The sequence below is a fragment of the Loxodonta africana genome, chromosome 4 (assembly GCF_030014295.1).
Source record: "Loxodonta africana isolate mLoxAfr1 chromosome 4, mLoxAfr1.hap2, whole genome shotgun sequence".
Lineage (NCBI taxonomy): Eukaryota > Metazoa > Chordata > Mammalia > Proboscidea > Elephantidae > Loxodonta > Loxodonta africana.
Genome location: NC_087345.1, coordinates 147549499 through 147621587, shown reverse-complemented (window position 1 = coordinate 147621587; position 72089 = coordinate 147549499).

The following is a 72089-nucleotide window of genomic DNA, read 5'->3' as shown; positions in this document are numbered from 1 at the left end:
TTTTCTTTTGTTTCAGCTTGAACTTGCATATGAGCAACTGATGGTCTGTTCCACAGTCAGCCACTGGCCTTGTTCTGACTGATGATATCGAGCTTTTCCATCATCTCTTTCCACAGATGTAGTCAATTTGATTCCTGTGTGTTTCATCTGGCGAGGTCCATGTGTGTTGTTGCCGTTTGTGTTGGCGATAAAAGATATTTGCAATGAAGAAGCCATTGGTCTTGCAAAATTCTATATTGTAGTTATTCTGCTTGTGCCACCCTTGTGTGTTGATTTTGGGCCAGGTGGAAGAACACTTATCTTCCTTGTTTCATCAGTCTTCACAAGGAATGCAACTCAGGGAGCCTCATTTACACATGGAACTGACTAAGATGATGAGATCCAGGATTTCAAGCTTGTTGCTATAATGGCTTGAGACTTTTGGAGGTCTTAGAAAGGGGAGAGAGTATTTTGCAAGAGGGAGGATTGTAAATAATTTGTGACCAGATGAAAAATTATGGCCATTTTAAAGCCTGGACTCAAACTCTTTGACATTTCTCCCATCAAGAGATGAAGTCTGTGTTCACTCTCCTTGAATCTGATGAATTTATGACTACATTCAGCAGTAGAGTGGCAGAAACAATGTTATGTGACTTCTGAAGCTAAATCATAAAATAGTGTCATGGATTGAACTGTGTTCCCCAAAATATGTATTTATTAATTTGGCTGGGCCATAATTCCCAGCTTGTATAGTTTTGTGATTGTAATTTTATGTTAAAGAGGATTTGGGTAGGATTGTAACACCTTTACTAAGTTCACATCCCTGATCCAATGTAAAGGGAATTTCCCTGGGGTGTGGGCTGAACTACACTTTATTTTACAAGGAATTAAAGAAAAGGGAAGCAAGCAGAGTATTGGAGACCTCACACCACCCAGAAAGAAGTACAAGGAGCAGAGCACTTCCTTTAGACCCCAGGTTCCTGCGTGGAAAACTCCTAGTCCAGGGGAAGATTGAAGACAAGGAACTTCCTCCAAACCTGACAGACAGAAAGCCTTTCCTTGGAGCTGACACTCTGAATTTGGACTTCTAGACTACTAAACTATGAGGAAATAAATTTCTCTTTGTTAAAGCCATCCACTTGTGGCATTTCTGTTATAGCAGCACTAGATAACTAAGGCAAATACCATGCAGCTCTGACTGCTTCTCTCAACATGTTCACTCTCTGGATGCTCCTTCTCAGCTACTATGTTGTGAGAAGCTCAAGCCACATAGAGAGCCACATGTAGGTTCCCTGAGGTCACACATAGGTGCAACTTTAAGTCTTCCCAGCTCTGGTGCTAGAAATGGCAGTGAAGAAGGCTCCAGGTGATTCTAGCCCTAGCCATTTAAGGAATCCTGGGTCCTTTGTGATGGGCTCCACTCTCTTCCCATCTCTGCAATGGCTCATTTTAAACCTGACAGGATGAGTCATCACAGTTGAGGCCCTGACAAGCCACCCTCCATGTACCCTGTTCCAATTGCTAACCTACAGAATCTATCAGAATAATAAAATGGTGGTTGTTTCATGTAAATAAGTTTGGAATGGTTTATTACGCAGCAAAAGATACCTGCAATATGCACAAATGAGATTTTCAGAACAGATACACCATGGATGGAAAACAAGGAATAATGGAATTCTGAGTTTTTTTTTTTTTTTTTTTTGAGTTTAAAAAAGTTATTTGAGAAGCAGAATGAGAGGAGATATTCTTTAAAGGGAATGTTTCCTCATTAGAATTAAACAGAAGTAACTTCTTCAGGCGAAGCCAAGATGGCGGAATAGACAGGCGTTTCCGGCGAGCATCTTTACAACAAAGACCCAAAGAAACAGGTGAAACGAGTGTATTTGTGACAAGCTGGGAGCCCTGAGCACCAAAGGCAAGCTTAGACAAGGAACTGAAGGGCGGGGGAGGAAGAGACCATTCAGAAGTGGAGAAGAGTTACCAGACCTGAATCGCGGGGAGCCCTCAGGCACCATTCCTAGAGTGGTGGCGGTGGCAGACTGGTACTACCTTTTGGCCGCAGTTTCCTCAGAGAGAAGCAGGTAGCCGCACAGCCTACTCAAGAATCGTATATCCAGAAAAACTGTCTCTTAAATATGAAGGTAAAATTAAGACATTTCCAGATAAACACAAGTTTAGGGAATTCGTAAAAACCAAAGCAAAACTACAAGAAATACTAAAGGGAGCTCTTTGGTTAGAAAATCAATAATATCAGGTATCAACACAAGACTAGAACACTGGGCAGAGCAACCAGAAGTCAACCCAGACAGGGAAATCCAAAAAAAAAAAAAGCAAGATAATAAAAAAAAAAGATCAGAAAAGGGTAAGAGCGATGTTATTATATAAAAGAAGACAACATTAAAATAATAAAGAAGGACTAAGAAATGTAATCATACACCTTCCCTGTGGAGAGGAAGATATGGTGATACAAAGAAATAAAAGTTAGGTTTAAATTTAGACAAATAGGGATAAATAATAAGGCAGCCACAAAGGAGAAAAACTATCCTACTCATCAAAATAAAATACAAGAAAAAAATAGAGACTCAGCAGAAACAAAATCAACAACAACAAATACGAGGAAAGGACAATATATAAAGAAAATCTACTCAGCACATAAAATTAAGTAGAAAAAAGAAACTGTCAACAACACACAAAAAAAGACATCAAAATGATAGCACCAAATTCATACCTATCCATAATTACCCTGAATGTAAATGGACTAAATGCACCGATAAAGAGACAGAGAGTGGCAAAATGGATTAAAAAACAAGATCCGTCTATATGCTGCCTACAAGAGACACACCTTAGACTTAGAGACACAAACAAACTAAAACTCAAAGGATGGAAAAAATATATCAAGCAAACAACAATCAAAAGAGCAGGAGTGGCAATATTAATTTGTCACAAAATAGACTTTAAAGTTAAATCCATCAGAAAGGATAAGGAAGGACACTGTATAATGATTAAAAGGACAATACACCAAGAAGATATAACCATATTAAATATTTATGCACCCGATGACAGGGCTGCAAGATACAGAAAACAAACTCTATCACCATTGAAAAGTGAGGTGGACAGCTCCACAATAATAGTAGGAGACTTCAACACACTACTTTCAGTGAAGTACGGGACATCCAGAAAGAAGTTCAATAAAGACAAGGAAGATCTAAATGCCACAATCAACCAACTTGACCTCGTAGACATATACAGAACACTCCACCCAACAGCAACCAACTATACTTTCTTTTCTAGTGCACATGGAACATTCTCTAGAATAGACCACATGTTAGGTCATAAAGCAAGCCTTAGCAGAATCCGAAAGATTGAAATATTACAAAGCATCTCCTCTGGCCATAAGGCCATAAAAGCGGAAATCGATAAGAGGAAAAGCAGGGATAAGAAATCAAACACTTGGAAACTGAACAATACCCTGCTCAAAAAAGGCTGGATTAGAGAAGACATAAAGGATAGAATAAAGAAATTCAGAGAATCCAATGAGAATGAAAACACTTCCTATCGGAACCTTTGGGACACAGCAAAAGTGGTGCTCAGAGGCCAATTTATAACAATAAATGCACACATCCAAAAAGAAGAAAGGGCCAAAATCAAGGAATTATCCCTACAACTTCAACAAATAGAGAGCAACAAAAGAAACCCACAGGCACCAGAAAAAACAAATAATAAAAATTAGAGCTGAACTGAATGAAATAGAAAGCAGAAAAACAGTTGAATGAATTAACTAGACAAAAAGATGGTTCTTTGAAAAACTCAACAAAATTGATAAACCACTGGCCAAACTGACAAAAGAAAAACAGGAGAAAAGGCAAATAACCCAAAAAAGAAATGAGACGGGTGATATTACAAAAGACACAACTGAAATTAAAAGAATCATATCAGATTACTATGAAAAACTATACTCTAACAAATTTGAAAACCTAGAAGAAATGGATGAATTCCTAGAAACACACTACCTACCTAAACTAACACAAACAGTGGTAGAACAACTAAATAGACCCATAACAAAAGAAGATTGAAAAGGTAATCAAAAAACTCCCAACAAAAAAAAAAAGCCCTGGTCCGGACCGCTTCACTGCAGAGTTCTACCAAACTTTCAGAGAAGAGTTAACACCACTACTACTAAAGGTATTTCAGAGCATAGAAAAGGACAGAATACTACCAAACTCATTCTATGAAGCCACCATATCTCTGATACCAAAACCAGGTAAAGACACCACAAGAAAAGAAAATTATAGACTTATATCCTTCATGAATGTAGATGCAAAAATCCTCAACAAAATTCTAGCCAATAGAATTCAACAACATATCCAAAAAATAATTCACCATGACCAAGTGGGATTCATACCAGGTACGCAGGGATGGTTCAACATTACAAAAACGATTAATGTAATCCACCACATGAACAAAACAAAAGACAAGAATCACATGATTTTATCAACTGATGCAGAAAAGGCATTTGACAAAGTTCAACACTCATTCAAGATAAAAACTCTCAGCAAAATAGGAATAGAAGGAAAATTTCTCAACATAATAAAGGGCATTTATACAAAGCCAACAGCCAACATCACCCTAAATGGTGAGAGCCTGAAAGCATTCCCACTGAGTTCGGGAACCAGACAAGGATGCCCTTTATCACCACTCTTATTCAACATTGTGTTGGAGATCCTAGCCAGAGCAGTTAGCCTAGATAAAGAAATAAAGGGCATCCAGGTTGGCAAGGAGGACGTAAAAGTATCTCTACTTGCAGATGACACGATCTTATACACAGAAAACCATAAGGAATCCTCAAGAAAGCTACTGAAACTAATAGTTCAGCGGAGTATCGGGATATAAGATAAACATACAAAAATCAGTTGGATTCCTCTACACCAACAGAAAGAACATCGAAGAGGAAATCACCAAATCAATGCCATTTACAGTAGCCCCCAAGAAGATAAAATACTTAGGAATAAATCTTACCAGAGAAGTAAAAGACTTATACAAAGAAAACTACAGCACACTTCCGCAAGAAACCAAAAGAGACTTACATAAGTGGAAAAACATACCTTGCTCGTGGATAGGAAGACTTAACTTATAAAAATATCTGTTCTACCAAAAGCAATGTATACATTTAATGCAATTCCGATCCAAATCCCAAGGACATTCTTTAATGAGATGGAAAAACAAATCACCAACTTCTTATGGAAGGGAAAGAGGCCCCGGATAAAAAAAAAAAAAGAAGAAGATAAATAAGGCCTAACTGAAAAAGAAGAACAAAGTGGGAGGCCTTACTTTACCTGATTTTAGAACATATTATACCGCCACAGTAGTCAAAACAGCCTGGTACTGGTACAACAACAGATACATGGACCAATGGAACGGAATTGAGAATCCAAACATAAATCCATCCACATATGAGCAGTTGATATTTCACAAAGGCCCCAAAACAGTTAAATGGGGAGAAGACAGTCTTTTTAACAGAAGTTGCTGGCATAGCTGGATATCCATCTGCAAAAAAATAAAACAAGACCCATACCTCATTCCATGCACAAAAACTAACTCCAAATGGATCAAAGACCTAAATATAAAATCTAAATGATAAAGATCATGGAAGAAAAAATAGGGGCAAAGTTAGGCATAAACAGTATAAAAGACATTATTAAGAATGCAGAAGAAAAACTAGATAACTGGGAGCTCCTAAAAATCAAACACCTATGCTCGTCCAAAGACTTCGCCAAAAGAGCAAAAAGACTACCTACAGACTGGGAAAAAGTTTTTAGCTATGACATTTCTGATCAGCACCTGATCTTTAAAATCTACATGATACTGCAAAAACTCAACTACCAAAAGACAAATAACCCAATTAAAAAATGGGCAAAAGATATGAACAGACACTTCACTAAAGAAGACATTCAGGTAGCTAACGGATACATGAGGACATGTTCACAATCGTTAGCCATTAGAGAAATGCAGATCAAAACTGCAATGAGATTTTATCTCACTCCAACAAGGCTGGCATTAATCCAAAAAACACAAAATAATAAATGTTGGAGAGGCTGTGGAGAGATTGGAGCACTTCTACAGTGCTGGTGGGAATGTCAAATGGCACAACCACTTTGAACATCAATTTGGCCCTTCCTTAAAAAGCTAGAAATAGAGCTACCATAAGATCCAGCAATCCCACTCCTTGGAATATATCCTAGAGAAATAAGAGCCTTTACACAAACAGATATATGCACACCCACGTTTACTGCAGCACTGTTTACAATTTTTTTTTTACAATAGCAAAAAAATGGAGGCAACCAAGGTGCCCATCAACAGATGAATGGGTAAATAAATTATGGTATATTCACACAATGGAATACTATGCATTGATAAAGAACAGTGAGGAATCTGTGAAGCATTTCATAACATGGAGGAACTTGGAAGGCATTATGCTGAGTGAAATTAGTCAGTTGCAAAAGGACAAATATTGTATAAGACCACTATTATAAGAACTTGAGAAACAGTTTAAACTGAGAAGAAAACGTTCTTTTGTGGTTACAAGGGGGGAAGGAGGTAAGGTGGGAGAGGGGCATTCACTAATTAGATAGTAGATAAGAACTACTTTAGGTGAAGGGAAAGACAGCACAAAATACAGGGCAGGTCAGCACAACTGGACTAAACGAAAAGCAAAGCAGTTTCCTGAATAAGCTGAATGTTTGAAGGCCAGCGTAGCAGGGGCAGGGGTCTGGGGACCATGGTTTCAGGGGACATCTAAGTCAATTGAATTATAAAATCTATTAACAAAACATTCTGCATCCTACTTCGAAGAGTGATGTCTGGGGTTTTAAACACTAGCAAGCAACCATCTAAGATGCATCAATTGGTCTCAACCCACCTGGAGCAAAGGAGAATGATGAACACGAAGGACACGAAGCAATTACGAGTCCAAGAGACAGAAAGGGCCACATGAACCAGAGACTACATCATCCTGAGACCAGAAGAACTAGATGGTGCCCAGGTACAACTGATGACTGCCCTGACAGGGGATACAACAGAGAACCCCTGAGGGAGTAGGAGAACAGTGGGATACAGACCCAAAATTCTCATAAGACCATACTTAATGGTGTGACTGAGACTAGAAGGACCCCAGTGGTTATGGCCACCAGACCTTGTGTTGGCCCAGGACAGGAACCGTTCCCGACGCCAACTCTTCAGACATGGATTGGCCTGGACAATGGGTTGGAGAGGGATGCTGGTGAGGAGTGAGCTTCTTGGATCAGGTGGACACTTGAGACTACATTGGCCTCTCCTGCCTAGAGGGGAGATGAGAGGGTGGAGGGGGTTAGAAGCTGACGAAATGGACACGAAAAGAGATAGTAGAGGGAGAGAGCAGGCTGTCTCATTCAGGGGAGAGTAATTGGGAGTGTGTAGCAAGGTGTATATGGGTTTTTGTGTGAGAGACTGACTTGATTTGTAAACTTTCACTTAAAGTACAATAAAAATTATAAAAAAGAAATAGCTTCTTTCACTCAGCATAATTATTTTGAGGTCCAGCTATTTTGTTTTATGAATTTCTTGTATGAATGTATCAATTTGGTTAGTCATTCACCCTTTGAAGGACCTTTGGGTTGTTTCTAAATTTTGGTGATTATGAACAATGCTGTTATAAATATTTATGTAGAGATTTTTGTGTGTGCCATGCAATGAGTTTCTTAATATGGCCCTTATAGCCATAGTATTTATGACTCACACACAATGATTGAGTGGAGTCACGCAAATAAGGTGTATGGAACCCTAACTAGTTTTGTCATCTCATTAGGCTTAAAATGAGCCATCCCAGATGTGCGAAGAGAGTGGAGGGCGTCCCAAAGGACCGGGGATCCCTGAGCTGAGAAGTTCCTGGAACCAGGAAACCAAGAGAGAGAGCTGTAACACTGAAGATGGCAAGAAGTAGCAGCAGAGAAATGGCAGCAGAGGTAAGAGACCAACAAGAGATGTATGGTGGGGTTCCTGGCCCACAGAGTGAGAAAGCTGAGCACCTCCAGGCAAGAGGCTTGCTGGCAGAGTGCAGTGCCTACAGGCGCTTTGTGGAGCTAGGTTTGCTGACCTGCGGAGGTAGAGCTGAGCGTCTTTGGGCTGAGGCTTACTGGTGGAGTGGGGCGCCATGGGGTACTTATCAGCAGAGCTAAAAGAGCTTTGTAACACTTGCCTGAGCAGGGCAGAGACCAGGCCAAAGGGCCAAGGGCCAGAGAGAGACCTGTCTATGGCACGGCTGAAAAGAGGCTGTTCTGATCAAAGAGCTATATTCTGAGTATTCCTGAACCTGAATTGTAACCTGGTACTTCCCTAATAAACCCCATAATTGTGAGTATTATCTGTGAGTTCTGCGTGGCCATTCCAGCAAATTATCAAAGCCAGCAGAGTAGAGAGTACCATGGAAGGGACAGTGTGAACCTAAGTTTTTATCTCTCTAAGATAAACTCCTATAAGTGGGATTGCTTGATCATACAGAATTGTATGTTTACCTTTGTAAAAAACAAACAAACAAAAAAACTGCCTGATTGTCCCAGAGTAGTTGTACCATTCTGCATTCTCACCAGCAATGCAAGAACCTCAGTGGCTCCACATCGGTCATCACTTGCTATTGTCACTATTTTTTATTTTTATCCATTTGAAGAGATGTTTAATGGTATCGCATTCTGGTTTAAATTTTTGTATCCCTAATGACTAATGATCTTTTAATTTACTTACTTGCCATCCCTTTATATGGGGTCATGCCATGAGTTGGAAAACTCAACAACTGCTTGCTTTATTGTTCTTTTTCATTTGTTTTATCTTCTTGGTGAAGTCTCTGTTCAAATCTTCTCTCCATGTTTTAACTGGGTTGTTTGTTTTATTCTTTTTGAGTTTTGAGTGTTCTTTATTCAGGGCATATGTTCTTGGTCAGATATACGATTTACAAATCTTTCCTCTTGATCTGTAGCTTGTCTTTTTATTTTCTGAACTGTGTTCTTCAAAGAGAAATTTTTTTTTATAATTTTGATGAAGTGTAATATATCAATTTTTTTTCTTTTATGTATAGTATTTTTTGGTGTCACACCTAAGTACTCCTTGCCAAATCCAGTGGGGTCTGTCTACAAAAAAAACTGCATGAGGGAATTATTTGGGCTGCTTGATCTATTCTGGATCCTGTTCGTGGTGATGGTTAGAAGAACCTATTCACATGTTTAAACACATAGAACTATATACCCTCCCCCGCCCCCCAAAAAAGTGAATGCTACTGGATGTAAATTTTTTTTAAGCTCTTTCAGATCTAACTATCTGGGGAAAAAGAATGACTATAAATGAATCAGAGCTTCCCAATGCATAAAATCTTACTTTTATTAGAGAAAGGTAGAAGCAGGAAAAAAAATAAGACTTTAACCCTAACACGTATCTATAAGCATGAAAGTGGTATAACTTTATATTCTGATACTCTCCCATTGTTTCATATAATTATATGCTATTTTAAATGGCTAACCAACTTAAAAAAAAAATTGAAATCCAGTTGATTTTGACACAGAGCAACCCTGAAGGGCAGAGTAGAACTGCCCTGTAGGATTTCCAAGAAGCAGCTGGTGGATCTGAACTTCCGACCCTTTTTTTCGGTTAGCAGTCAAGCTTTTAACGAATGTGCCCTACGGCTCTAGCTAACCAATAGCAAGAGAAATCTCTCTTTCAGGAATCCTGCCTACAGAAAAGATGCTTAAGTGTCATGGGCAACAATGCTTCATATATACCCAAGCATAATGGCACACAGCAAAAGTGACTTGTAGAGATTGGTTCAATCAAAACTTATCTGACAACGAAAAACGCCTGGTCTGTTGTTGATTGTTGCCACCCAGTCAGTTCCAACTCATGGCGACCCTGATGTATGACAGAATGAAACACTGACCAGTCCTGTGCCATCCTCACAATTGTTGCTATGCTTGAGCCCGTTGTTGTAGCCACTGTGTCCAGACATCTTGCTGAGGATCTTCTTCACTGACACTCTACCAAGCAGGATGTCCTTCTCCTGGTGGCTTAATGGTTAAGAGCTTGGCTGCTAACCAAAAGGTTAGCAGATTTTGTTGTCGTTATTGTTTGTTTGCTTGTTTGTTTTATGGGATGTCCTCCAGGGACTGGTCCCTCCTGATAACATGTCCAAAGTACAAGAGACAAAGTCTCATCATCCTTGCTTCTAAGGAGCATTCTGGCTGTTCTTCTTCCAAGACAGATTTGTTCGTTCTTCTTGTAGTCCATGGTATATTCAATATTCTTTGTCAACACCATAATTTAAAGGCATCAATTCTCCTTCAATCTTCCTTATTCATTGTCCAGCTCTTGCATGCATATGAGGCAATTGAAAATGCCATGGCTTGGATCAGATGCGCCTTAGTCATCAAAATGACATTTTTGTTTTTTAATGCTTTAAAGAGGTCTTTGGCAGAAAATTTGCCCAATAAAATACGCCGTTTGATTTCTTGGTTGCTGCTTCCACGGGCATTGATTGTGGATCCAAGTAAAATGAAATCCTTGACAACTTCAACCTTTTCTCCTTTTATCATGGTATTGCTTATTGGTCCAGTTGTGAGGATTTTAATTTTCTATATGTATTTTTTTTTTTATATGTAGAGGTATAATCCATACTGAAGGCTGTGTAATCTCTAATCTTCATCAGTAAGTGCTTCAAGTCCTCTTCACTTTCAGCAAGCAAAGTTGTGTCATCTACATATTGCAGGTAATGACCGTTCCTCCAATCCTGACGCTGTGTTCTTCTTCATATAGTCCATTTTCTCTAATTATTTGCTCAGTATATAAATTGAATAAGTGTGGTGAAATGATACGACTCTGATGCACACCTTTCCTGATTTTAAACCATACAATATCCCCTTGTTCTGTTCAAATGACTGCCTCTTGGTCTACATACAGATTTCTCATGAGCACAATTAAGTGTTCTGCAATTCCCACTCTTCACAATCTTATCCATAATTTGTTATGATCTGCACAGTTGAATCCCTTTGCATAGTCAATAAAACACAGGTAAACATCTTTCTGGTATTCTCTGGTTTCAGTCAAAATCTGCCTGACATCAGCAACGACACCCCTCATTCTGTGTCCTTTTCTTACTCTGGCATAAATTTCTGGCAGTTCTCTGTCAATGTACTGCCACAACTGCTTCTGAGTTATCTTCAGTAAAATTTTACTTGTGTGTGATATTAATGAAATTGCTCGAAAATTTCTGCACTCTGTTAGATCACCTTTCTTTGGAATGGGCAGAAATATGGAGCTCTTTCAGTCATTTAGCCAGGTAGCTGTCTTCCAAATTTCTTGGCATATATGAGTGAGTGCCTCCAGAGCTGCATCCGTTTGTTGAAACATCTCAGTTGGTATTCTGCCAATCCCTGGAGCCTTTTTTTTTTAACCAATGCCTTCAGGGCAGTTTGGACTTCTTCCTTCAGCACCTTCTGTTCTTGATCATGTGCCACCTCCTGAAATGTTTGAACACCGACCAATTCTTTTTGGTACAGTGACTGTGTATTCCTTCCATCTTCTTTTGATGCTTCCTGTGTCCTTCAAAATTTTGCCTGTAGAATCCTTCAATATTGCAACTTGAGGATTGAATTTTTTTCTTCAGTTCTTTCAGCTTGAGAAATGCTGAGCATTTTCTTCCCTTTTGGTTTTCTAACCCCAGATTTGCACATTTCATTATAATACTTTACTTTATCTTCTTGGACCACCCATTGAAATCTTCTGTTAAGTTCTCTTACTTCATTTCTTCCACTTACTTTAGCTACTCTACATTCATGAGCAATGTTTCAGAGTCTCTTCTGACATCCATTTTGGTCTTTTCTTTCTTTCCCATCTTTTTAATAACCTCTTGCTTTTTTCATGCATGATATCCTTGATGTCATTCCACAACTCATCTGGTCTTTGGTCATTAGCATTCAACGAGTCAAATTTATTCTTGAGATGGTCTTTAAATTAAGGTCTGATATACTCAAGGTCATACTTTGGCTCTTGTGGACTTGTTCTAATTTTCTTCAGCTTCAACTTGAACTTGCATGTGAGCAATTGATGGTCTGTTCCACAGTCAGCCCCTGGTCTTTTTCTGATGATGATATTGAGCTTCCCCAATCATTTGTTTCCATAGATGTAGCCGATTTGATTCCTGTGTAAGTGTATAGACGCCTTTATATTGTTGAAAAAAAGGTATTTGCCAAGGTTAAGTAGTTGGTCTTTCCAAATTCTATCATGTGATCGCTGGTGTCATTTCTATCACCAGGACCATATTTTCCAACTATCGATCCTTCTTCTGTGTTTCTAACTTTCACATTCCAATCACAAGTAATTATCAATGCATCCTAATTCCATGTTTGATCAATTTCAGACAGCAGAAGTTTGTAAAAACTTTCAGTTTCTTCAACTTTGGCATTAGTGGTTCGTATCTACACTTGAATAATAGTTGTATTATTAACTGGTCTTCCTTGTAGGTGTATGGATATTATCCTATCACTGACAATGTTTTACTAAAGCATAGATCTTGAAATGTTCTTTTTGATGATGAATGCAACACCTTTCCTCTTTCATTTGTCATTCCTGGCATAGTAGGCCATATGATTGTCCATTTCAAAATGGCCAATACCAGTCCATTTCAGATCATCTAATGCCAAGGGCATTTATCTTCAGGCATTCTATTTCATTTTTGCCAACATCCAATTTTCCTAGATTCATACTGCATACATTCCACATTTTGATTACTAATGGATGTTTGCAGCTGTTTCTTCTCATTTTGAGTCATGCCACATCAGCAAATGAAAGCTTTACTCCATCCATCATTGAGGTCATCTACTTTGAGGAAGCAACTCTTCCCCAGTCATCTTTTGAGTGCCTTCCAACCTGAGAGGCTCATCTTCCAGCACTATATCAGACAATGTTCTGCTGCTATTCATAAGGTTTTCACTGGCTAATTCTTTCAGAAGTAGACTGCCAGCTCTTTCTTCCTAGTCTGTCTTAGTCTGGAAGCTCCACTGAAACCTGGCCACCATGGGTGGCCTTGCTGGTACTTGAAATACTGGTGGCATAACTTCCAGCATCACAGCAACGGGCAAGCCACCACAGTACAACAAAACTGACAGAAGAGTGGTGGGGCTCAGGTCTAAATGCCCCAAAATATTTAGGACCATTGAAACTATTCAGGTTACTGACTCCACATACAGATAAACAAGAGCAAACAATTTGGTCTTTTTCTCTGCCTGTATAACTAATCAGAGCCTTAAGATCTCAAAAGTACCTTATAATTGGCTTCATTGTTTTGTTTATTGTGCTTCTCACAGTGCAGTTAACATTTGCATTTCTAATAGATGTTTCTGTTGGCTTTAAATGATCCTTAATGTTTTTTCCATCCTTTTTTTTTTTTTTTTTTTTCAGCATAACAAGTGAATTTATTCTTAGAGGGTCTCCTCCACTTAGAAGCTCTGGTAGAGCAGTGGTTAAGCACTTGGCTGCTAACTGAAAGGTAGAGGTTCGAGCCCATCAGCCAGCCCTGCAGGAGAAAGATTTGGCAGTCTGCTCCTGTAAAGATTTACAGCCTTGGAAACCCTAGGGGGCAAGTCTGCTCTGTCCTGTAGGATCCAGAATCCACTTCACAGCAATGGGTTTGGCTTTTGGTTTAACCTCTACTTACAAACAGACTCCTTTGTTTCTTACAGATCTTATTACAAATATTAGAGTAGATTTGTGCATGTATTAACCGAAAAACCACACCCTTTGCAGACGAGTCAATTCCAGCTCATAGTGACCCTACAGGACAGAGTAGAACTACCCCATAGAGTTTCCAAGGAGTGCCTGGTGGATTTGAACTGCTGACCTTTTGGTTTGCAGCCATAGCTCTTAACCACTACCACACCAGGGTTTCCTGTGCATGTATTAGAAGGTGTATATTTATTCTCATCTTGCCATCAGTGATGCATGAGTGATACTGGGAGCTAATCAGAATAGATGACTTACATTTTCCTGGTTTCTTGTGGCTTTTTTTTTTTTTTTCTTATGTTCTCCTCTTCTAGGACACCCTTTCCCACATATTTTTATGTCCCGAGAAGCCATCCTTCATTCCACAAGCTAGAACAGTGTTGCCATTTCCATCCATGCTGTTTCATTGTTTGTATACTACCATTATTTTAGCATTTATAATTCTCCTACTCATATAGTTTATTGCATATTGATCTCTGTCTTTATATGACTAACAGATCACACCTATAGAAAAAGATCACATCTTATTCAACCATCTCTCTCTCCAAGTACCTTGAATTTGAAGGGTTTTGTTAAATAAGTGATTTGTAGATCTTTTCTCCCATTCTGTGGCTTGTCTTTTCAATCTTTTAACTGTGTTCTTCGAAAAGCAAAATATTTAACTTTGATTAAGTCCAATTTAGATTTTTTTTTTTTAATTGCTTTCACGGATAGTGTTTCTGGCATCATATGTGAGAACATTTTCTCAATCCAGAGGTTAAAGGTGACAGGAGGATCTACCCGTAAACAATCAGTATGACCTCTTTGGCGTTGTTGAAGCTGTTCTAGATCCTGTAGTCGTTGCAAGAACCTATGCATGTATTAACACTCATAGAATTGTACACCAAAATATTTATTTAGCACTTTCTATGCCCCTCCAAAAGATACATTCAAGTTCTAACCCTCGATGCCTGCGAATGTAACCTTCTTTGGAAATGCTGTCCTATCTTTGCAGATGTAATTAGTTAATGTGAGATCATACAAGAATGGGGTGTGCCCCAATCTAACAAGACTGGTATCTTTATAAGAAAGACACAGGAAAAAATGCCATGTGAAGAAAATGCAGACCTTGGACTTATGCTGCCACAAGCTAAGGAACACCTGGGACCACCAGGAACCAGGAGAGGCAAGGAAGCATTCCTCCACTAGAGCCTTCAGAGAGTGTGGCCTTCTACATTATTAGCCTCTCCCTAGGAAATAAAGGAGAGACTTGGGTTGAGAAAGAAGAAAACTCACTGCTCAATGCCTTTCTGTACCCCCTTTCTAAGCCTGCCTCTCAAAGAAGCTAGGATAGGTTTTTCAAGGAGGTGAGGGTACAGAAGTATACTCAGTTCTGAAGAATATGCCATCTTGGGAACTGATCTGGTGTGAGGAGATACAGACCGCTAGAGAAAGAATGGCCACTGTAGGGGCCTTTCCACCCCAATTGTCTCCTGGCTTCTTGCACAACTTTTTAGGGTTATATCTGAAATGCCCCAATGCAGATGAGTGTTGGCCTTCACAGAGCAGGAAATGCTGAAGGGCTCCCAGACTTTGCACATGAAAGGCATTTTACTGCTCCTGAACTCAAAGCTTGATAGTTCTCCACAATAAAGCCTTGTCTCTACTTCCCTGGCTGGGTGCCAATGAGGAAATAGGACAAGATTTATGAATGTTGCCCACAACTTGCCACAGCAAGGTTAAAACAACTTTAAAAACAGATGAGGAGAGGAAGAAATTGTCTTGTGTGCATAGATTTGCTCTATGATTCAATAACTTTTTATTTTAAGTCAAGGGATTTTTCTTGGAAGAAAAAAAAAGTGAACCATTCTTCTGATGACCACAGTCACTTTATTTTGTGGAGATGGTGGTCAAGGTGGGGTTCCATCATGGAAAGATGGACTATTCAAAAATGTCACACTGACTTATGTACATAATTTAGAGCATATACATTGTCTTAAGGTCTCTGGAATCCTGCACAAAATCTAAACTTACAAGAATTAAAATAAATCCTGTAATTAGTAAAATAGAGATTCAGTCCTCCACTAATCTAGAACAGAGCTGAAAGAGATGTATGTATTTGGCATTGGGATCTTACCCAAATAAATTATACTCAATTTTTTACAGCATTGTATATTCTACTCTTGCATTCCACCCTTTTCTAAGTGGCTTGGGCTGTCATCATATATAGCTCTGTGATAATATAAAGCCAATTAGCTTACACAGCAGGGAAATGGAACTCCAATTGCAAATTCCTTATAGGTTAGCAAAACACTTTACGAAAACCTATAGAAACTCAGGATAGATTGGGAGCCTGCCTACAGTTAAGCACTCCACTACTAGACAAAAAGTTGGTTGTTCGAACTCACCCAGAGGTACCTTGAAAGACAGGCCTGGCAATATGCTTCCCAAAGATCACAGCCTTGAAAACCATACGGAGCAATTCTACTCCGCACACACGGGTCTGCCGTGAGTCAGAATCAACTCGCCGGTACCTTACAACGACAACAGACCAATGTCCTTCATATTCTTTATTGTGATTTTATGTGTCCGTGAGTGGCAGAAAAAAAAAAAGTAATTAACTGTCAAATTGTCTCAGGACAGACGGCTTCCACGGAAAATAAAAAAAAATAAGATCATGCTGTCTTAGGCTAATACTACCTTGCAAAGGGCTTTAAAAATAAACAAAAACAAATTAAGCTTTGTTTTATGGAAGAATCCACATGTTTGCTGTTTGTTTTCTTAAGAGTATCCAACATAGTAAAGCAAGTTATTTATATTATTTACTTTATCAATCTAAACAGAAAGAGCAGTCACAACCTAATATATATGAAATATGCAACATTTTCAGAGCTTTATCACTAAAAATTAAAAAAAGAGAAGTCCAGAATAAACAACAATTGAACTCTCAGTTCAGTTATTCAAAAGAGGCACAAACAGTAAAATTTATCCCACCCTTTATCTTATCCATTGTGTGAAGGAAGATGAAGTATAGGGGAACAAGTATTTACAAGGTCGTACAGCGTGAAAAAGGAGCCCTGGTGATGCAGTGATTAAGCGCTCAGCTGCTAACCAAAAGGTCAGTGATTGGAACCCACCAGCTGCTCTGAGGGAGAAAGATGGGGCAGTCTGCTTCGTTGAAGATTACAGAAACCCTATGGGGCAGTTCTACTCTGTCCTATAGGGTAGCTGTGAGTTGGAATTGACTTGATGGCAATGGGTTTGGTTTGGTAAGTTAAATGTAAAATAAAAACTCAAACCAAACCCATTGCCGTGGAGTTGATTCTGACTTCTAGTGACCCTACAGGACAGAGTAGAACTGCCCCATAGGATTTCCAAGGAGGGGCTGGGGAATTTGAACTGCTGACCTTTTGGTTAGCAGCCAAGCTCTTAACCACTGTGTCACCAGGACTCCCAAATGTAAAATAGAAAGCAATTAAAGAAAAGAAATATAGGTAAATATTTGTATTACCTTGAATTAGGGAAAAACCCACCAAAATATCTAAGCAAAACAGAAACTCTAAAGAAAAGGCTAAATTATACAAAAATGTAAAATTCCTGCATGTTTAAAAGCTCCCTAAGCAAAATAAATGGAGAAATGCCAGAATGATAAAACATTTGACTACATGGATTTAAGTTTTTATATATAAACAACTTTTGAATTTAAAAAATACTAACTTTCCAGTGGAAATTTAAGAAAGTGATATTAAGAAGCAATTTACAGTTCGGGGACTGTGGCTTCAGGGGACATCTAAGTCAATTGGCATAATAAAATCTCTTAAGAAAAAATTCTGCATCCCACTTTGGAGAGTGAGGTCTGGGGTCTTAAATGCTAGCAAGCGCCCATCTAAGATGCATCAATTAGTCTCAATCCACCTGGATCAAAGGAGAATGAAGAACACCAAATACACAAGGTAATTATGAGCCAAAGAGACAGAAAGGGACACATAAATCAGAGACTACATCAGCCCGAGACCAGAAGAACTAGACGGTGCTAGCTATAACCGATAACTGCCCTGACAGGGAACACAACAGAGAACCCCTGAGGGAGCAGGAGAGCAGTGGGATGCAGACCTCAAATTCTCATAAAAAGACCAGACTTAATGGTCTGACTGAGACTAGAAGGACCTCAGAGGTCATGGTCTCCAGACTCTCTTAGCCCAAGACAGGAACCATTCCCAAAGCCAACTCTTCAGACAGGAATTGGACTGGACTATGGGATAGAAAATGATACTGGTGAGGAGTGAGCTTCTTGGACTATGTGGGCAGCTCCTGTCTGGAGAGGAGATGAGAGGGCAGAGGGGGTCAGAAGCTGGCTGAATGGATACGAAAATAGAGAATGGAGGGAAGGAGTGTGCTGTCCCATTGGGGGAGAGCAACTAGGAGTATGCAGCAAGGTGTGTATAATTATTTGTATGAGAGACTGATTTGATTTGTAAGCCTTCACTTGAAGCACAATAAAAATTAAAAAAAAAAAGCAATTTAAGAAAGATATCAAAACCACTAATGAAGGCAAAAAAAAAAAAAAAGTTTAACCTAACTTGTAAAATTTTTTTTTTTTTTTTTTTTTTGTATCAAAGAAGCAAGCTGGGATTTTAAAAAGATAATATAGTGCAGACAATGGGTACGTTATGCCCTGCTGTGGGGAATGGTACAGCCTGGTGCAAATTGACAATATTCTAGAAATAATACTCATGTGTGTAGACTAAGATTCATAAATGAGAATATGGAAGCATTATTTACAATGTCTCTAATGCCCCAGGAGAGGGAGGAAATAGAATAGCCTAAGAAAGGCTTTGGTGCCAACCAGAGCGATAAACTTGTACTGCTGTAATATGTTAACCTTCCAAGTAAGATTGAACTGCAGAAATGTTCAGCAGCAATGTATATACATATTTATTCAAACTCCATGCACACACACATACACATATAGTTCAAATTTACATGACAATCAGAAATAACCTAAGTTTCCAGTATTAGGAAGTTGATTAAACGTACTCTACAGCCACTTACATAATATTCTTCATATTTAATACTTTGGAAAATGCCTGTAATTAATTGCAAAAGATTTTTTTAGTTATGAAATAGTGTACAAAATTTAATCCCAATTACTTTTAAGAAAAAGAATTCATAATTTATGTCTACAATAAAAATAATATATATATTTAGAAAAAGATTGAGACAGTACATTTCTTTGTCAAAATGATATCAGTAGTCATCAAGGGGTAGAAGAATTACAAGCGATTTTTTTTTCTTAGTGCATGAGCATACTTTTTTTGTATTTTCCAATTTTTAGTATTCTTTCCAATAATAAAGGCGAGCATGTTTCACATATATTCAACATGTCAGAGACCTACTAATAAACTGAACATTTTAAAAATGAGTAAATTATAGGTCATGGAGCCCTGTTATGGACTGAATTACGTTCCCCAAAAATATGTGCTGTAAATTCTAACCTCTCTGCCTGTTATAATTCCATTTGGGAATAGGTTGTCTTTGTTACGTTAACGAGGCAGGAAGAGCAGAGGGTATATCTTCAGTCAATCTCTTTTGAGATATAAAAACTGATTAAACAAGCAAACAGAGGGAGAGATGGGGTAAGATAGATGGATGCCAAGACACATGGAGATCTCAAAAGAACCAGGGAGCAGAAGCTTCAGGGACAAACACCTTCATCCAAAGCTGACCGAGACAGAAGCCCTTCTCTAGAGCCCCCAAAACCCAGTGCCGTCGAGTCGATTCCAACTCATAGCAACCTATAGGACAGAGTAGAACTGCTCCACAGAGTTTCCAAGGAGTGCCTGGCCGATTCGAACTGCCGACCCTTTGGTTTGCAGCCGTAGCACTTAACCACTACGCTAAAGCAGGCACCCAGAACTGAGACTTCTAGCCTCCTAAACAGAGAGAAAATGAATTTCTGTTTGTTGAAGCCACCCACTTGTGGTATTTCTGTTACAGCAGCACTAGACGACTAAGGCAAACCCTTTATATATAAAGATTCTGAAAGCTTTTTGATCACCTTTGTTGCTTAAGAAATTAAACTTCTCTTGTTTGAACAGATGCATAAACAATGATCCTATTAACTCTGATTTCAACTGAATTTTAATTATTACACAGTCAGTACAAAAGCAGATTCCTCTTGTTCCTAAATTTCTCTAAAGCCAGGTGGTGTTTCTCCCAGGGAGTAATTCCTATGCATATAAAATAGGCTAGAAATGAGAAAAGGAGATAATTTGGAGATGATAAGAATTCCTAATATATATAAACATTGAAACCCTGGTGGCGTAGTGGTTAAGTGCTACAGCTGCTAACCAAAGGGTCAGCCGTTCAAATCCGCCAGGCGCTCCTTGGAAACTCTACGGGGCAGCTCTACTCTGTCCTATGGGGTTGCTATGAGTCCAAATCAACTCAACGGCGACAGATTTGGTTTTTTGGAGTCTCTGGGAAGTGCAAACGGTTAAGTACTCAACTATTAGCTGAAAAGTTAGCGGTTCGAGCCCACCCAGGGAGAGGTAACAGCCTTGAAAACCCTATTGAGCACAGCTCTACTCTGACACATGTGGAGTCACCATGAGTTGGAGTCACCATGAATCGGGTCTACTCAATGGCAACAACAACATATGTATATAGGCATACCTCCAAGATACTGCTGGTTTGATTTCACCACAATAAACCAAATAAAGCAATAAATCGAGTCACATGAGCTTTCTGGTTTCCCAGTGCATATAAAAGTTATGTTTACACTATACTGTATGTAGTCTATGAAGTGTGCAATAGCATTACTTCTAAAAGACAAGGTACATATTTTCATTAAAAAAATGTTTTATTGCTAAAAAATGCTAGCATCTTGCAACTCTCTTTTATTGTGGCAAAAAAAAAATTATATAATAAAACAATTGCCATTTCAAACATTTTTATATGTATAATTCAGTGACATTAATTGTGCTGACTATGTTCTCACAACTCTTTATTTCCACTTTATAGATGAGGAAACTGCAGCAAAAACAAATTAATTAACTTGCCCAAGTTCACACAGCTTGTAAGTGGCAAAGACAAGATTCCAGTGTACATACTATAGTTCTAGAGCCTGTGGTGTTTCTACTATGCTATATGCTGCTTCTCACATCTTCCTAGAAAAACATGCATATACAAAATAAAAATATTCTGCCATCAAATTAGAGAAATTGTTGGTTTTGCTTTTATAAGACAAGGTAAACATGTTAGCATAGCTTTGATTACTTATGTTTCCCATGCTGAACTTGATTGGAATCATATTCATTTTATTCAGGTGGATAATGAAGCAAAATTACCACATGAATATAGGAATAAAGAACTGAGAACAGGCTACATTTCTAAATCTACAAAGTCATCTGCATTTTTTTAATCAAGAGACTCCATGATTTATAAATCAATAAATCTTTTGTTAGGAAAACACACTGAATGCTTGGAATAATGAATAAGTTGCTAATTTATTTAAATCTCTGAAAGGAGAGAGGGAGAATGTTGTAATAGTAAAATCCCAGTACAGGGTGGATTCGGAGTTGCTGCCAATTGCATTATCATTCCTATTGGGAATTCTGGCAAACTGAAAAGGAATCCATAAAGAAAATGAAGTATGGCAGTATAACATGAGGTGAATCCCTTCTGGGCCACTACCTGCTGTACAATAAGGTTCAAAAGGAATTCCATACCGTCACAAACTATGGGCTAAGGAAAAGACCAAATTGGGAAAAGAAAAGTTTATAAGCTGGGTCAGCAAAGAGGAGAAGGCACAAATCCTCTGACTCTCCCATCATCCCACAGAGAGGCATGCAGGGTCCAGAGAGCTTCTGGCTGTTCAGGGTGGGTCTGCGTTCCAGTGGAGGGCAATTGCTCCCAGATATTTTAGCTTTTTATAGGACAAAAAATGAGAAAGTAGGCTTGTCAATGGAGCCATACACAGATTACCTAGAAATCAGCAGTTTGGAGTTGGGGTACCAGCTGTTTATCTGGTAGTGCCAGCTACCCAGCACCTGAAGTCAATAGTACAAATAGGATTTGTACCCTTGCTTTGGGAGGGGCCTCTGCTCCAGTGGGAAGGTGAGCTTGGGTACAGTCCCACTTACAGGAAGAAGGGGAAATCTCCCGGTCTCAGCTGAGTTATTGTCTAAGCAATCCAGAGCAAACTCCTAGAGTTTCTTTCAGACAACTTTCAGACAATTCAAACTTCTCTTAATCACAGCTTTGCATCATCCACCTTAAACAGTTGGTCACCCTTCTGAAAATATTTATAAGCTGAAACGACTACTTAGATTTCTCCGTATTTGGTACATATCTTGGGATCAAGGCGTTTAATATATGTTTGTTGAGTGACTAAACAACTGATGAAAGACTAAATGAAAAAATCTAGGCTATCTTAAACTTAACTAAATATGCTATGTTTCTAATTGCTTTTGCTTTGATTTGAATACACGTTAAAGATTGCTTTGCGACTTGGACTTAAAATAATTTCAAGAAAGCAGCACTTGTGTAAGGTTAGTTGATATAAAGACAACTTTAACTCAGGATATCAACAGTGGAATCATGCAGTGGGTCAAAAGTTTCTATATATTCTCACTACAACGCACAGGGGTGTAAATGAAGACAGGAGGAATGGGTCAAGGATTTTAAATCCTTAAATTAGACCTGCTGGAAAACAACATGCCTGAAACAAAAAGTAAAATAATCCAGAGTAAACTTGTATTATGATAGTAAATTTTGGCATAATATCAAGAAATTTGGTAATTGATCAAGTTCATTTTACCTTCAAGAAAGAGAAGAGGGAATTCTATTATCTTCATAAAGCTAGTAGAATATGTGCAGTAAGTAGCTCAATACATCCATAATTCCTTGCAAATAATAAATTTCTTGGAAATAATAAAAATGAAAATCTGTTCTGTTTCTCTCGGTAAGAATAGCTGTAGGGACTAAGTATGAACTGAGATTAGTGGCTCTACAGGTCTGTAAGGCAGATAGAAACAGAGAATGTGAGATTCTTGTGGACTTCATCACAAACATTGAGTTCCAATCTTCATTATCAGAGGAAATTTTTCCTGAGTCACCCAAGTAAGTTGAACATTTGATGTTGGGTACCCATTGCTGTTGAGTCGATTCCAACTCATTGCAACAGAGTAGAACTGCCCCATAGGGTTGCCAAGGAGCACCTGGTGGATTCGAACTGTCGACCTTCTGGTTAGCAGCCATAGCTCTTAACCACTGCCCCACCAGGGTTTCCTTGACATTGAGGAGACACGGTTTAAGTCTCAATTGCTTTATCTATGAATCCTCTGAATAATAATAATAATAGGAGTAATGACCCTTTTCTACTTCAAAAGATGTTTTGTAGATTAATTAATTAATGATTATAAAGTGTTACATCTTATTAAGTTTATTATGATCATTAAGTCCTCATGATGAAGAGATAAGTTTTGAAATTTGATGTTCAGCAGGTGGCGTTCTTCCCTCTGGGTCTATGTTGAATTCCAGCTACGTTCTAGGGACCATCTCTAACACCACCTTGCTTTTGATTGTTAAAACAACAGTATCCACTACCGCATTCCTCCGGATATGTGAAAGAGTCAAGGAAGTCATAGCTATATCTGATTATGATTTGACTATAATTTGCATAAGCTTTGATATTGGCTCGACAATTAATAAAGTATGTCATTAAGTAGGAAACCCTGGTGGCATAGTGGTTAAGTGCTACTGCTGCTAACCACAGAGTCAGCAGTTTGAATTCACCACGTGCTCCTTAGAAACCCTATGCGGCAATTCTACTCTGTCCTATAGGTTCTGTATGAGTTGGAATCGACTCGACGGCAACAGGTTTGGTTTTGGGTTTGGGTCATTAAGTATTTTCCAGTATATTTGTTAAATGTGGCAACATGTAATAATAGCCAACATTCAGTCAGTATTTAGTTAGGTACTGTTTAATTGCCTCATATTATTTCATTAAGTCCACTCAATCCTTTAGATAGATAGGTAGAAAATAATTTATTTCCATTTCATATCCTCAGGAGTATTAATTTCAACTTTCCTTTTACCTGTTTCAGAAAGTGGGAACTCAAAACTGTGGTGCCAGACTCCATAAATAGTTTGCTTCGTCAAAATCATCTGAATAGACCTGCTGAAACTATTTGTTTAAAGTTGGATCTCCCTTCAACTGCTTGTTTTTCTTCTTTGAATTTGCCAACCAATTTATCCCAATCTCCTCTATAACAAGAAGATGGTAGATATAGGTTCTTTGTGTCTTCTATGTACAGTTTTGGCTTAGGAACATCTCTGTGGTAAGGGCTATTTTAAATTTCATTTTACAGATGAGGAATAGAGATATTAAGCCTTAAGAAAAGTAATTCACTCAATTTTTACTACTGCACTCTAAGTAAACTATGGCGCCAGAATATGAACCTAGGTAGTCTGAACACACACCCCAGCATCTCAACTTTACTTCCTCCTCTGCAGTCTACAATCACCTGGTACCCATGAGACAGTGCTTCAGATAACGTTATTTTGAAAGCAAAACATAAAATTTACATCTCTGTTATGATTACAACTATGGAAAATTTATACCGAACATAGACAGACTTGATGGCGCAGTGGTTAAGAGCTACAGATGCTAATTCACCAGCTGCTCCTTGGAAGCCCTATGGGGCAGTTCTGCGGGTTTGGTTTTGCTATAGGCAGAGTTAGTTACGGTGGCGATATTGTGGAATTATTTTTCTTTAAGAAAATCCTCATTGTATAGTATGTATAATAAATACAAACTTTGTTTACACAAATAAATATATATTCTACTATTGCTAAACTCATGAAGGATGTTTTTGTTTTCTTTCCCTATTAATTCAGGGAGTGTCTGTATGGGGAACAGTTTGAGGAGGGAGGAGCAGTGAGAAGTGGATTATCGGCTTTCGAATTTCTGCATGAAGTTTCCTGGAGATAATGACAAAACAAAACCTCTGTGCTTTTCCTCCCCAGGTGGGGAGTTTGGCCCCAGGACATTGCTCAGGAGATGGAACTTACTGGCAAAGGAACAGAGAAAGATGAGCGCAGACAGTTTCAGAACGCCTGGTGAACACTGCCGCTTCACTATCTACTTAAGAATTTTAATCCTTGATATAACTATTGTTGCTATTAGCATCATTTTGACCATCAACCTAGCGAGATATATATATATATATATAATTGTATTATTTTGTGGCTGTCCCCAAGAAGACAAGAACACAAATAATGATTTAGTCTTGCATTATCTGTTCTCCAATGTAGAATATGGTCAACAAAATTAGGAATAATAATTCAAAATACATGGGCTCTGATCTTTTATAAAAGAAATACAGGCATCACTGTAGACTGCTTTTAAAGATCACTTTTCACTATAACTACAGGCAAAAAAAGTCCGCAAAGTGCTGGATTTCATAAAAAAACATGTCAGGAAAAAAAAAAAGATTCTAGTCCTTGTATAAAATTTGATACACACTCAATTTATGAGGAGTAGCACCCATGTTAAAGAAAGTAAGGAGGCTGTGTTGCTGTTGCTGTCGTTGTTTCAACGATGATGAAGGAAGTTTGGCTTCTGTAACTGGAAAGTCCAGAGGAGATCTGAGCAAGGCTTCATTCAGCAGCTCAGAGATGAACCCTAGCCCAGTTGTTTTCCCTCTGTCTTTGCCTTGCTTAGGGCAGGCTAATCCCAAAACACCCAGTATAGTTCCAATATGGCTGCCCTCCCTCCCAGGCCTTATTTATACCAAGAGAAAAGGGACTTCATTTCTATTTTAAAAACAAATAAGACTCGATACCACAGATGCAAAAGATGAGGAAGAGAGAAAAATATAACTGAAATGGTTAAAAAACAGAAATTATATAAATAGGAAGAGTATGTTGTTTTCCATAAAATATCCCCAAATACCCTAAGATCCATAATCATGGATCATAGGACTATTTGGAGTTATTAAGGAAAAATCTGAATTTGGGAGTAGCTGGTCAGTTTGGTGGGGATGTTTCTCATGAAACATCCAGTTTTAGTGGTTCTAATCCAGCTTTACATTTCTTACCAGGCCTATGATTGGTGACATGGTCTCTGGATATGATTCTTCGATGAGAAAGAAAAATCTATGTGGTTGGGCTTTAAAATAACGGTCTAACATTATTTTTGAAACTGTAGAATAAGTGAACTGTGACTACATGCTCTCCAGGTGACACAGGTAAGATATATCAGGTGAGATAAATCATAATGTTATCTGCTATCTAGCATTGCTTTCCTAAATGACATTTATTTTATCTAGCATTGTTTTCCTAAATGACATTTATTTTATCTAGCATTGTTTTCCTAAATGACAATTATTTCATAACACTACAGTTTCATATACTGCATAAGTTTGACTTAAGTTTGTGTCAAATTGACCACACTCCAACTTCAAATTTAAGCTTAACAAAGCATCTTAAAAAGATTTCAAAGGGATAAACTTTTAATAGCAAAAATAACTCTGAAAGGTTTTTTTTTTTTTTTTGCCTTGAAATTATAGAATCCTGTGACAAAAGATTGAATGGGTTCACCTATATTTCAGTCACCTACATAAATCACTTGTATATAAATCACTTATGTAAGACGTTTATACTTGGACTGAGCTGGGGGAAATGTCAGGCCATCCCTGTCTCAGTTAACTCATCTGTGAAGTGCAGATAATAGTAGCAGCTCTATGTAACTCATTTGGATTAGGAGAGCTTAGTTGGAAGTCAAACCCAAAACCTGTTGCTGGCAGGTTGATTCTGACCCATAGTGGCTCTACAGGACAGAGTAGAACTGCCCCATAGGGTTTCCAAGGAGCAGCTGGTAGATTTGAATTTCTGACCTTTTGATTAGCAGCCTAAGCCCTTGACCACTGTGCCACCAGGGCTGCATTTGGAAGTTAGAGCCCAGAAAAGGAAAAAAAAAAAAAAATTGTTCGAATACTCTTCATTTAAATACATCATTCTTTTATTTGGTGAGTCCTGGTGGCACAGCAGTTAAGAGCTAGGCTGCTAACCAAAAGGTCAGCATTTCGAATCTACCAGCTGCTCCTTGGAAACCCTATGGGGCAGTTCTACTCTGTCCCATTGGGGCACGATGAATCGGAATCGACTAGACGCAACGGATGTTTGTTTGTTCATTCGTTCGTTTGTTTTTAAATCATCCTCAAGCTAGGACGCAGTTTCTGGAAGAACATACTTAGTATTGAGAGAGAAGGAAGAGACACCTGCCTAAAATGACATCAGCCAATCCATGCTAGCTGTCAATACAGGGACAGACCCTGAAGTCAAAATGCCCTCACACGCACTTAACCGAGATTATCACCTTGAAAGTATAGGAGCATGGCACAAATGTAAAACACAAGGAAACATGTCCCCATCCCCAAGACATTTAAAAATTTACTTAGTTTAAAATTTAAACCTATAGAAGAGAAGCTGCTTTACGTGCTAAAAAAAAAAAAAAAACTCACTGCAAATTGTCCTTCCTCTCTATGAAAATGTTCCAAGGGTGATGAAATATTCTGGAATTCTCTCATTGATGACAAATCCTTGAGTTTAGTGTGCCAAGCATGTTCTTACCTCAGGAACTTTGTACTGACTGTTCCTTCATCTGGATGACTGTTCCCCAGGTCATTGCACAGCTTGCACCTTCTCAGATGGACCCTTCTCAAATAAAATGACCGTGGTCACTCATCGTCATGCCCAGATTTCCCTACCCACCTTCCCTGCTCTGTGGAGATAGAGAAACATGACTCCCTTGGTTGATTGCAGCTTAGTTAAAGCTAACGATCGTTTATCCAATGCTTTTTTGACAGCATTTGGTAGACAGTGCTAAGCAATGCAAGCACATTATATCTCTAAATCCTTACCACAGCACTAGAAGATTTCTATCAACATCTCTATACTACAGATAAGGAAGGCAACCTTAGAAAGGTTTGGTAAACTGCCCAAAATCACAGAGCAAAACCAAATCATCTCTCACCAATTAAGATAAATTAACCGAGCACCTACTATTTGTAAAGCATTTTATTGGGTGAGGATATAAAATTGACCAAATGGCACCTCTGCTCTCAAGGAGCTTCCGATTTACTTGAGAAGAAAAGACAGAATCGGTTGTTTACAACACATGATAAAAAATTGTAAGGACTTAAAGGAGGGAGGTTGTCAGGAGGGATCAGTCCCTGGAGAAGGACATCATGCTTGGCAGAGTACAGGGTCAGTGGAAAAGAGGAAGATCCTCAACGAGGTGGACTGACACAGTGGCTGCAACAATTGAGCTCAAGCATAACAACGATTGTAAGGATGGCGCAGGACCCGGCAGTGTTTAGTTCTGTTGTGTATAGGGTCGCTATGAGTCGGAACCGACTCAACAGCACCTAACAACAACAGCAAAGGAGGGCGGACTCGCTGGAAAATAGAGGCGGCAGGAATTCACAGACAAGCTCTGACTTTAGCAGACCATAAAGAATAAGTAGCACTTTAATAAATAAAGGGACATTGCAGGCAGAAGAAATTTTTCCTTTTAAAAACACATCACTTCGTCAATTTATAGTATATTAACCAAGCTCTAGGAAAAATTAGATTTAAGTAAAAGCAAGCTAAAAAAAGACAAGCACCCACATTGCTTTTGAAAGATACTCAGAATAAGTCTAAAACATATATAGATTGAGGGGAAAAAATAAGATACCTGGTAGGCTAGAAAAAATAATGAGTGGCTGAGCATACCAGTTGCAGCCCTCTCTCTGTAATATTGGAGAGAATGTTAAATTCCAAGTTTTCCTACTGTAAACAGGAGTTGCCGTCCATGATTTGTGGGTGTATACAATTTCGCTCTGTCACTGAGGCTTAGGCAGAGTTTTTTCCCCCAGAGAAACACCACTAAATGACATTTATTGTCTCGGTGACTTTAGTTGAAAATCAGTTCAGTTTTACAAGTTAAAACATGAATTTCCCAACTGCCAACAATGCAAACTCAATCTGGGATCTGAAAATCCTGGTGATGTTTTTCTGCCTCTTACATCATCACCAGCAAGAAAGATTCTGTAATCAAAAGTTAGCTGACAATTGAGTTCATCATGCCCAAGGCAAAGTATCCAGATGTCTCTCCCACAGCTGCACGAGCTGTGCCCTCCTAGACAGGCATAAAGGCTTGGTTAAGATAGGGAAGTGGGCAAGTGTGCCTTAAGACAACCAGAGACTAGCTCACTGGTTCTCAACCTGGGCTGCACAGTAGGATCACCCGAGAATCTCTTAAAACTGCTAATGCTCAGGGTCTCTTGGGGTGGGACTCAGGTATCTATGGATTTTTTTAAGCATCCAGGGTGATTCCAATATGTAGCTAAGATTCTGAATCACTGCTTCCATTTGCCAGTGGTTTCTACCCTGTACCTACAGTAGAATCATCTGGGGAGATTTTATAAAACACCACTGCCCAGATTCCAGTCCCAGAGATAGTCACTCCATTGGTTTGAGGTCCATAATGCTTTTAAATTCCCCTAGATTATTCTAATAGTTACCTAGGGTTGAGAGCTACTGTGGTACTAATCCCATATCTGTCATTGTTTTCATGCTGTCCTTTTAGGAGAAAAATATTGATTAAAAAATTACAGTCAAGACTTCAGTAAAATGAAACCCGAAAACCAAAAGCTTAAAGCTGGCTCCAATGTTGTAAAGAAGGGGATTTCATCTTTTAATGATGACTTCTAAGTCAAAATGTATAGATAAATTATATAACATAAACTAAGACTAAACATGTATTTTACCACTCTTCTGTCAGTTTGTTGTACTTTCATAGCTTTTGTGTTATTACAACAATATCCGTCTATGCCACTGGCATTTCAAATACCAAGATGGTCACCTGTGGTGGGCAGGTTTTAGTGGAGCTTCCAGACTAAAACTAGGAAGAGAGACCTGGTAATCTGCTTCTGAAAATTAGCCAAAGAAGACCTTGTGGATAACAACGGTCTGATCAGCAACCAACCAAGGGGATAGCACAGGAACAGGCAACTTTTCACTCTGTTGCACATGGGGTCTATATGAGCCGGAGCTGACAACAAACATAAATTTAACACTTTTGCGGTGTCTTTCGGTGATAAGGTTTTGTCTTACTCATAAATTTCAGATTTAGAAGTATTAAATCTTCAGGCTAGGGGAAAAACGGGATTTGTGAGCCTCCTTATATTTGCTGTTCCCCTTTTCTCCTCTATGCTGGTGACTCCTGATTATGAAACAGTCCACTGAAAATCACATCCTGATGTTCCCCCAACCCCAATGCTCAGCCTATTCAAAGCTGAAATTATCCTCTACTCACACTAAGTCACCTCAGCCTTCCAATTTCACCGTCTCTCTCATTACACGACATTTTTTTTCTTTCTCTCTCCATCAAAGCTCAAAGCTTGAAGCTACTTTGCGTCACTTTCCTTATTTTCTCCACCAGGGCAGAAATCTCATGGTGTAAATTTTTCCCCCTGTGGGCCTAATGCCTATCCCTTCCATCTCCGTCTCCAAAAACTACACGTATACCAGACCCTCATTCCTTCCCAAATGTGAATTATTGAATATTATCATCTTCGGTCTCCATCACTTCCCCTTTTCAGTCTTTTATTTATCACCAACAGACTAAACTTGCTTGAGCGTTATTTTCACCATGTCATTTTCCTATTCATAAACTCCCCCATGAGTCCCTATTTCCTACCACTTCTGAAGTCAATCTTTTTGCAAGATACATCATACACTGATTTCCTCTTACTCTTTAAGTATTATTTCCCCAGCTACACCTGTAATCATTTCTTCCTTTATTTTTCATTCCTGCCTTCAATTTCCTCCACTATTCCCTCTGCTGGAGACTTGGTGGCACAGTGGGTAAGAGTTCAGGTGCTAACCAAAAGGTTGGCAGTTTGAATCTACCAGTCACTCCTTGAAACCCTATGGGGCAGTTCTGCTCTGTCCTATAGGGTCACTATGAGTCAGAGTTGACTTGATGGCAATGGGTTATTCCCTCTGCTTACCCAAATCCTACCCATGCTTGTAAGGCAAACCCAAAAGCCACTGCCACAGATGCCCTCATTTTAAAATTCAGTGCAGGAATTTAAATAGGCTGAAGTTAATGTTTAGATGATTACACCTATCAAGTAAATCATGAACTACATTTAATGTTTGGGACTGAAGCAAGAACACCCATGGAGGCAAACTGGGGTTGACACCCATTTACACTGGATCTTCCTTCGTATGTCCAGTTCTGCTGACCCAGATTCTGTGACTTATTAATTCCAAAGGCTGCTCATTTCAATGAAGTTCAGAAGAGTAGGGATCAGGAGAAAGTGATGTTTCAAAATAATTGAGCCCAGAAGGATAGTGCATCCTGAAAATACGGTAAATAAAGGCTCTAAAAATTAAAGGAAAACGTAGTTCCCTCACTTGAGTGGACCTTCCATCTCAGTGAAAGACAGTCAGGACCCAGAAAGCATGTATAATATCATGAAGCACGTGATGTGAGCACTTTGTGATTTGAACATTTATAGGGAACACAGAAATCATTAGTTGTTTGGAATTCATTTTACAGCTCACTGCCGTTACACGGGCTTGTTCTGGACCGTTCCTGCTAGGCTGAAAAAGGTTCCGGGATGGCAGTTTCCACTAGGTTTCTGCAGAAAGCGAAAAGGCTCCACTGGGAAGGGTACATTGCGTGGCATGCGATGCCTAGCAATATGAAATCACACTGCAGCCTCGTACCTCATGGGAAGGGCATTGGTTCCTTCCCACAAGGTTTTGTGTCAGTGTTTTCATTTGCAATTTGGGGCCTGTCAGAGTATGCAGGCCAGGGCAAATTATTATCTTCTCAGGATGTCAGATCTTTGTATGACTTTTGTTTGTTTTTGGTATTGAATCACTCAGGGTTGTATATGGCTGTTTCTGTTACGAAAATGTGCACAGCTGAGTTTGGGGATACATTTCTTTTCATTATTCTCAAAAGAAACATTGAATTGCTTTTCTGGAGCACAATTTTCAATCCCTTCCACGTTTTTCTTGCATGTACACTATTGTCATTGAGGTCACTGGGCTTGGGGAAAAAATTTCAAGAATAGAAGTGGAAGTCCTGTTATGAATAAAATTTATGTGGTGAGATTTCCACCCACAGACAGCAGCTTTGCTAACACCTCCCACATTTTAGAGCACTTCCTTGGATTTCCCTCTGTGCCATGCTTACTCTGACCATGGTGCCTACTATGTGGCATTGTCACTTCTGTCCTTGCCTCTCTTTCCCACTAGACATAGATGTCCTTTAGGACAAACCAAAAACCCATTGCCATCAAGTCAATTCTGACTCATAGCAACCCAGTAGGACAGAGTAGAACTGTCCTATAGGGTTTCCAGGGCTGTAACCTTTACGGAGGCAGACCGCCATATATCTCTCCCACAAAGAGGTGGTGGGTTCTGACGACTGACCTTTTGGTTAGCAGCTGCGCACCTAACCACTGCACCACCAGGACTCCTTCCCTTTAGGATACGAACTGTAATTTTCTCTGAATTTCATTGCCTAGATCTGTGCTTAATAAATGTTTGTGGAATGAGTCAGATATATGTTTCTGTGCTTTCAGACATACATGAAATGGAACACATATTTATATAAAGATTAAAGGAAAAAGGAAGCTGTATAAAATGGAAAAAGGAAGACTCTGGAATAGAAACTAGTCCCCGAAGAGTAGAATATTAGAAATGGTTATAGAAAAATTTGAGACTTTTTTTTTTTTTTTTAACTTTTCCAAAGCATGAAGGAATCCACGTAAGAAAAACTAACATGACAAGAACCTTCTTCCACGAGGCCAGGGTCAGAACAAGTTTCCATCAACCTCTACACATATGTCTTAGTAATCTAGTGCTGCTGTAACATAAATATACAAGTGAAGGGCTTCAAAGAGCAGAAATTTATTTTCTCACAGTTGAGGAGGCTAGAAGTCCAAATTCAGATCATGGCTCTAGAGAGAAGTGCTTTCATGCCTATTTCAGCTTCTAGTAGCCGCCAACAATCCTCGTACATGCACCTGTCTCCATTGCCTGTCTTCCTCTTTTACTTGTGAGTATCTCTGGGTCCATTCTGCTCTTTTTATAACCCAGAAGTCATTAGGTTTAGAATCCACCCTACTCAGGTATAACCTAATTAACATAACATGTAAAACCCTATTTTCAAACAGGATCCTATTTAAAGGTACGTTGTTGCTGTTGTTGTGTGCCCTCCAGTCAATTCTGACTCATAGTGACCCTATAGGACTAAGTAGAACTGTCCCAAAGTATTTCCTAGGCTCTCGTCTTTACAGGAGCAGATCATCAGGTCTTTTCTCCCTCAGACCTGCTGGTAGGTTCAAACAGCCAACATTTCAGTTAGCAGCCAAGCACTTTAATCATTGTGCCACAAAGGATCCTTATTTACAGGTATGGGGACCAGAATTTCAATTCATATTTTGGGGGAATCAAATATCAATAACAACATGCTTATGGCTCTCCCTGTGGTGAAACTTTGGGGACAAAAGTAGAGGGGACTCAAGACAATCCTGTAAAGGAAGGAGATTATCAAAGGAAGTGAACCAAAGAAAATAACTGAAAAGGTTAAAAATGGAAGGGTTGGGATGTCTATTGGAATGTAGCATGTATACTAAAGCCTGCCTATGGACAGATTTTGGATTTTCCTGAGATAAATAAAACAGGTTAAATCTAATGAACTTTTTGGCACCAGATATAAATATTGTAGTGGCATTTGAAAATAGGTATGACAGGACTTCTCCAGATGGGAACAGAGGGGTTCTTTGCAAGCCCTAGTTTAGAACGCCCCCTAAGAATGCAGAATTTAAACTAGAAGCAGTTTTAGGTAGTTTTTAAGGGGTGATTGACTTTAGAGTAAGACTGACTAAACCAGTTACTGTTGAGTCAATGCTGACTCGTGGTAAACTCATGTACTGTACAGTAGAACTGTGCTCCATAGGGTTTTCATGGCTGTGACCTTTCAGAAGTAGACCATCATGACTTTCTTCCAAGGTGCCTCTGGGTAGGTTTGAACCACCAGCCTTCCAGTTAGTAGCCAAGCACTTAATCATTTGTGCCACCTAGGGACTCCCAAGAGTCAGGCTACCTACATTCAAGTCCCAGATCTGCTGCTTGGTAGCTTTTTGACTTTGCAGAATTGTCTTACTCTCTCTGTACCCAATGAATTTGAATGAAATGTTGTCCCCATCTCATCTGACTTGTGAGGATTCAATAAGATGACACATAGTAACCACTCAACAAATATTGGTTCTTTATTATAATGATCAAGGAGCCCCAGAGGTGGAGCGGTTAAGAATGCACTGCTAACTGGAACTCATCAGTTTGAAGCCGCTCGCCACTCCATGGGAGGAAGATGTGGCAGTCCGTTCTCATAAAGATTTACAGCCCGGGAAACCCTATGGAGCAGTTCTACTCTGTCCTATAGGGTCAGTATGAGTCAAAATCCACTCGAAGGCAACAGATTGTTTTTATTGTAGCAATCATCCTACTTCGTGATATTGCAGTTTATGTTCTACAGACGACCATTAGATACTATACGGTAGTTCCATAATGAGCTCTTGAGGAAGCTGAGAAAATTGTTGGTATATCTATGGCCTTTTAAGATTGATACTGAAGTAGGGGAGCTATTTCTTCCCAAAGAAGTCCTTGCATGCTCAAAAGATGACAGATTTGATGGAGTGAAATTCTGATTAACCTGCTGATGAATTGATCTTATTAACAACTCATATTTCCTTTTATGCAAAAATATAATATTTCAAACCAATAGAAGGAGGTAAGGAGCTAAAAGGCAAGAAACTAAATTGTTAACTGATGTTATGCCTGGCTAAAGAAACTGTTTTTTGCTTTCTTCTTTAGATAGTCCACACTTTTATAAAAAATGTTTATTTTTAATTACAAAAATGTTGGTAAAACTATTTTATAGCCTTGTCAAAATTAGGTCCTGAGGGACAGGAAAATGAATTAATTTCAGATTATCTAGTTTATCTTAACAGAAGTTGGATTTTTTCCCCTTCGTTTACTATGTTTTTTTCCATTACTTACTCTTATCTCTGTAGGAAAGAATGGTCATACTTTATATGTCAAACATCGAAATTCCCCAACAACAAAAATGCTAATTTGATGACCAAGACCTACTTAGAATACTCCAAGGGAATGTCCTTGATGTGTTCATTGACTTACGTGGAAAAATAATTGAGTTTCTCTACGAAAACTTGGAGCAGATTGTGATATTCTTTGAAGTACCTAGACATGACCATATTTATGTTTGCAGTGCTTAAGAGCTACAGCTGCTAACCAAAAGGTCAGCAGTTAGAATCAACCAGCTGTTCCTTGGAAACCCTATGGGGCAGTTCTGCTCTGTCTTATACGGTTGCTATTAGAATCACCTTGATGGCAATGGGTTTTGAAGCCCAAAGGTCAGCAGTTCGAATCCACCAGCCACTCCTTGGAAACCCTATGGGCAGTTCTGCTTTGCCCTGTAGGGTCACTATGAGTCGGAATCAACCTGACGGCAGTGGATTTTTGGTTTTGCAAGAAATACACATCTGAGATAGGCAACCAGAAAAAGAGAATGCAGATTGCACATTCTAGACTTAAAATATCGTTGAAAACTTAAAGACCTGGTAAAATCTATTAAGTCTTTTTATAAACCCATGTGTCAGGTAAAAAACACTTTCTGGCAGCATATCTTAGGTCCCTGTGATCTTGATATTAAAGACCACTTCAACGGCCCTATTACCTAGGTAGTTTAATCTATATAAGTGACAGTCATCCATTAGATGACCTTGAAGATCCTCCAACGATTCTTAGTCTGGTCTCCTATAGGATTAATGTTTAAAAATGTGTCTATATCATTTTCCTGATATGAATTAAAAATATACCTTTGTTATTGTTGTTAGTTGCATCAAGTCAGCTCTGACTCATGACAACCTTATGAATAACAGAACAAGGTGTTGCCAAGTCCTGCCCCATCTTCATGATCATTGGTGGGGGAAAAAAGACCCAGTTTTCTCTAATAAGATGGCCTTTGTCCTTGGCTCCAGAAAAATAACACTTGGAGTAATTGGGGTGCCTTGGTCTGGGACTTGCAGGCCACGTCTGAGGATTTGTGCTGCTGAGTGGAGCCTGGCAAGACCAGAAAAGACTCACCTGGGAGGCTGATAGCAACTAGCCTCAGGAGGCCTGATTTAGCCTACCATATTGGACTAGCAGTTAAAAGCCTGAAATACCAAAGCTCAGAGAGCTTCCTGGTCAGCAAAGGGAAGGTGACGTGCCCTCTCTGAGACATGGCAGCTCCGTACTAGGAAGCTCCCCACACTTCACTTCTGCATCTCTTTCTTATGACGAACCTGATTTATATCTTTTTACTATATGAGTTAAAAGTATAATATCTTCCATGAATTCTATGAGTAATTCAGGAAATTAACAGCCAGACTATATGAAGCTGGACTGTATGAAGAAGAATGAGGCATCAGGCTTGGAGAAGATTCATTAACAACCTGTGATATGCAGATGACACAACAAATATACCTTTACACTTAATATAAAATAATGCAAACTTAACCCCACTTGCTTCATTAATTCTATGAACACTTTCCCCATGGAAGGTATGAAGAGGTATATATGGGTCCATGGTGAACAACGGAGCAGAAAAAGAAGGTGTATGAGGAATTTTGACATAGATGGAAAGCTATCTCAAAGAGTTCATTTCTCTATGATGGTGTGGCTAACAAAGGTAGCCAAAGGTGAACTTTGTGTCTGAATGAACAGTTTGTCTATATGGAAGATGGCAAGTACCAGCCCTGGAGCTGTGCAGGTCTCCTCCAAGTTCTACCATGGTGCCACAACCCCCAACACAGCACTTGAAGGGATTTGGGGATTTGAGATGAAACTGATTTGCTTTTCCTGGTTTTCATGATTATGATTAACAAGGTAGTTAGTTGTGAAGTTCACATCTTACCCTTGAATGATAAAGGCACTGAAACATGTAAAAAACCTAAAATGTTCTGTGCTTAACTTTGACTCACAAATCTCTCTTGGACTATGAAATTCTTTGAGTAGCTGGCTAGTCTTCCCCATGAAGCAGCTAATTTCTATCACATTTATTAATAACACCTGATGTTTCAGAACAACGTGCACTAGTAAAAGATTATGGCATTAATGGAAAAAGTATGCAAAAAGAAGTATTGGTTTGTCAATAGCCTAAGAGTTTATGTTAATGAAATGGCAGATAATGCAGAAATGGAGGCAGTGGTCAACATGAATGCTGATATGGTTTCAAATTCAAAGAGAGGCAGTTCCAAATGGGCCAGACATTTGTCTGAAGGAATTGGAAAGATGAAGCATGCAAATATAGTGACATGACTATTGAAGATCAATTAGACTGCGGGCAACCAAGTGTGTGGGGAATTAGGACACCTGGACTTTAGTCCCAGTCCAATCCTTAGCTAACTATTTTTTCCTGCCCAAATCACCTAGTCTCTCTGGCGCTACATTATTATATCCTTTGTAGAGAGGGAAACCTAGAAGGCAGTTTTAGTTAAGGGAACCCACAGACATTAGTGAATCTAGCAATATCTTAATGAATGAATCTTCTGGAAATGAAACTGTTCTACAATGAAGTTAAACCAAAAACTAAACCCATTGCCATAGAGTTGCTTCTGACTCAGCAACCCTACAGAACAGAGAAGAACTGCTCCATATGGTTTCCAAGGGGCGCCTGGTGGATTTGAACTGCCGACCTTTTGGTTAGCAGCCATAGTTCTTAACCACTATACCACCAGGGTTTCCACAGTGAAGTTAGCCACATAAAAATGAAACTTCATAAATCATGTACAGCAGGGTGGGTATGTGCTATAGCTTATTGGATATATTTCTACTAACTTTTCTACATGCATGCAGCTGGACAGCAATATACTTTTACATGTAGCTTCCATTTGGAAAGAAAAATAACTAACTTCAGGCAAAACTGTAAAATTGTTACTCGGCCTTCTCAGTCTAACTCTCACATATGCTTTTTCTCCTGCCGCCATCTTCCCTTAGGTACCATAAATCAAAATAGGAAAGTGATACCAATCATTTAAATTATTTGATTCGTTTATTATACTTTAGTATGAATACGTGTAAAAACATTCCCTTAACTGGATATTTGCCTTTAATTTCTAGCTATGGAATTAAAACTTTTACGCATTTCTTCTCTGTGCACATGGGATCACCATGAGTTGGGATCACCTCAATGGCAACTGCTTTTGTTTTGTTACGTTATGTTCCATTGAAGGAATTTCTGACAGACACCAGGAGTAGATTTGAGGAATTTCTAACACAATAGTAGGTATAGGCGTAACTGTTAAAGTGAACTGATTTATTTTTGTGAAGGGCTCTGGGGGAGAAGGAAATTCAGAATGAAGGGCTTACAGTCTCTCTTCTTTCCTTCTGATGAGGACATCCTGACATCTGACTAGCTCTAGTTGGCCTATTCCCAAAAGCGGTTCCAGGCAAAAAATGCATGTGTCTGATCCTTCCTGGCTTTCTTCAGAAAAAGGAGCCTTTTGTGTCCTAACTGAGGCTACACAGCACCCCCTCAGGAAGGACCATCTGCTTTCTTGAATTTTAAGCCCACCGGCTGTCATTAGCATTCCAGAAATATTCTCCATGTCTTCTAGCACAATTGTTGTATTTTAGCTTGTATTATTTTTTTTTAACATAATCTCCTCCCTTTTCTAACACTCTATAATGATCCCTATGACATTTTTGCTTTTCCCATTTCTATAGCTTTTGGACACCAAAGAGAATGTACCTTTCATACTATTAGAGGCATTGCCATTTTAAGCTCTGCTAACCGAGTACCATTTGTATCCACCGAGAAACTTTTCGTCCTCATTACTGTGGAGGATACAAAACAATTATGTCATACATTTCTACCCTCAAGGAGCTGACACACTAATTGACTAAGCCTTAGTACAAACCAGCACAAACATAAAAAGTCATGTAATTCTTCTTTATAATTGAAACCTAAGCTAAATGTTTATGGACAAGTAACAGTCATGACTTTAGGTCAACAGCCGAGTGCAAAATAACACAACATTCTAAGAGGAAAGTCAGTTCCTTGGGTTGCATGAACGGTTAAGAGCTTGACTACCAGCCAAAATGTTGGTGGTTTGAACTGAGCCAGAGGTTCCTCCAAGACAATGGACTCAAACATACCAAGGATCATAAAGATAGAACGCAACCAGGCTGTCTTTTTGTTGTTGTTCTGTTGTACAGAAGGTCTCCATGAATCAGGCAGCTTGAACGCAACTAACAACAACAACAAAGCCACTAAGGCTCACAGCTACAATGGGGGATCTAAAGAGTATTAATAAGAGCTAACATTTCTTGTAATATACATGAGGTACAGGTGCACTGGGTATATTAACTCATTTAGCCCTCACATTAATGTTATGAAGTAGGTATTATTAGTGCCATTTTACAGTTTAGAAAACTGGGGTCCAGATAGGCTAAGTGGCATGCCTAAGTTTACCCTGCCTATATTTTTTTTATAAGAGGCAGAGCTAGGCTTCAGACCCTGCAGTGTGGCTTGAGAGTTCATGCTCACGCTCTTGGCCCCATGCCGTGTTAGCTGACTAGGTCTTTAGTACTGTGTGAATATTTGTAGAAATATTTTCAAGAGAAATATTTTCCTCAGAGCTGATGCCACTGCTGAAACCCTTCTTGTTCTCCTCTCAGCGGAGAACAATAAGGTAGGTTTTCCTTTTCTAAGCTGTATTGAAAGGCACATCACAGTTCCAGAACTGCATTTTGTTTCCAATTTTTCAGGCACATATAAGAATGATAGAGGGATTGGGAGGAATATCACCTTGCTTTAAATATTTCCTCTATGAATAAGATATTTTGTCTGAATAAAAAGAAAAACAGAAAGGAGACAATCAAAACAATAGTGTGTGATACTGAAATGCTAGTTTCTCTGCACCAAGCTAAAAGGGAAATAAATGAGCCACATTAATGCAAGGAAAGAAAAGGCAGTTAGGAGCCAGAAGAACATAGCAACCCACAAAGTAGCTGCTGGAGAAGCTTTCCCTTTGCTAGTAGGGGAAAACTGTCAAAACCAGGAAGTTCGAGAGAAAAATCCCGGCTTTAAAAAAAAAAAAAAGGAAGGTTGAAGGGTGGTCTTTCACTGTTGTGTTGTTATTACGTGCTGTCGAGTCAATTCCAACTAATAGCAATCCTATCTATATGACAGAATAGAACTGCCCCATAGTGTTTCCAAGGCTGTAGTCTTTATGGGAGAAGATCACAAGGTCTTTTCTCTTGTGGAGCTGCTGAATTCAAGTGAACGGGAATTCCAGAACACTTCATTGTGCTCACGAGGAACCTTTACATAGGTCAAGAGGCAGTTGTTCAGAGATAACAAGGGGATACTGATTGGTTTAAAGTCAGGAAAGGTGTGTGTCACGGTTGTATTCTTTCACCATACCTATTTAATCTGTATGCTGAACAAATAATACGAGAAGCTAGACTGTATGAAGAACGGGGCATCAGGATTGGAGGAAGACTCATTAACAACCTGCATTATGCACATGACACAACCTTACTTGCTGAAAGTGAAGAGGACTTGAAGCACTTACTAATGAAGATCAAAGACCACAGCCTTCAGTATGGATTACACCTCAACACAAAGAAAACAAAAATCCTCACAACTGGACCAATGAGCAACGTCATGATAGATGGAGAAAAGATTGAAGTTGTCAAGGATTTTGTTATACTTGGGTCCACAATCCACTGCCATGGAAGCAGCAGTCAAGAAATCAAAAGATGCATTGCATTGGGTAAATCTGCTGCAAAGGACCTCTTCAAAGTGTTGAAGAGCAAAGATGTCACCCTGAAGACTAAGGTGCACCTGACCCAATCCATGGTATTTTCAATTGCATCATATGCATGTGAAAGCTGGACAATGAATAAGGAAGACCGAAGAAGAGTAGATGCCTTTGAATTGTGGTGTTGGTGAAGAATACTGAATATACCATGGACTGCCAAAAGAACGAACAAATCCTTCTTAGAAGAAGTATAACCAGAATTCTCCTTAGAGGCAAGGATGGCGAGACTGGGTCTTGAGAAGGACATCGTGCTTGGCAGAGTACAGGGTCAGCGGAAAAGAGGAAGACCTTCAACGAAGTGGATTGACACAGTGGCTGCAACAATGAGCTCAAACATAACAACGATTGTAAAGATGGTGCAGGACCGGGCAATGTTTAGTTCTGTTGTGCATAGGGTCGCTATGAGTCAGAATCGACTCGACAACACCTAACAACAACAACCTTTCTGTTAGCAGTCTAGCACTTAACCATTGCACCACGGGGAACCCTTGGTCTTTCACTAGGCCAGATTAAAGTGGAAGACAGTCTTGCACTGACTTCAAAGAAAAGTAGAAAGAGAAAAAGATGGTGAACTGGTGGGCGTATGTGTTAAATCTAACAAAAGTCATCAATTTACTATAGATAAACCACCAAAACCCAAAACTAATCCATTGCCTTTGGGTCAATTCCGACTCATAGCAACACTATAGGATAAAGTAGAACTGCCCCATAGGTTTCAAATATTGAAGCAGACCGCCACATCATTCTTCCGCAGAGTGCCTTGTGGGTTTGAACAGCCAATCTTTCAGTTAGCAGCTGAGCACTTAATCAGGTGCTCAAATGTGGTTCAAATGCGTTGATAAGAATTTCAGTTTTACCATGTTGGGAAAAAAAATAACTATCCTCTGTAAATAACACACGCTTGCTGTTTTCTCCCCCTCCCCCTCCCCCCGGTTTTTTTTTTTTTTTTCTTTTCTTTTTTGCTGGTGAAATTTTACTTTGTATATAGAATTTGGGATGGGATGTTGTTTTCACAGTTGGAATCTGTAGAATGACTTTCTAATTTCCTCAGCTGCTCAGCTATTTTCCTTTTTATAAAACTTCCTTCTCATGGCAGAAATGTGCACAGGGCACAAATGCAACTTCTTTTATCCAATAAAAGATGCAGGGATTTGAAACTCTAACTGAATTTTTGCAAATGACCAGGACTGCATCCCAGCTGGTCTAGCAATTTCAGCCATTTTAGGGATCAATGCAGATCAGCACCGATCAATTCTACAGTGGTAATCAGCATCAATCATCAAGACAGACAAGTGATCATATCAGTTGTGTGGCAATCTGTTCTGGAAGTGAAATATATTAACAGGATATTGCCCAAAGCGCTGTAAATTGGCTAAGTTTTAATTCAGAAATATGGAGCATGAGACTAAACATAGAGTTCACAAGTATATGAGAAGTACAATATTGGATCAGCCTAAGGATCTATCCAATCCAGGATTCAGTGTTTGCCTGTGTTCTAAAAATATATGTATACCAAAGGGGATGATCTCTCCCTCTCAATCTCACCCATAATTAGCAGCATACCACAACCACTGCCCCTCCCTAATAAGGATGAAAGCCTGCCCCCAAATCCTGGCCATTTGTCCTACCATCCCAGACTTGCCTACCTGGATGGCAGATTATCAAGATACCCCTTAGCTGTAACCCGGGCTTTTACACCTCAAGTGCCTAAAAGATTTGGTTGGGGCTGAAGCTTTTACCCTTACACAGAATTATTTTCAGCATCTATGCTGGACATAAGGAGCCCTAGTGACACAACAATTAACTGCTCGCCTGCTAACCAAAAGGTTGGCAGTTCGAATCCACCTAGCAGTTCCGTGTGAGAAAAGACCTGACGATCTGCTCCTGTAAGATTTCAGCCTAGAAAATCCTATGGGGCAGTTCTACTCTGTCACGTGGCGTTGCTATGAGTCAAAAACAACTCAGCAGCACCTAACAACAACAACAATGCTAGACACAGAAAGCTTTACTTTCTAGAAGGAACTATACTAAAGCTATTCTTTGCTTCAAGTCTTTAATTTCCAGCCCCCCCCACCCGGCCCCAGAAGTTGTGTTGGTCTCCTAATTGCATTTCCAGCCTCCTGTTTCCCACTTCTCCCACTGTGCCATCATCCCATCAATCCTCCACACTGCCACCAGAGTGACCTTCTGAAGTGTAACTCTGATCACCTCACTCACGTCTCTGTCGAAATGAGGAGTCTGATGGCTTCTGTTGCCTAACTGAAAATGGGACCACCCTAGCCTATGTCATGATTTGTTTTTAACACACACACACACACACACACACACACACCCTTTTACCACCAAAGAAACACTCTTCCTCCCACATCCTTTGTAGGCTCTGAAGTTCAACTCATCCATCACTTTCTCTATAAAGTCTTTGCTTCAGATAGAAATAATTATGTGGTCCTTTATGTTCCCATGGAATCTTGTCCATCAGTGTATTCATTCATTCATCCATTTAATAATTATTCATCAAACATCTACCACAGGCCAGGCACTGTTCTAAGCACTGAGAATACATCATTAAACAAAACCAGCAAAGTTGCTACCTTCGTGGAGCTTACATTTGACTGGGGGAAACAAAAAATAAACAAATATGTAAGAAAATATATATCGGGGGCAATAAGAAATACATAGAAAAGTTAAGCAGTGCAAGGGAAATAGAATGCCAAGGGGTGGAATGGGGGTGTTGTGATTAAGTTGAGCTGATCAGGGGAGACTTCACTAAGAAGGTGATTGAGCAGAGTCTTGAAGAAGGTGAGGAAATGAACCATTTGGAATGTCTGAGAAAAGAGCATTCCAGACAGAAGGAACAGAAGTACAAAAGCCTTGAGTTGAAAACTTACTTGGCATATTCAAAATTCCTCCAGTAGGGCAGTGGACTAAGTGGGGTAAAGAACGAGAAAAGTAAGAGATGAGGTTAAGGAGGAAATAAGGGAAAGGGCAGATAGGTAGGGCTTTGCAGAACAGTCAAAGGCCTTGGGCTTTTTCTTAGAATGAGGTGAGAGCCTTTGGTGGGCTTTGAGAAAAGTGATGTAATCTGATCAAAAAGGAATTATTCTATGGAGAATGGCTAGAAGAAGAGGCAGTAGTGAAAGCAGCTCCATCCTTTAAGAAGGAGATTATTCCAATTACACAGGTGAGAAGTGTTGCTGTTTTAAATGAGAAAGGTAAGTATGGATATGATTTAAAAAAAAAAAAAAAGTGTCAGGAATGGGATATATTTCAAAGATAGAGCTGACAGCTTTTGGTAATGTGTTAGATGTAAGGTGAAAGAAAAAGAGCAGTAAGAGATGACTCCAACATTCTTTGCTTGATTAACATGAAGAATGAAGGTGGCATTTACAGACATGAAGACTGTAGAAAGAGCAGTCTTTCGGAGCCCTGGTGGTATAGTCATGGCTAAGAGCTTGGCTGCTAACCAGAAGGCTGGCAGTACGAATCCACCAGCCACTCCTTGGAAGCCCTACGGGGTGCTTCTGGTCTGTCCTATAAGCTCACTATGAGTCGGAATCGACTGGATGGCAACAGGTTTCGTTTGTTTGTTTGTTTGTTTGCTTGTTTGTTTGTTTGTTTGTAGAAAGAACAGGTTGAGGGGTGGGGAGACTTAGTTCATTTTTGTACATGATATATTTGAGATATGGATTATAGCATCGAGTGAATGACCCTGAGAAGTAGGCAGTTGGATGTACCAGTTTGGAGTGAAGAGGGAAGTCCAATTAAAAAATATAAATATGGGGAGTTGTGAAATTATACAGATATTTAAAGCCATAAGACTGAATGAAATCACTCAGGGAGTGAGTATCTATAGAACAGAGATCAAAGGATTGAGCCTAAGGACACTCCAACATTTAAAAAAAACTGTGGTGTGTCCTAGACACATGTGAAGCAAGTGTTTCGAGAAGGGAGATCAGCTGTGTAAAATGGGATGCTCAGTCGTGTGAAGTAAGATGAGAGCTGGGAACTGGCCATTGGATTGAGCATCATGAAGGTCATTAACCAGCTTGACAAAAAAATTTTGATCAAGCAGTGAAGGCAAATCCCGATGAGGATTGATCAATAGAGAATGAGAGGAGAAGAATAAAGACAACAAATGCTTTCAAGAGTTTTGCTATCAAAGAATACAGAAAAATAGAGTGGAGTCAATGAAGGGAATTTTTAGACAAGAAATCTTTCAGCATGTTTGATGCTAATAGGAATGATCTCATTAGAAGGCAGAGAAAAAAATTGCTAATGCAGGAGGGAGATGCTGAAGAGACGTTATTGAGTGGTCTGAGGGAACAAGACCTAGTAAATAAAGGAGGGATTGGTTTTAGGTTGAAGAAGGAACAGCGCCTCCATTTTATGCAGACAGAAGGTCTCATGGCAGGGGCGTAGATGCGCTAGTGGGAACATGAGGAAATTCTCTTCTAATTGTTTTTATTTTCTTAATGAATTAGAAAACAGGATCATCAGCCAGCGTGTTAGATAAAAGAAGAGAAAGTGTGAGTCAGTGGTCAAGATGAGTGACAGAGTGCATGGAGTGAAGAAAATCATAAACCTCCCTCGAGGCCCCCTTGAGGTTGTGAATTACAGAGGGACCAATGAGTTGAGTTGTGCCTCATATCTCAGAGCCTTTCAAACATTGTATTCAGGTTAGGTGTTCATCTTCTTATCTCCCTCACCAAATCGTAAGCTCTTAAAATTTTATCTCTTCATCATTTTTGAACTTCCTGCACCTCGAAAAATGGCTGATAAGTATTTTTTGAATCATGAGTAGATGACAGAAGGATCACACATAAACAAGGCATGTTCCTGCCCCTCCCATCTTGAGGCTACGTAAATCAGGATATAAGCATCTTGAAGTTATGGCAATGTTCTCCAGCATCACACCCCTTGGAACACTGAGCAAAGAGGCTTATATATAACATTGCTAAGTAGGTATTTGCTTAATAAATAAATACAAGAGAGAGGCAAGCTGTTTAAGCTCCTTCAATTACCTATTCCTGGGTATTAGGAGATTCACGTTCCTGTGTTTTACCCCTGCCTAGTCAGGAAAGTAGCCTGTCCTTACTCTTCATGATAACAATAGATCTTTTCATTTTGAGATCACCAAGCTCACTGAAAGCTTCAAAGAACTGTTTCCCACAACCTATGATCATCTCCCACCCCAGTCTGCAGACAGGTAATCAGAGGCACACAGAGGTCATGCCAGTCTAAAGGTCACAGATCTGAGCTCCTGCTCTGGTTTTGCCCAAATATGATCCGTTATATACTGACCATCATATAATGATTGGATTCGAACAAAGGATAAAGAAGGTCAGTATGCAAAATATAATTTATTCCTATAGTTAGCCCCCCCAAAAGAAAATTAACACTTTTCCTCAGTTTTCTTATATAGCACACACACATACACATATGGCAATGGGTTTGGTTTGGATTGTTTGTATATATGTAGATATATATATAGTACATTTACTTACGTACACTCATCCTGATTCCGCAAAGGAGCCCTGATGACAGCGGTTAAAGCGATTGACTGCTAACTGAAAGGTCAGTGATTTGAAACCACTAGTGACTTCTCGGAAGAAAGATGTGGCAGTCTCCTTCCATAGAGATTTACAGTCTTGGGAACCCTATGAGGTCACTATGAACGGGCATCAGCTCAATGACAGTGGGTTGGGTGAGTCATTCCACAAAGAATTTCGGGAGGCTTACAGTTTTATATTTTTCCACAAATAGAAAAAAAGAAATAGAGCCTTACAAGCCCTGAAAATCCTCCCCCAAGTCCTAATGCCATGGGTATTTGTGTAGCCTGTTGTATTCATTGGTATAACACTGTTTACAATGATTAAAATCCCCCTTCTTACCTTTTCTCTACAGAACTACAGTTTCCATCATAATTCTCCCCAAACAGGTGAAGAAAGGGGATTGGGAGAATTCCCATAGCCATGCCATGAAACATAATCAGAGCCAGATGCAAACCTTTCTGAATAGAGTGGAATAATATGCCATAAAAATGGGTACTCATTATGGGTCTAATTAACAAAATATGGTTTAAACATACAGCCAGCACTGTGCATCCACTAGCGTGCTCATAAAATACAGCTGGCAAATGGGAAGTAGCATGATGGCTACATCACTGCAATTTTCACCACATTACGAAGATCCAAGTTGAGCCTTGCAATACATCTACCCGATATTCACCCTACATGAAGCAAAGTCAGATACTTAGTCAGCTCAAGAGCTGTTTTGTCTGGAATTTTAACTCAAATGACATTTTTGTAAATTAATTTACTAAAATAACTGGGGACAGAAGATAACCATAAGGTCAGCTAAGGCTGTGTTATCCTTCAATTGTTCCTTTACAGAGCCAGTTTAATTGTAATCAAATAAAAGAAAGAAAGAAAAGGCACTTTAAACTTGCCTTCGGTGCTCACCAACTCTTACTTAATATTAGTGTCATACTAACACTTAAGAAGAAGGATGATAATGGTAATGATAAGCATCATAAATTAAGAAAAAAAAAAAACTTCATCCTTGCAAGGTGCTTTGACAATTTATTGAGGCACATACAGGCAGTTTAGTTTGTCACCATTGACAGGCATATGCTTCAGAAAACCCCAGGTCCAGAGAGACAGAAAGGTCTTAACTGACCATCGTAATCCACAGCCCTCCTATATATGACATTAGCAGGACAGCCCAGGGACCAGGCAGGGTTCTCTCCTGCTCTGTTCCTTAGGGGGCAGCAGCTGCACCACCTGCAAACATAGTGCCACCCTAGGCAAACAACTGCCTGCATCTGTCAACCAACGCATCTGTGTGAAAGGAGAATTAAAAATCATTGCCATTCAGAGCAAAGGCTGCTGTGCAAAAAGCAAACAGAGTCCCAGCATTAGAAATGCCTGCAGCCAAAGGAGAATTGAGGATGATAAACAGGTCAAATAAAATCATGTTTCTGGGGTCATATTTTGTTTTGAAAGCTGAAGGTGTCCTGATTGTATCCAGTTAACCACACGTGGGGTTGCTGCATTTTCTGTGCTATGAAAATGCAGCTGTTACCACACCAGGAAGTCCGCAGCATTAGGAGGTTGCTCTCTGAAGCTGCGCTTCTGGGACTAAGGTCTGGTAACACTTGTTTGCAACCCCATGCCCTTATACATCCTCTCCTGCAGTCTCTCAAGCCCTTATAGAGTCTGGAGTCAAATAAACAAGACTTGATTCAGGAGAAGACCAAGTCCTTCTCATGCATATTCATCCCTGGAGGGTGATGAGCACCTTCCATGGCATGGGCGCTAAGTGTTCCCTATAAAAACCCAGTATGCTTGAAACAGGACACAGCCTCTAGAGGGAGCTTCCTGATGCTAGGGGTAACATCAGTATAATTTCTAATTATCTGTAAATATGCACCTATTCAGACGAGATGGGTAAGCAAATAAAAAGCTCATCAGGGTTTGCTAATACCACATTCTGATTAGGTTAGGCACTGTCTGGTGGGTTCCAATGAATCAATTAATCAATTATACTTACTAAATATATATCCTATGCCCAGAATATTACTTGGAGCCAGAAAGAGATACCAGAGAAGTAAGTGACATTTTCCCCACCCTTCTTATATATTTTTTCTTATATTTAAGAAACATATAATTCACTTAATAAAATGCTTTTGAGAACATACTGTAGGCAAAACTGACGTACACAGAATCATTTAAAATAAATAAAAGATGGGCTTGATCTGTAGCCTAGATGCAGATGTGCTTTTAAATCACTGTTAGTTTACTCAAATCAGAGCAAGTCATCTGTCAGATGCCTTGACTTGGGACATCACGACCACCGTATTCTTTCTTTTGTTTAGATCAAAGTAAATACCATCTGTACTGTGGAGTTATTGGAGCATTTAAAGGGATTTTTAGTGCCCAGTGCCTTGCCTAATATAAGGATCCTCTCTTCAACAACCCATTCTTAACACTTCGAAGCAAGCATTACCTCATGAAGAAGTTCACTCTGTTTTTGGAGGTCTTTTTCTCGCCCTACTCTGTTTTTGAACTTTCAAAGTCTCCCTCATGATATGAAAGGAATTCCATCTCCTTACAACTTTCATCAACTGTTCCCAATTCTATCTACAGAGCTGCATCAAACAAATTCAATCTTTTTCCATATGAAGCCCACTCAAATACTTAAAGATAGCATCCATATGTCTTCTTATTTCCGGGCTAGAATTCTTTTAACTGCATCTCATATGACAAGGTCCCTTAATCATTCACCATCTTAATTGCCCCTTCCTAAATATTCTCTAGTTTTTAACATCTCTCTTAAAATGATATGATTCTATTCATTCCCTCTAGGAAACTCCATCTTCTTATCTATGAAATGGTAGATTTAGGCTAGATGAATACGATTGCATCCTCCCATCATTTAATGAGCTAATTTCAACAAACTTCCCCTCCCACAGTTACAGGCACCTAGTGGACATCCAGGGAATATGCGTAGAAAACATTGCCTTCAGACCAAGCATGTTGAAAAGAGACTAGGATTGTATGGTAACCACCGTAAAGGATGTGGTTTCCGGAGAATTTGTCAGGAACAAAGGTCTTATGTTGTACAGTATGACAGGTGGACTGACTCATGACAAAGTCGCCAAATGCGTGATCTGCAAAGGATCTTAGAGATCCTCTAGACTAACTCCTTCTCTTTATTAAGGAAAAAAGAGACCCACGTGCCAAGACACTTGTTCGGGAGCAATGCTGCAGGTAGCAGATTCTGTTTTCCAAAAATTTCTGCAGCAATATTTCTGATCCCACAGGTTCTTGCAGAACCTTGCCACTCCGCCATCAAGAGGTGAATGTATTTCCTTCTCCAAGCGACAGCTTCAACAGATGGAATGCAACAGAAGCGATGCTGCGTGACTTCCGAGGCTACTTCATAATGTTGTTGGCGTACGCTGTCAAGTCGATTCCGACTCACAGCGACCCCATGTTTTTGGCATGGCTCTCTCTCTCACAGGACACACTTTTGGAGCCCTGAGCCATCATGTAAGAATTCTGATCTCTCTGAAGCCAGCAAGCTGGAGAAACCACGTACAGAGACCAAATAGAAACAGAGTGAGATCTCCAAGAGGCCCCAGTGTCCAGCCCCTTGCTGTTTGAGTCTTCATGTGCCAGAGATGGAACTGACAGAGTCTTCAGGTGGTTCCAGGCCAGTTTCTGTCTGGCTGCCACCTCATGAGAGACCCCAAGTGAAAACTGCCCAGCTGAGCCCCACAGCCATGAGAACAAGCCATGCCCTTAGTCTCCCTCTCTCCACCAACAAAAATTTCCAGAAAATCTTAATTTAAAAAAAAGGGGAAAAAAGAGACCACTATTTTTGGTCAAGTTCCTTTAGCTATTTTGCTTGATCTCACTTACATTTGAGTAAATAAGAAGTCAAGAAGGTTTTCTAATCTAATCAATAAAATTTCTAGCTCTGCAGGCCTGAATATTTTTCTGTCTAAAAACCTAAACTTAACTTCATTTTGAAGGGCTGCATGAGCTAATTTCTTCAGAGTATAACATTTATTCTAACCCCCTATTATTACTTTAGCTGCCCTTCCTACTTAGGTTATGAGTTCAGAGTATCTTTTTCTTTTTTTTTTTTACTCCTTATTATTAATCTAACTGCCCTTCCTACTTAGATTATGAATTCAGTGTACAGGTACTACATTCAACTCCAGTTTTTATAATACTCTTATTTTATCACTGGAAATTGGAGTAACATGATAATACAAATTAACCACAACAATAGTAATGATGTATACTTTTGTTGGGCACCTACTCTGTGTCAATGTTCTGCACCTATTATTTACACACATTTTAAGAACACCCTGAGGGATATGTATGAATCATTTTAACAATACCCTAAGGGGTAAATGTGAGTTCCCATCTATAGGCAAAAAGATTGAACCTCAGAAAAGTTTACCCAATCACCCAAGACCACACACCTAGAAGTGAGCCCCCATTAGAACCCAGGCTCACTTTATGCCTAAACCTATGTCCTTTTCCAACAGCACACTGCTTCTTAGTGGTGATTTCATTCATTGATGACCACATTGTGCCTGATTATGTGAGCTTCACTTTACAGCGAAGGACACTCATTTCTAAGGTCTGTGTAAAATTAGTCAGGGAAGGAAAAGGTGAATGTAGAGAACATGATGAACGGCCAGGACTTTGATCTGATCACTTCCAGCAGAAAATTTCTCATCTGGAGTCTTGGCCTCACCAAGTCCTGTTATCTTCTCACATCAAGGCAATTCTAAGGAAAGAAATGTAAAGAATATTCTACAAAAAAGAGGGACTTTGAAGAAAGAGGCCTAGATCCTCCCCACCCTTAAGAACACAGTGTTCCTGTTATATGTTGCTGTGTAACATATCATCCCAAAATTTAACAGCTTAAAATAACCACATTATATTCTTCTCTCTTATGGCTGTGGGGCTCAGCTGGGCAGTTCTCGCTTGGAGTCCTCACGAGGTGGCAGCCAGACACTGATGAGTCTGGAACCATCTGAAGGCTCTGTCACTTACATCTCTGGTACATGAAGACTCAAACAGCATGGGGCTGGATCCCTCTTGGGGGTCTCTTTCTGTTTTTCTCCAGCTAGTATTTTGCCAATGCCTTCAGTGCAACTTGGACTTCTTCCTTGAATACTATCAGTTCTTGAACACATGCTACCTCCTGAAATGGTTGAACATTGACCAGTTCTTTTTGGTATAACCAGAAAAAAACCAAACCCAGTGCCATCGAGTTGATTCCAACTCATAGCGACCCTATATGACAGAGTAGAACTGCCCCATAGAGTTTCCAAGGAGCACCTGGCAGATTTGAACTGCCGACCCTTTGGTTAGCAGCTGTAGCACTTAACCACTACGCCATCAGGGTTTCCCTTTTTCGTATAGTGACTGTGTATTCCTTCCATCTTCTTTTGCTGCTTCCTGTGTCCTTCAATATTTTACCCATAGAATTCTTCCATATTGCAACTTGAAACTTGAATTTTTTTCTTCAGTTCTTTCAGCTTTAGAAATGCCAAACATATTCTCCTATTTTGGTTTTCTATCTCCAGGCCTTTGTACATTTCATTACTATATTTTACTTTGTCTTCTCCAGCTGCCCTTTGAAATCTTCTGTTGGGTTCTTTTACTTCATCATTTCCTCCATTCACTTTAGCTACTCTTCATTCAAGAACAAGTTTCAGAGTCTCTTCTGACATCCATTTTGGTCTTTTTTTCTTCCCTGCCTTTTTAATGACCTTTTGCTTTCTTCATGTAGGATGTCCTTGATGTCATCCCATAGCTTGTCTGATCTTCAGTCATTAGTTGGTTACGGGTGGTATATTCTCTTAGCAACCCAAATTGGTGTTGATAATTGCAGATGGTAACCTGTGAGGAGAGGAAGGGGCTAGAAAGTGAGAATATAGTATCTAGAGAAAATTGTTATGGTTCTGACAATTTCCAAGGAATAATTTCTTAGGGAGAAAGCGTAAAAAATAATAATAATTTTTCTGGGAAAACAGGAGCCTAATAATGAAGTCCATTTCGACACACAATGATCCTATAGGACAGAGTAGAACTGCCCCACATGTTTTCCAAGGAGTGGCTGGTGGATTTGAACTGCCAACCTTTTTGGTTAGCAGCCAAATGCTTAACCACTGCACCACCAGGGTCCCAAAACGTGGCATTAAGAAGATAAAATTCTTGCCAGTAGTGGTGCTTTTCGAGGTAGAAAATAGAGTCCTTCAAAAGTAGCCCTAGGCTCTAAGCAGTAGGTGACATAGTTCACTCTTAAAAGAATGACTGTTTGTTTTTACACATATTTATGAAAAGGAAAACAGAAGGAGCCCTGGTGGTGCAGCAGTTAAGAGCTATTTCGGCTAACCAGAAGGTTGCTGGTTTGAATCCGCCACCCAAAACACCAAACCAAACCCAGTGCGTCAAGTCGATTCCAACTCATAGCGACCAATCCATCAGCAGATCCTTGGAAATCCGATGAGGCAGTTCTACTCTGTACTATAGGGTGCTATGAGTTAGAATCGACTTGACAGCAACTGGTATACGAAGGGAAGGGAGTGATTCCTTCACTATCAGATACATGACTCTTGTTTCTCATTGGGAAAAAGACTGAGACTATTAAAAAAAGAAAGAAATCAAGAGACCTAGGTTCTGGTTTATATCCTGACAAAACTAGTTGTGTGAATTTGAGCTAGTTATTGAACTTTCTGAGTCTCAGAGTCCTCTTTTGAAAAATGCCCTCATTGGGCTTAAAGACTTCTCAGATTGTGTCTGGCTCTGGAATGGCTGCTTCCATGGCATGCATTCAAGATGTTTTTCCTTATTCTTTCAACTTTAGGTTTTTTCACATGTAAAATTAGAGTAACCACTTGCCGCAAGTAGATTCCTACTAATGACAACCCTATGTGTGTCCGTAGAACTGTGCTCCATAGGGTTTTCAATGGCTGAAGTAGATCCCCAAACCTCTTTTTTCTGAGGCACCTCTAAGTGGACTGGAACCTCCAACACTTCAGTTAGCAGCTGAGTGGACTAACCATTTATACTACCCAGGGACTCCAAAATTAGATTAAAACCAGATCAAACCCGGTGCTGTCAAGTCAATTCCAACTCATAGCAAGCCTTTAGGACAGAGTAGAACTGCCCCACAGGGTTTCCAAGGAATAGATTCGAACTGCCAACCTTTAGGTTAGCAGCTGTAGCTCTTAACAATTGCACCACCAGGGTTCCAGAATTAGATTAGGAACACTCAAATCTTTATAAGAAATATCCTTTTTAAGTCTAAAGGAGTATGTGACTAATGCTGCTCTTTTCAGAGCACGTTCCCCTTTTGCAGTTCAGGGTTCCATTCTCATACATGATTTGAAAGTGCCGAAGGTGGGCATCTCTGCACACCACAGTGACCATAAAGGACACCATGACCTTGGGCAAATGGGCTCCCAAGTATGCAATTTAGCCCATCAGCAGGTTAAGCTTTCTTGGTTCTCACCCCATGGCAGACCAAGTAGACTGGCCAGCAAGGGTCTGACTACCACCAGCATTGTCTCAGAGTATGGGCAGTTAATGAGTTCTCGAAGATGTGACTGTCCCCAATATGAATACACACTCACTTCCATGGTGTTTTAGTCACAATATCGAGCCCTTGGACAGAAAAGGGAGGACACTTGGAAGCTGAAGAGAGTCAGGAGCTGTCACAATGAGAATAAAAGGATAATTGTAAGAATATTTTTTTAAAGAATTCCAAGATTTGAGTGTGGTGAAGAGATGGGAAGGGAGCAAGCAGAAAAAGAATAGCCAAGGAGTGATAATTCAAGAGAGAAGGGAGAGAGAGAGAGAGGGTCCCTGGGGTCTCTGCTCTGTGTAAGGCACCTTTATACATAGTATACAAGTACTCTTCAGAGCTGCCCAGTGAGGAAGGTATTGCTGACCCTACCTTACACATAGAAAAGCTTCGGAGAGTTTACCTTCCCCAGTAAACCCCCTGGTAACTACCTCTAGTAACTTCTTTCCACAAGGCCTTTCAGCTAGAAAGAAACAAAGATATTCAAATCTAGATCTCTCTTATCTCCAATCCATTGTACTCAAGAACTGGGAAGGACACCTAGAAGTCATTTAGTCCCATTTGAGGCATCGGATGCTTTTTAGGAATGTCATTTGGCAACATTTGGCCGGAGGGGCAAACAAAATTCCTTTCCACAATTCTGTGGCCTCTGGCAATTATGTAGTCTTGTTTCTAAAGTGACCTAGCCCTCAGGGTTTGGGAGAAGAGCAGTGGACGTGAAGGATTTCAATCACTTCACAAATGCCAAGACCTAAAAATAAAAATAACTACTTCATGCAATGCTTTACTCACACTCAGGCAACTCTGCAGGGAAAAGTCTGAGCCCATTTTCCACGCTACTTCATTTATTGTTCCCTACCAGCTTTTTTTTTTTTTTTTTTTTTACCAGTCTTTGGAGAAAGGCATCATGCTATGTAAAATAGAGGTTCCACAAAAAGAGGAAGACCCTCAATGAGATGGATGGGCACAGTGGCTACAACAACAGGCTCAAACATTGCAACAAGTGTGAGGATGGTGCAGGATCAGACAGTGTTTTGTTCTGTTGTATATGGGGACCCTATGAGTTGGAACCAACATCCACGGCACCTAACAACAACAACTCTGATTTGCATAAATTCCTATATTCAGTCCTTCTTCAGCATTTCATAGTCAGGCACAAGCCATATTGTCACACCTAGTTGAGTTCTAAAGTACAAAATAGTGCATAATCCATTTAGCATGAATTATGTTTTTTCCTCAATGAACCAAAATATCCTAGAGTGTATCTACCCTGTACAAGAGTAATGAGCTTGAGCACATTCCTAACACACAAAGTCAGTCAGGTGTCTCACAGGAACCTGAGGAAGGCAGGGGTTAACCACCAACGGAAGCTCAACGCCAACAGCCTTTATTAACCCTGCAAGTGATTCTAACCACTGTCTTCAGGCTACAACAAAGGGACCTGGTTCCTCTCGCCTGTCTAGTACCATGGAGCTGGTATTTAGGAAAGAAAAACTGTTAGCACACCTGTATGTGTTTCTTGTGGCTTCTGCTACCTAGCAATGTAATCAATGTAATCACTTTTTTTTTTTCCCTGCCGGAGGTAAGTGATTTTTTCTGCTCAAAGCTTTTTCTTATGCTTTCAAGAGTCAATACTGAAACTCTGAATGATCACATATCAGTCAGCACTTTTCTTAGACCTCCGGATGGAGAATTTTACAAATTTGATAAGATAAATTCAGCCTGGTATTATGAAAGATCACAAGCCTGAAAATCAGGAGTTGCAAAGTCTAGACTTGGTTTTTGCAATAACTTAGTCACTTAACCTCTTTGGATTCCAGTCAGTTTACTAAATATTTATTGACTATTTTCTATATACTGGACGTTGTGTTGAGTATTAGAGGCACAAAGACAAATAAGCCACTGCCTTGGAATCGACTCGACAGCAACGGGTTTTGTTTTGTTTTGTTTTGCCTTCAAAAATCCTGTGGTTTACTGTGAGAGATAGCCATGTTAAAAAAAAAAAAAAAAAACATGGATGGAGTAGAACTCTGCCTTATAAGGTTTCCAAGGCTATAATTTTTACCAAAGCAGACTACCACACCTTTCTCCGGAGGAACGGCTTGTGGGATCGAACCACTGACCTATTGGTTAGTAGCAGAGCACCTAACCTCTGTACCACCAGGGCTTCTCTATGAACACTGTATAAATCCAAGAAATCCTGAAATCCAGGAACATTCAGAGTCAGGAAGTCTTTGAAGGTAGTGGAGGCTTGTGTTGAGTACCCACACAAAGTAACCCAACTCAGAGTGCCATTCTGCTGAGCAGAGCCGCAGAGACAGGCAGCCCTTCCACCTAGTGTCTCCCAAACCACCAGAAACTCCTGTCAACCTTTTGACAAGTAAACAAATCAACTCAAAAAGTACTTCCTTGAAAGGCTATGCTAGGAGAGGAAGAGAAGTTAAGATGCTATCTTGGCTGTGAGGAGCCCAGAGCCTGACAGAGGGCCCAAGTCAAGGCAGGAAGTAGGGAAGCTCCGACTACAATTCAGGGCACAAATAATTCAGTTTCATGAGGGGACAAACAAGGAATTAATTAAAGAAAGGAAAAAGATCTTCTTTTAGAGTAATAAAAAAATTCTTCATGTCATATAAGCTCCCAATTGGAAAGATTATCAAAGGGCAAAGAAACAACAAAAAGAAAGGAAGAGCGTTCTACACAGAACACACAACATGAGCAAAGGTGGGAATATAAAGGCAAGTTAGGAAATTGTTGTTGTTAGGTGTCCTCCAGTCAGCTCCGACTCATAACAAAGTTATACACAACAGAATGAAACACTGCCCGGTCCTGCACCACCCTCACAATAATTGCTATGTTTGAGCCCATCATTGCATCCACTGGGTCAATCCATCTCATTGAGGGTCTTCCTCTCTTTCCTTGACCCTCTGCTTTACCAAGCATGATGTCCTTCTCCAGAGACTGATCCTTCCTGATAACATGTCCAAAGTACAGGAAATAAAGTCTTGCCATCCTCGCTTCTAAGGAGCATTCTGGCTGTACTTCTCCCAAGAGAGATTTGTTCATTTTTCTGGCAGTCCATGGTTGTGATGGTTAAGATTGTGTGTCAGCTTGGCCAAGCCATGATTCTCAGTGTTTATATGCGATCACCCCCATGACGGGATCTGCTTCAAGTAGCAAATCAGTTGAAAGGGAGTTTTCCTTGGGTGCGTAGCCTGCAACCAAATATAAGTGGATATTCTAGCTTTTGCCCCCTCTGGATCCTGCAGCTGCCTCTTGTTCATCTGACCTCTGGTTCTTGGGACTTGAGCTAACAGCTTACCTGCTGATCTTGGGATTTGTTGACCTTCACAGCCTGTGAGCAAGAGCTCTGCTCTCCAACCTGCCCATCTTGGGTTGACCAGCCTCTGTGGCTACGAAAATCAGAAGCCTTTATTCTGATTCATAGACTTGGGATGTTTCAGCCTCTACAATCGTGTGAGCTGTTCCCTTGATATAAATATCTCTCTATATATATACATTTACTGGTTTGCTTCTCTAGAGAGCCCAGCCTTAGGAAATGGTATATTTGATATTCTTCACCAACACTGTAATTCAAAGGCATCAATTCTTCTTGGGTCTTCCTTACAATTGTCCAGCTTTTGCATTAAAAAATGCATATTAAAAAATGCATATTAGGCACCTGAAAATACTATGGCATGAGTCAGGTACACCTTAGCCTTCAAAGTGACATCCCTGCTTTTTAACACTTTAAAGAGGTCTTTTGCTGCAGATTTGCCCAATGCAATATGTCGTTTGATTTCTTGACTGCTGCTTCCATGGGCATTGATTGTCGATCCAAGTAAAATGAAATGTTTGACAACTTCAGTCTTTTCTCCATTGCACATGATGTTGTTTATTGGTTCAGCTGTGAGGATTTTTTTTTTTTATGTTGAAGAGTAACGCATACTGAAGGCTGTAGTCCTCGCTCTTCATCAGTAAGTGCTTTAAGTCCTCTTCACTTTCTACAAAGAAGGTTGTGGCATCTGCATATCAAAGGTTGTTAATAAGTTTTCTTCCAATTCTCATGCCACATTCTTCTTTATACAGTCTAGCTTCTCAGATTATTTACTCAGCATACAGATTGAATAAGTATGGCAAAAGAATACAACCCTGACGCACACCTTTCTTGATTTTAAACTAGGCGGTATCCCCTTGTTCTCTTTGAATGACTGTCTCTTGGTCTATGTACAGGTTCCTTATGAGCACAATCGAGTGTCCTGGAATTCCCATTCCCCACAATGTTATCCATAATTTGTTATGACCCACACAGTTGAATGCCTTTGTATAGTCAGTAAAACACAGGTAAACATCTTTCTGGTATTCTCTGCTTTCAGCCAATATCCGTATGACATCTTTTTTTTTTTTTTTTTATCGGTAATGATATCCCTCCTTCTACAACCTCTTCTGTATCTGGCTTGAATTTCTGGCAGTTCTCTGTCCACGTACTGCTGCAACCTTTTGAATGATTGTCTGCAAAATTTTACCTACATGTGATATTAATAGGAAACCCTGGTGGCATAGTGGTTAAGTGCTATGGCTACTAACCAAAAGGTCAGCAGTTTGAATCCACCAGGCATTCCTTGGAAACTCTACGGGGCAGTTCTACTCTGTCCTCTAGGGTTGCTATGAGTCGGAATCGACTCGACGGAAGTGGGTTTGGGTTTTTTTTTTTTTTTTTGGTGATATTAATGATATTGTTCAATCATTTCTGCATCCTGTTGGATCACCTTTCTTTGGAATGGACACAAATATGGATCTTTTCCAGTTTTTGTTTTTTTTTTTCCAGTTAGTTGGCCAGATAACTGTATTCCGAATTTCTTGGTGTAGATAAACGAGTGCTTCCAGTGTTGCATTTGTTTGTCGAAACATCTCAATTGATATTCCATCAGTTCCTGGAGCCTTGTTTTTTGCCAGTCCTTTTACCCTTTTTTTTGTTTGTTTGTTTTAGTGCAGCCTGAACTTCTTTCAATACCATCAGTTCTTAATCATATGCTACTTCCTGAAAAGGCTGAACATCGAACAATTCTTTTTGGTACCGTGACTGTGTATTCCTTTTGTCTTCTTTTGATACTTCCTTCGTCCTTCAACATTTAGCCCATAGAATCCTTCAGTACTGTAGCTTCAGGCTTGAATTTTTTTCTTCAGTTCTTTTAGCTTTAGAAATGCTGAGTGTGTTCTTCCCTTTTGGTTTTCTAACTCCAGGTCTTTGCACTTTTCACTATAATACTTTACTTTGTCTTCTCCAGCTGCCCTTTGAAATCTTCTGTTCAGCTCTTTTATTTCATCATTTCTTCCACTTGCTTTAGCTACTTTACATTCATGAGCAAGTTTCAGGGTCTCTTCTGACATCTATTTTGGTCTTTTTTTCTTTCCTGTCTTTTTAATGACCTTTTGCTCTCTTCGTTTATGATGCCCTTGGTGCCATTTCACAACTCATCTGGTCTTCAGTCATTGATGTTCAATGTGTCAAATCTATTGAGATGGTCTCTAAATTCAGGTGCAATATACTCAAGGACATATTTTGGCTCTCTAGCTAATTTTCTCTAGCTTCAACTTGAACTTGCATATGAGCAATTGATGGTCTCTTCCACAGTCGGACCCTGGCCTCATTCTAACTTATCATATTGAGCTTCTCCATCATCTCTTTGCACATATGTAGTTGATTGGATTCCTGTGCATTCCATCTGGCAAGGTCCAGGTATACAGCTGCCATTTATGTTGTTGAAAAAAGGTATTTATAATGAATAAGTCATTGGTCTTGCAAAATTCTGCCATTTCATCTCCAGTGTCCTTTCTATCACTAAGACCATATTTTCCAACTATTGATCCTTCTTCTTTGTTTCCAACTTTCACTTTCCAACCACCAGTAGTTATCAGTGCATATTGATTGCATATTTGATCAATTTCAGACTGCAGAAGTTGGTAAAAATCAATTTCTTCATGTTTAGCATTAGTAGTTGGTAAAAAAATTTGAATAATAGTCGTATTAACTGGTCTTCCTTGTAGGCATATGGATATTATCCTATCATTGACAGTATTGTACTTTAGGATAGACCTTAAAATGTTAGGAAATAGCAAGCAAAATTAGACTGGACCTATGTAACATAATAATAATAATAATTACTACTATTACAAACATCAGTTACTATGTGCCTACTCAGCCTGCCAGGAATTTCAAATGTCACATCTCACTCTTCACCAGAAACCGGGAAATGTGTATCATCCCCATTTTCCAGATGAGAAAACTGAGGCTTAAATAAGCAGGCAAGCTGGGATTTTTAACATAGGTGTTTCCGGTTCTAGAGTCCACATTCCCATTAGCCATTCTTGTTTAGAATGAAGTGTCTGGTGCTGGAAAACTCTAGAAGCAATAGGAAAATGTCATTTTTAAGGAGAGGACTAACAACACAGCAGATAAATCTGGCAGCTGAATGGGAAATGAATTGGAGCAAGGAAAGTGTAGGAATAAAGTGACCTGTTGATTTAGATGTTTTGTAATGATATTGTTATAGATTGAATTATCTCTCCTCAAAATGTGTGTCAATCTGGCTAAGCCATGATTTCCACTATTGTGTGGTTGTCCTCCATTTTGTGATCTGTTGTAATTTTCCTGTGTGTTATAAATCCTATCCTCTGTGATGTTAATGGGGCAGGATCAGAGGCAGGATTAGGTTGCCTTTTGTGTCAATGTCTTTTGAGATATAAAAGGGAGAAGCAAGCATAGAGGAGGAGGACCTTATTACCACCAAGCAAAAAGAGCCAGGAGTGGAGCATGACCTTTGGGCCCAGGGCCCCTGCACTGAGAAGCTCCTAGACCAGGGGAAAATTGATGACAAGGACTTTTCCCAAGAACCGACAGAGAGAGAAAGCCTTTCCCTGGAGCTGGCACCCGGAATTTGGACCTCTAGCTTCCTAAACTATGAGGGAATAAATTTCTGTTTGTTAAAGCCATCTACTTGTGGTATTTCTATTATAGCAGCACTAGATAACTAAGACAAATATCTATGCAAGAGTAATAAAAGATTCCACAGCAGTCAAAAAAGAAAGGTACATATGACAAAACTTTGTAGAGACAGAATTATTAGGACCTAGCTAGTCATTGGATGTTGTGGAAGAGGTGAGTGTAACGATCTTGGAGAATGCTTCTTTGGTCCCTGGGGACTGCTAAACCAGAGTTTTCTCCATTTTTCCTCCATTCAGCCTCCCAGGTTTATCAGTAAGGGAGAGTGAGTTTCTATTTTTTCTTCCCTGTAAAGCATTAATTCTACAAATTCATATTTCTCTTTGATCTTAACATATGGACAGTAATCAATTATTATTCCTGTGATTCTCTACAGAAAGTCTGCCCTGAACTACCTATTTCTAGGGAACATCACATAGTCGGTGCTTAATTAATACGTTTAAAATGATTAAGTAAATAAACTACAAGTAAATTCAACCTCTTTCCCCTTGTGAAAATTTTCCCCGTGCCTTTCTTTCAAAACAGAACTCCAGAATCAGGAGTTAAGATAAAAAATAAAGGACACAAAGACATAGAATTAAGGGTTGGGAAGAGAAGTCTTAGCTGGGTCTATCTTCAGATACTTGGTGTGATTCCTGACACATGGTAGGACTTCAATAAGCATTTGTTGGGTGAATAAATGAATGAGTCAGATCAGATGGACTGGAAGATTGTAGTAGCACGTATTTTGATGGTGGGGTGTGCAGCCGCCGGTCCCTTTAACCTAACATACCAATGTGATTAATGTGCCTTTTTCCAGAGTCTTGGCCTTGACTGCGAAACTCAACATTGAACACCTGAAGAAAAAAAAAAATCTCTTTGGCAAAGTCTGCTTTTGACAGTGGGAGACTCCCAGCAATGTTGCCAATATCCCGGGGGCCCAATACCTTTCTGACTTTGCAATAACTCCCAAGTAAAACAAATTTCCAAAGAGTTATATGCTTCTTATTAGTGGGATGGGTTCCTCCATTTGCTCTGTTGGCTTCATTTTCCCCGCACACATATTGGTGAGTTCCACCGATAATTCGTGTGCCTGCAAGTTTGCTCAGCAACTGAGGAACTCTGGCATTTCTAGGTTAGCATCTGCTCTGTGATCTATGATCTACGATCTCCACTCCCTTCTTGCCTTCACTTTGAACTGAAGTGCTGTGTTAAGCAACCCCACTACCCACCACCTAACAAGCCGAGACGTGAGTCTTCATTAGTGTTACAACATTTGAATTTTATCCCAGGCTAACCAGTAACACCAGTATTTAAACTGCTGGGTGATGATAACCACAATGACCTGGATGAAATGGCCTGTGCCACTTCTGTAGTGTCAGAGGATGAAGTGTGGCACTGCAGACAGCTGGCAGCACAGGTCACAGAACAAGAGAGGGCACTAAGAATACCACGAAAAACTAAAATAATTAGGCACTGGATTGTGGGCCTTAGTTTACACAGCAGGAGCCAAAGTGGAGAACTGGTGCAGAGACAGAGTAAATGTAACCTGAGTACAGATCAATCCAATCTTTTGAAATAAAAATCCACCCTAGAAATACAATTATCCATTTCAACTCGCAGCCCTAATTCACAAGTTAATTGTCAACTCTCTATTTCAAGTTGGGCAAAATCTATCTACTGTGCCAAATTTTGTTTCTGCATGGATTTCTATACAACATAAGATCTGAATGATGATTTCATAATAGGTTAAAATAAGAATGTTCCATCAAAATTTATTCTTCAGTGAAAGCTCACTGAGAAGAATTATAAGCTAAGTTTTCAGTTTTGTTGTTCTTTGTAAAGCACAAATATCTACAGTACACTGGTTCCTTCTCTTGGAATGTGACCAGGATTATGCCAAGAGATCACATGGTTAGTTTCCTTACACTATTTCTATTGCTTAAGCCTCCTACCTGGGATTAGAAGAAACAATCATTTTATTAACTGCATTCAAGGGGCTATGGAGAAAATCTTGAGCCTACCGGATATCCATAATTCCATCTTTTCTCCTCAGCAGCAGTATCTTATTTCACCTAGAGTTTTTCCTAGGTGGATAATCAAACAAGACCTTTCAGAGCTTGAGCAAAGGAGTGGAAAAACGGAAGAGGAGGAGAGAAAGGGGAGGAACAAGTACCTGTAAAATTTATGCACCCAGCAGCTCTGTAAGGGCAAGACCTAGCAATCTGCTCCCGTAAAAGCTGCAGCCAAGAAAACCCTATGGAGCAGTTCTACTCTGCCACATGGGGTCACTATGAGTCAGAAACAACTCGAAGGCACCCGACAACAACCAGGCATTAGCCAAAGCTTTACCCATGTCTCACTGCTTCTTTCTCTAACATGTCTTTTAAATTATTTTATGGAAAAGAGTTCTGTTAATTTCATTCAATCACTTACTAGTCTTAGCATTGTACATTTGACATAAATAAAGATGGCAACATGAAATAAGATTTTTGGATTGTAGAGATGCCCTAATCCATAAATATTAGCTCAAACTTACAGCAGAAGTGACTGAGGTAAGGTCTAACCCCTGCTTACACCTCATCAAGAAAGTCTTCTCACCTTTGTACATCTTAGTTTGCCCACCTGAGGATGAGTTTGAATACAAAGTTTCACTTCTTAAAATGAATAATGGAGCAAACCTCAATCAGAGATTGTCAAACAATGGCAAAATATTAAGTATCTTATTTCTCCTAAGCATTACTGGCCTCAGTAGGCAATTCTGTGGTTTCCTTTAAAATGGAAAGGAAAATTAGCTAGTTAAGTACGGCGAGAGTTCCATGGTAATGTATGACACTAACATTAGGGGAAACTGGGTGAGGAGTGTACCCGAACTCTGAGTTATCTTTTCTGCTTTTCTTGAAATATTGTTTTTCTTTTTCAAAATAAAAAGTTAGTTTAAAAGAAATGGGGTGAGTTTAGGAGATGGACAAAATAAACTCAGAGCTGCAGAAGCAAGGAAGAATTGTTTCAAACCTGCGGTCTTAAATGCTCTATAATAACCAGAGGAAACCTCACCTGAGACTCACAGAGGACACAGCCCTTTGGTAATACAGATAAACACTACGTTTATCTCTAGAGAACAGAGATTGTCCAACAACTCTGCTGGGTGAAGAAAACTCCAATCATTTTATTCATAGTGGCTTGTCCTTCCTGGCCTCTGCAAGGTATCCTCTCTAAGAGTCATTTCATTCATAAACGACAACAACAACAAACCCTTTGCCATGGGTTACAGAGTAGAAGTGAGCCCCATAGGGTTTTCTTGGCTGTAATCTTTACAGAAGCAGACTGCCAGGCCTCTCTTCTGTGGCACCACTGGTGAGTTCAAACCACCAATCCTTCTGTTAGTAGACAAACTCAAACTATTCATTCGTACATCAGGTATTTTCCTAAGCTCCTTCTCCCCATTTATACACGGCACTCTGATAACGCCTTCTCTTCCTTCAACAAAACCAGCTTGGGTAGGGAATCAAGTCCCAGAAGTTACAGTAAGTAAAGATACATTGTATCAATGAATCTCTTTTGTGTCTTTTTTTTTTAATCTATGTTTAAATTTTAGGGTTTACTGGGGAAATGAAAAAGACAATAGAAGAACTAAAGGCAGTTATATCAGTTCTGTGCAAACAAAGTTAACCTGGCTCGGTGGAAGCCAAGATTAACTGTGATCAGAGTGCTTCTATATGAGGAGAAACACCCACACCGAAAAATAGAAAACCACCACGGTCTTTTGCCAATCTTCTTAAAATAACTACCATTGTGTTGGATTAAAAAGCATTTGCTAAAGATTTTGTGAAGAATTAAGCATATTTGGTATTCTTTGAAAACAGAAGCTAGAATATAAGAAAAGCTGTTTGTCAGTATTGTCTTAGAAGATAAAGTTTTCAAGATAGTGGAGTATCTGGGTCAGTGGGAAGCTTCAGCAAATTGTGTGTTTGCTTGGCAGTTCTCTTCAGAATTTCAGCTGCAAACTTAATGCTTCTTCCCCATTGCCTACCCCTATCCCCCAATCCAGGGACTCGTTCAGAGTTATCACTGAGAAGTGGTTTATTACAATGTCCTGTGGGGCAAGGGGGTGTCTTCCCCCCAGAAATTAAACTGTTACCTCATCAGTAGAGAATTTGGGGAGCAGGAAAAAGTAAAAGGAGAATTTGGCTTGCAAAGAGAAACAAAGTTGAGAATATCACAAGTGCTCCTGATTGCTTTGATGCTTTATCTTCCATAATGCCATGATTACAAACAAAAGCATACACTTCCAGGATGTTTCTACACAGAAGAGCCCCCAGACCAAAAACCCACTGTCAGTTGTGGAGAAAGAACCCACTCTGGAAGAAGTTGAATCTCTGCAGCCAAGAAAAGCCGTTTACAAGCACGCCCCATTTGTTGGTGCTTAGCTGTGAACCCTCATCAGTTTCCCTATGAGGCAGAAAGAAAGAGGGAGGAGAGAGCAGACACAACCTCAACTAATATTGACTGAGTTAATCCTTGCCCATGACTAGGATTCATATAGTCTGTGAATGCTTTCCTCAATGGCCAGAGAGATTTTGAATTCAGATGGCACTAAACTCCGTGCTTTCTACAGGGCCAGCTGAGGGCACGTTCTGAAATACTTTGGAAGAGAAAAAAAACAGTTTACTTAATGTTTGTAACCCTCAAAATGCCCCCCTCCCTCCGCCTGCCAACTGCCAACATTAGGTAACTTATCTGCCTCTCTGATTCTCGAGGAGTACCCCACGATGACTACATAAAAGCAGAAGCCATTCAGAAAATTGGTTCTTCATATCAAAAAAATTCCAGTGTAGACATTGATCTAGAGCAGTGCGATTCTGCCCCCAACCCCACCCCAGAGGACATTTAGCAACGTCTGGAGACATTTTTGGTTGTCACCATTACAACTGGTATCTAGTGTGTAGAAGCTGGGAGTGCTGCTACACTTCTACCCCCAGGACAGAGGATTATCTGGCCCAGATAGCAATACGAATTGACAAGTTGAAAAACCCAACCCTAGAGGATAGAATGAAAATTAAATCTTCTACTTTTTACTGTAAGAGACTTAAAAAAAAAAAAAAGCACTTTTAAAATTCCACGAGAGAATGTCCCAGTGTTTAAAACTACCCCGTATCTGTCATCCTACTTGGCCTTCCAAAACGTTCAAACAAAAGACTAGCAAATAATCAGGGATGGCAGAAAACAGACTGAGAAAATATTGCACAACTTGTTTCTCTCCATACTTTTCTTCAATGAACCCACCACCAAACGTGTTAGATGTTTAGCATGCACCCAGCCCTGTGCTGGCTGGTGTAGGGAATACAGAGAGGAATCAGACGCAGTCAGAATCAAATTGGAAAAGAAACACACTTGTGAAAACTTAAAATGCAATATAGAAAACATTAACAAGAAAATTTAACAAAAGAAATATTTATATATTAACATTGGCAAATTTATGTTAATGTACCCATTTTAAGGTAACTAGAAGTTTATTCACATGTAACACATTTAATAACTACTGATTAATTTGCTTTTGGGGAATATATGTGCCAGGGAATGCCTATCAACATTATTTTTAATTTTTACATTCAATAAATGGGATTCTTTCTTCAAAGTCGGAAACCCTGGTGGTGTAGCGATTAACAGCTACGGCTGCTAACCAAAAGGTCGACAGTTCAAATCCACCAGGCGCTCCTTGGAAACCCTATGGGGCAGTTGTACTCTGTCCTATAGGGTTGCTACGAGTTGGAATCGATTTAACGGCAACAGGTTTTGGTTCTGGTTCTTCAAAGTCAGTAGAAGGCCACTAATAGATTGAATTGACCCTGCTCTACCTGAAAACAAAGTGATGCTTTCAGGACAATGCTCAGAAAAAGAATTTATCAAACTTAGGTTCAATCGACAGAAGTAGTTCTTCACAAAATCAAAGATCTGTATGTAGTTATACTAGAAAAAAGGATACAGTTAACAAAAGGAACGTGTTTTCAAAGTAGATGCACAAGCCTTCTAGCCTACGTGTGCTCAAAAATTAAAAAGAAACTTTAAATCATCAGAATTTGAATCCGCAAAAGAACTCAAAATTAAAAAAAAAAAATAGATAAAAATGAAAAAATCCATTTGTGTGAGAGGGAATTTTCTGTGGCATAACAAACTTATTGAGCATAATTATTACTAAATGTTGAGCTACGGCAGCATTTAGTAATTTGTATCTGACTCTTTTCTTCCCTGCGTTACTCAGCCTAGACCCTATGATTGCTCTACACAGGAAGAGGCAGTAAGGTACAACAAACACAGCCTTCAGTCAAGTGAAATGAAGCTGCTCGCTTCCCTCAGAAAAGCCTCTCACCAGGAAAAGCCAAGCCAGGCTGCCAGGGAGAAGCCCTGTTTCCTCAGATGTAACAGACCAATGATTGGAGAGGAGAAGGCTTTGTGGCTTTGCTTTTGCCCTGACACTCAGCAGTTAAGTGGAAGATTATAAGCCAAATCCAAGGAGACCTGGGATCACAGTACACGGTGTTGGACCAGTAAATGGTTTTTTTCTTTCCTTTTTTTTTTTGCTCACCATTCATGGTTTCCAGACGATCAGGAAGTAGAGAAATAAAAAAATTGATATAACCAATCTGTGGAGATGAAGCTTTTTGCCCTAAGTCGGTGCCAATTCTTTTGTCTCCCTAATTGTCAGCAGCTGGTTCAAGTTGGGACATCCGGCTCTTCATTTCACATACTTGCCAAAGCGGCATCTCACAGATGCATGTCAGCATTTCAGTGTGGCCTGGCACAAAGTTATTTCTCGTTTGCACACTTACACTGGACTTGAAAACAGGAGCGATTACCTGGCTTGAAACCAAACACTTGAAGTAGCAGCACCCATCAGTTGCTATTTCTTAGATAGACTTAAAATAAGATCCCCTCCAAAAAAAAAATGGACATCGTGGTATGCCCTAAGTCTTTCCAGGACTATCCTAGACAGCAATATCTTTGCAAGGAAGACTGTTGTCACAAGAGATTTAGACCTCAGGAACTTGTCAACTTTAACAGACCTTATGTCACAGGAGTGAGCAAACTCACAAAGAGTAGTAGAGTTTTGGTTTAAAAAGATACACACATGTACATTCACATATATATCACATACACACACGTATATATAATATATACACAATTGTATATAATATATGTACATACATATATAAAATATATATACACAACTGGACCAATGAGCAACATTATGATAAACGGAGAAAAGATTGAAGTTGTCAAGGATTTCATTTTACTTGGATCCACAATCAATGTCCATGAAAGCAACAGTCAAGAAATCAAACGACCCATTGCATTAGGTAAATCTGCTGCAAAGGACCTCTTTAAAGGGTTGAAAAGCAAAGATGTCACCTTGAAGACTAAGGTGCGCCTGACCCAAGCCGTGGTATTTTCAATCGCATCATATGCATGTGAAAGCTGGGCAATGAGTAAGGAAGATTGAAGAAGAACTGATGCCTTTGAATTGTGGTGTTGGTGAAGAATATTGAATATACCATGGACTGCCAAAAGAACAAACAAATGTGTCTTGGGAGAAGTACAACCAGGACGCTCCCTAGAAGCAAGGATGGCGAGACTGCGTCTTACATACTTTGGACATGTTGTCAGGAGGGATCAGTCCCTGGAGAAGGACATCATGCTTGGCAGAGTACAGGGCCAGCGGAAAAGAGGAAGACCCTCAGCGAGGTGGGTTGACACAGTGGCTGCAACAATGAGCTCAAGCACAACAATGATTTTGAGGATGGCTCAGGACTGGGCAGTGTTTCATTGTGTCTTGCATAAGGTTGCTATGAGTCAGAACTGACTCAACAGCACCTAACAACAACAACATAATATATATGGAGCCCTGGTGGCACAGCGGTTAAGAGCTTGGCAGCTAACCAAAAGGTCAGCAGTATGAATTCACCAGCCACTCCTCGGAAACCCTACAGGGAAGTTCTACTCTGTTCTGTAGGGTCACTATGAGTGGATCACTCAGCAGCAGCAGGTTTGGGGTTTTTTTTAGGATATATACATATATATATACATACATATAGTATATGCAGAAAGAAGGTATTTACTTTTACTTAGCGTATATATATGTATATGAGTGTGTGTGTCTGTGTATACACACTGTATATATACTCCTTTTTACAATTTGAAAATTACAATTAACTACCCAAAGTTACAAGTTTTGGGTGTTTTTTTTAGGCAATTACAGCTAGCCAGCTTCTAAGACATAGGAGTTTAGTAGCAATAAAATAAGAAGTTCGTGAATATTTCATGTCGAAGTGATTGTCCTAGACTGTTTGGAACTCAGACAATTTCAACTTTGTGAAGGCATGACTTAGGAAGTGTTCATGGACTTGAACTTCCTTTGAAAAAAAAATACACTTTATTTTTTTGTTGTGGTAATCTCAAAAGCCACCAGCATTTCTATCCTTAAACAGAAAGTTTGGCAACGCAAGGTCCAGCCTCTGATTTCACTTATATGCCATTGTAACCCTTCACATACCACCTCCCACTGCTACACCACCCAACAGTGGCCTCTAACCTTGATTTGTTTTTCTGGCCATGCGAATGCATTTGCACTCTGGATGCTCTTATCTGGTCAGTTTTGAGACCAATGGCATGCTTTTGCAAAATCATGCATCAGAAGAAAATGAGGCAGGCCTTGGCCTTAACAGTAATACCTTTAATTAATATAGCTACCCACTTACCAAACATTTTATATTATGTAGATCAATTAGTGTGTGACTGGAAGAGGAAACTTTTTGACTCAAATAAAGAATTAGACATGTAAACCTTGATCTCCTAAAGTTAAGCCTCTAGCCCTCAACGGCAACCTGCTAAATCTCCAGACAACTATTATCCCTTACTTAAGAGTGATAAATATGATGTTTCTTGCAACATATTGAAAAATGCTGAGGAGAAAGCGCACTGGAAGAACACTAGATGGAGGTTCCAAAGGCCGATATGACAACAGAGACACACTAAGGCATTTTGACCTATATAGAAACACGGAGTCTTAGAAACAGAAGCCACTTGAGAGATCATTGACTATCACCCTCCATGGAATATTTCATTCCTTCACAACATCCCAAATAATGGCCTGACAGTCTGTTAGAACACTTGCAATGAATGGGAGCACACAACTTCACGGTATAACCTATCCTATACTTAGAATGTTCTAGTATTTGTGAAATTATTTCTATCATCAAGCTACAATAGACCTCTCTACTGCTAAGCTGGAAACCCTGGTGGCATCGTGGTTAAGTGCTACAGCTGCTAAACAAAGAGTCAGCAGTTCAGATCTGCCAGGCGCTCCTTGGAAACTCTCTGGGGCAGTTCTACTCTGTCCTATAGGGTCGCTATGAGTCGGAATCAACTCGACGGCACTGGGTTTGTTTTTTTTTTTTTTTAACTGCTAAGTTCTCTGTGTTAATCATAGTTTTGGCCTCTGGAAACACTCAAGGTTTTGAGCTTTAGGTAAATATTCTGGCAATCCAATTTCCATCCATTGCTATGACTACTATCAATACTTGTCCACAGGCAAAGAGAAGCTGCCGGTCCTACCAAAAGAAAGCTCTTGTTGCAACTTGTAAGGGATCACTGTTCAAAGCAAGTCACTTAAAACTTACAAATAGTAGTTTGTTTAGCGATAAGAACAAAGATGAGCGCAAGCAACATGTTTAAAAAAAAAGCAGAAAAAATAGACTGATTACATATAATCACATATGTTGAGCTACTTCTAGCTTAGATCTAGTCTTAATATGAGTATTGTTACAAGAGATAAAGATAACAATAACAACAATTTTATTTATAAATCCTTTTCCAGCCAGTGTGCTTGGGGCATAGTATGATCATATACAATGACTAAAACACTATTAAAAACATCAAACAAATAAGACATAAGCTGTTCTTCAGATATAAAATGAAGTCAGGCTAAAAGAATAAGTGTCTAATATTAGAAGTATAAAAAAAAAAATTGGCACCAGCTAACAGGAAACATCACAAAACAATTGTTATCAGATGTTCAAAAGCAAAAGGAAAGTAAGGAATAAAGGAAGTTTAAAATGGTGAGTTGTACTTCGTTTAAGTAGCTTCAGCAAACTTATAATCTTTTTGAAGTAGTGTGAAAGTAATGAATGAGATTCTTCAAAGGAAGAATTATTTCAATATAGATACCCCAACACAAGACCTTTTAATTTAAGGAAAGCATAGTGGCATCAGATTGCCAGGTTTGAAGGACAAGCACAGCTCTTCATGTGTTAATATTAGCAAGTTGGCTAATGTCCTATAAAACGCAGAAAATAACCATTCCCATTTCCATGGGTAGCAAATTGTGAGGAGACAGAACATGTCATGCACACAAAATAATTCCCTGCACATAGTAAGTGCTCAATAAGTGTTATCCATGGACATCATCCATGAAGAAAGCAAGAGGTCACTGAAACGACAGGAAAGAAATAAAAGACCAAGATGGATGTCAGAGGAGACTCTGAAACTTGCTCTTGAGCACCGAGCAGCTAAAGCAAAAGAAAGAATTGATGAAGCAAAAGAACTGAACAGAAGATTTCAAAGAGCCTCTCGAGAAGACAAAGTAAAGTATTATAATGACATGTGCAAAGAGCTGGAGATGGAAAACCAAAAGAGAAGAATACGCTCAGCGTTTCTCAAGCTGAAAGAACTGAAGAAAAAAATTAAGACTCGAGTTGCAGTAGTGAAGGATTCCATGGGCAAAATATTAAACGACACAGGAAGCATCAAAAGAAGATGGAAGGAATACAGAGAGTCATTATACCAAAAAGAATTAGCCGATATTCAACCATTTCAAGAGGTGGCATATGATCAGGAACCGATGGTACTGAAGGAAGAAGTCCAAGTTGCTCTGAAGGCATTGCCGAAAAACAAGGCTCCAGGAATTGATGGAATATCAATTGAGATGTTTCAACAAACAGATGCAGCGCTGGAGGTGCTCCCTCATCTATGCCAAGAAATATGGAAGACAGCTTCCTGGCCAACTAATTGGAAGAGATCCATATTTATGCCTATTCCCAAGAAAGGTGATCTAACTGAATGTGGAAATTATAGAACAATACCATTAATATCACACGCAAGCAAAATTTTGCTGAAGATTATTCAAAAATGGCTGCAGCACTATATGGACAAGGAACTGACAAAAATTCAGGCTGGTTTCAGAAGAGGACGTGGAACCAGGGATATCATTGCTGACGTCA